Source organism: Rhea americana, unplaced genomic scaffold (genome assembly GCF_003343005.1).
Source record: "Rhea americana isolate MKP2758 unplaced genomic scaffold, rheAme1 scaffold_30, whole genome shotgun sequence".
Classification (NCBI taxonomy): Eukaryota; Metazoa; Chordata; class Aves; order Rheiformes; family Rheidae; genus Rhea; species Rhea americana.
The window spans coordinates 3,565,761-3,637,849 of NW_028186424.1; the positions used below are offsets into that span (position 1 = coordinate 3,565,761).

Genomic DNA, 72,089 nt, shown 5'->3' on the forward strand with positions numbered 1-72,089 from the left:
GGAACTAAGGATGAATATTAAACATGTGCTCCYAATTTAGAGACCTAAATGGCAAGGTCAGAGTGGTCGTTAACTTACACAGTTTGTATAGTGAGGTTACCAAAGAAGTGAATGTTTCTGAACTCTAACCATATGAAGTAAACAGTAACAACAAATTTTAATTATATAAAAATTCACTCCAAAGCAGCTTATAAAATATATGAATACACAGAGATGAATCAGAATAACCRGATTTAGGATAAGGTACAAATTAGAATACTCTGTGTGATTTAAATTGATTTAAATTGAGAAAGACTGATTTAAATTAGCTGATACATAATTACCTGGTTTGGACTGGGACAAGACAGAGTCTAAATATCTCTTACTGAAGCAATTCAGTGTGCTTTTTAATGATTGTGGAGTTGTGAATCTAAAGGGCACTTTCTTTACCGGCATAGAGAACCCTAGGACAGCACTAAGATGTGACATCGTTTCACTATTAATCCTGAGCAGTGTAATATGCSCATACTTTGCTACCACAGCTACATAACACTATACAGAGTAACACAGTAGGGACCAGCAATTGTGGTTCTGATCCGTATGTGACCAAGCAGAAGTACCAACAGACTGAGGACCTAAGTCTACAACTGGGAGGTGCTAATGAGCAGGCACAATGTCAAAATTAATGTCAAAAAAGAATTTTTTCCTGTCATAAGGAAGAGGAAGGTTTAGAATAAGACAACTGACTTTCTTAGCCAACTCCTGGTGTTCTGTTAAGGGCAAGGCAACTATATGCTTCCTTATCCTTCAGGTCTTGCATAAAACCACAGTTTGGCCCTCAGGAGAGAAGACAGATATCCACTGAGTCACCAATCCAGTTTCTTGTGTTGCTTTGAATTTGTCTTGAGGCACTCCCTACCAGCTAYTCAGTAAGCATCATTTGCACCAGAAGTAAGTGATTCAGAACCCATGAAACGGTCATTTTTCCAAAATGATGGAGAACTCTTACTGAAAGAGTTACCACTTGAATGGCTTTTAATGCCATAATTTATTTTTGAATGAATCAAATTCTAGTGAAAAGTGTTTGGTAAGTAACACTATACAGTGAAATCTCTTATATATTATTCCTATGAAGGCCACTCAGTACCTGGTGTAACTGATCTTTTTCCTAGCCTTGCTCCCTATCATACTTTTTAAAATAAATCTTAGAAAAAAAATGCAGAGACTGAGGTATTCCTTACCATCCTTGTTTCATCTCCTATAAYAAAAAAAGCCTGATCAGTACCCCCCAGAATATGAATAACACTCTGTCACTCTTAGGACTGTATTATACATAAGATTATCTCAGAGAAATCATGTTTGTTTTACTTTGGCTACTAGACAACTAGACAACAATCAGCTGAAAATACCTTTTAGATTTTTTCATGCCAAGTTAAGAGGATTCACACTGAAAACGCAATTATGAAAAACTGAAACTTCTTGCACTCATTCATCTTAGACTGCAAATGCTTCAGTCAGCACTGCTCTGTTTATCTGTCCATCTTCCTCCTACGTTTCCTATATTGTATTTGAAGTCTCCAAGAGTGATTACAGAAGACTTTCTGTCTTTCATAGCAATGTCACAGCAATATCAATATGGCTATGAAAGAGTGTGGCCTGACATTAGTTTCTCAGACTGTTAGTTGTAATTTGTAACATTTTTCCCAGCTTCTACCTTGTATCTAAAGTCATTGCAAATAATTAAAATATTCATATTTTACACACATGTACACACAAAGTGCTAGTTTATTTCCGATCTTTCAGACCTAACACTCTTCATTTGTATTGCTACTCATTTATTCTATTATTTCTTTTCCAAGCACAATTTTATATCAAGACAAAAACATTGTGTTTACTTCAGGTATTTCACCATAAACAAAAACATTTAGCAAATCCTACCTTCTTGATAAGTGCAAAATTTCAGAATTTTCTCTTCATAAGTCTTTAGCAATCACACATCTCCTTTTAATGCAGGTGAGACTGCAATTTTGGGGCATACTGTCCTGGACTAACTCTGTCCTGCAACAAAGGAAACAACAATGCATTCACTGTAGTAGGGGATCCTGGATGCTACTCAGTGCATTCAAAAGGTGCTTAATTGGAAGACACTGTCATCACTTCTGCTTTTTCATGATATTACAGCTAGTTGCTGCTGGCTACCAAACCSTAATCACTGACTGTCTCATTACACCTGGTTCACAGGATCCTACCAGAGAAAGGCTGAGGTGCCACCAAGCAGGACTACATGAGCTGCATCCCTCTTATGTAAAAAGCAGAAGGRGAGATGGGAGGTGGAAACCAAGGGTCTAAAATATTATACCCAGCACATAAAATTTGCCCAGTGGCTTCGGTGCTGCCTGCAAGCGAGWTATGTCAGAAGTCTTTCTCAAGTCTGGGCAGCAGTTGCTGAAGGTCAGCTCCACCCACCCCTCACTTACTTACTGTTAAAACTGGGACTAGTGAACTACCCCCGAGCCAACACGAGCGCTGGTTCAGCAGGACTGCTCACAGCGGCAGGTTTACTTTGCGTGTTTTGTTCTTTCCATGAAGTGCCAATGACCAGTTAACCAAGTTCAACAAGCTCAAACTGACAGTGTTCCCAAGAGCTTTATAACAGTGGTACATTACAGAATAATTTTAAAAAGCCCCACAGAATTTAGGCTTGGGCAACTTTCACTTACTACCAGATTATACAGAAACTGCCCGATCTTCCGCCGAAGCAGATGAGGGCGGGAGCCCCACGGGCAGGAGGAAACCGGAGCTGCACCGAGCGCTGCGGGCTCGGTGCCTGCCTTTCGCCACCTGTTAACCGGGAGTCGCTGCCCAAGTGCTGTGAGGGCAGCAGGGGCCTGGCCCGTTAGCCTTCAGCCGCGACAAACGTCGTTGGCAACGGCGACAACGCTGACGACGTTAAGGTGTGAGGGAGGACAAAATGGCTGCCGGCTTTCTCTCCCCCCTCCCCACCCCGCCGCAAAGGCCACGACGGCGCCTTCCACGTATATATTCTCTCCTGTATATCCACCTCCTTAACCCACCCCGCTCACCCGGCTCGGCCCTCTGCCTCCCCCGCCTTGGGGCGGTGTCTACCCGCACACGGGCAGCATCTGCCCCGGGGCGGCACAGCGCGGCACGGCGCTGCCCGGCCCGCCGGCGGGCTGGGGCCTGGCCGCCGCCGCGGAGCTCCCGCCGCCGCCGCCGCTGCTGCTGGCGCGGCTGCAGCTGGAGGCGGCCGCGGCCACGTCGCCCATATAATGCTGCGGCTCGGCTCGCCGCTGCGCTCACTGCTTCGCGCGGCCGCCCGGAGAAGGCGCWCCCCTTGCGCGGCTGCGGCTTGGCCATGGCTCGGTGCCTCCGCCCTGCGAGCTAGTGCCGCGGAGCCCCTGAGCTGCCGCGCCTCTCCGATGAACTGAGCTAGCCTTTGCTCTGCCGCTTTATACCTGCACGCCCTGCTCGCCCTCTGCCGCTCAGCGCGGAGGAGCCCTGCCCGGGGAGGGAGGAGGGGGCCGGCACCTGTGCCTGCCCGCGGCCCGACTGCCCGCTCCCGCGCTGCCCCGGCCCCGCCGCCCGCCGCCATGCGGGTGTCGCTGTTGAGCGCGTTGCTGCTGCTCTGCCTGAGCCGCGGCCGCGGCGCCGCCGAGCTGCCGCCGGCCCGCGCCAAGTGCCCGGCCCGCTGCGATGTCTCCAAGTGCCCCAGCCCCAGCTGCCCCAGCGGCTACGTCCCCGACCGCTGCAACTGCTGCCTCATCTGCGCCGCCGGCGAGGGCGACTCCTGCGGCCGCAAGGAGGACCCGCCCTGCGGCGACAGCCTCGACTGCCGCTACCCCATGGGCAAGCGCTTCGCCAAGGGCGTCTGCCAGTGCAAGCTCAGCGCCCAGGTGTGCGGCAGCGACGGCCGCACCTACGACAACGTGTGCCAGCTGAAGGCCGTGAGCCGCAAGGCGCTGCAGCACGGCCTGCCCGCCGTCGCCCAGGTCCAGAAAGGCGCCTGCGAATCGGGTAGGAGCATGGCGCGGCCTGGGCCCGCGGCGGGGGGCCTAGGGGGGCGGCGGATGTGGCCTGGGGGGCGGCGGATGCGGCCTGGAGGGCGGCGGGGCGCTCGGGGCCTTTCCGCGGGGCGCCAGCCCACCTCCGCCGCGGTCCCGTCGGGGCGAGGTCGCGCCTCGGCTCGGCGGGAGCGTGGGGCGGCCCCGCTCAGCGCCGCGCCGCGCTGTGACTTGGCGCCCGCTAGGAAGGTGTTTGGGCGGCATCCCGCCGCTCCGGGCTGGAGCACAGATCCGTCGTGCCAAGTCCCGCGCAAACGGATCGGACGCTCTCGTGCTCCCGGGCCTTCCCTGGTGGCTCTCGTTAGAAGTTAATTTTGGTTAAGCTGGCAGGGATCYCTAGAGGGAAAACACCTATTTGAAACGTGACTGGAGCAGGGAAAAAAGAAAATGCAATAGACAGTATCTAAAACATCATCTTTTGTCTCTCATATTTCCTTCTTATGAGAGGACTTACAGTCATACTCTTGCGGAGTCTAAAGAGGAAAAAAACATCAGTGAACCTCTTTTACAGTTTAAAATACTGATGCTCAGGATATCGGGCAATCTCCTGTTTGCAGTAAGATACTGGAGCCTTTGCTTCACATAGGATATTGTAATATTCTATGGTAACCTCAARGTTGATGGTTTAACTTAATTAGTAATCACTTACTTTAGTGTTTTTTTTCTTTCTGTTATTGTTGTTATTAAAATGGTTCACCTGTTGGAAATGTTAATTTTGCTTATTTCTGTTAGCATACTTCCCTGCATGTTATTTTTACAGTGTACTTCTTTGTAACAGTAAAAGTTGTAACAGTTTTCCTGGAAAGAAGAGTCGTATATTTAGCAAGGYTTTAAATCATGCATGGTTCTTCTGTTATGTCAGGTGAACCTTTAACTARTCTGTTGTATGGCAGATGGCAGATTTGCTAAAATCACTGGAGGAGTGAGAGGGAGACTGGAGTGTTACTGTTGCTAGCCTGTAGGAACTGCCYTGTTTGGAGGGGACTTTTCATATATGCCACTTTTCAGAGCAGGTAAACTGTGGCACAAGGAAGAAGGAAGTCAAATGATATTCCTAAATTTACTTTGGGCATATCTTGTAGAGCCAAGAATATCTCCAGATGCTACCATGGAACTGCAATGGTCAGTCTCTTCATCATTTTGCAGTGATAAATTGCTGTTTGCCTATTCATTTTCATCTAAGCATCCATTAGCTTTAGTCCTTTTAATACTTGGTTGGAAATCATCCACTGCAAAATAATTAGAATGTTTAACCAAAACTGGCAAGCTCGCCAGTATCTAAGTGTTTAGAGAGTGCCTGGGATTTGGTACATATGACATTTTCTTTATGGAATTTTCTTGAGTCTACTGTAATTGGCTTAGGAATTTAGAGCAGAGAGGTAGAAGTAACTTTTTTTTTTTCAAGCAACTATTTTAGTGCTCACTTTATTTTGGCTTTATTTTCTGTCCCAGTAAACCTCAGCTTAGATGAAGCATCTGGTTTTCTGTGAAGTTTTAATTTTTATTCAGTTCTACAGCTGCACAAACTCAGGCTCAAAGAAACTAAGTGTCTTGCCCAAGGTCAGTCTTAAATCAGCAGTTGAGCCAGGAAAAGAACCCAATTATGTTKTTTTTTCTTTTTTTAAACAATAACATGCAACGGCTCTAATGAGAGGGTTTAGAAGAAAATCGACAGTTTAAAATTACTGTCGAGTTTGTCTGTTTTCCCTGTTCACGAAGGAAGTCTGGCCTTAGATGACTCAGAGTTTGAAGGCCCTGAGCTAGTTACAAAGTAAATCCACTTTTACTTAACTGTACATGCATTAAAGCAGCCCCARATAATGGCATGACTTGCATCTAGTTTTCAGAACATGCAGAACATGAGAAAACAGTAGTAGATCCAGAAGGGATGGAAGGARAGAGGTGCTCAGAATGACCAAGGAAATGATAATTCCAGAAATGACAGAACTCAAATAATTCTGTCCTTGTGAGAGGCCTGGATTAGTGTAAAGAATATCAACATGCCAAACTAAGAGGTGTAKACGCAGTGTGCTAAGGGAGAGTATACTGCATGGAACTACAGTAACTAATCTGTCATCACTACATTCTCCAGTAGGACCTGTGCCCTGAAAACCACTGCTCATACAATTACTCGTACATCTGAGTAGACCYTTTGACTTATCTAAAAGACTAAGAAGTCATCAGGACTTTTAGATGACCTATATGCTAATAATTGTTTTCCCCTTCAGCACAAGATACCTTAATGATTTTTTTTCGGAAACACCTAGCTTTTACCTGTCTTCTGTCACAAAAAGGTATATACAACTGTTACAGGCTGGTGTGTAAGTAATGATGCAAATCTTTATGAAAGACAAACTAATCAAAGACCTGCTTCTGCAGAGCCCTCTTTCCCATTATAGTAAATTTAAGTATAAACAATATCTCTTACCAATCTATGAAGYTGTCAGAAACTACACACAATTTGTGAGGTTGCCTGCAATTTGTGACCCATTTATGTCAGACTTCTCTGCACAAAGAGCTGTTTATGAGCCCTTAACATAATGTTCTCAGTACATTTAGTAATTCCCTGCAATGTTGACTGTGCTAATGGTTTCCATCAAACATTTTAGATATCAAATGAAGATTTGAATTTTCTAATCTAGGAGGCAGAAGCAAAGAAAATTATTTTTTGGAGACATGAAGGTATTATTYGGTTAATGGAACAACGAAACTAACCAAGAAGACTGACTGAACTTTTGAGGACTCATTCTAAGAAATGAGTCCCATAGTTTTGATACTGATCCTTAGCAGGGTTATGCCTGAGAATGTCTGTCCTCTGAATTGTATAACTGAAGAGACTRTCAGAAAGGACTCATGATTTAAAGTCTTGTGTCAGTCAAGTCTTTACAAGATTTGAGCCTARAAGTTCAGTTCCCTAAAAAACCCACTTGAAAATACAACTGGAGCATAAGCGGAATTATTGCACACAGTTTTGCCTGAGGTTTTTGGAGTGTGCATGCATGTAACCTTGAAAGTGCACAGGAACGATGGAGCATATCATTGCTTGCATTTCTGAGAAACTGTCCCCGTAAAATRTATTGAAGTCTCCTACTGCTGTTATTGTCATCAGAGCCTAAGGCTCCTTCCAGCTGTATATTTTATTTAGGGAAATCCATTGCAAGGCATTGSCTGAAAACACAAACTCTAGTTACATTCCTTTACTGACTGTTTTCCTTATGTCTGTGTGGGTYTTGAGTTCCTGCAGATGAGGATGAATATTGTTTAGCATTTGCCATATTCTGAGTATAGCACCTCACTGTTTTTGTGAAGAATCACTAACAGAAAGAGATGTTCACGTTGTATCTCCTTGCGCAAGTCACTTGGTAAGGAGGAGTAATAAGCTTCTGAAGTCAGTGAGGCAGTTGAGTGTCTTTACAAGAAGGCATGTGTCAATCCATCTCTATCTGGCCATTGTGACTTCTGTGCTGCACAAGAAAGCCACTTTGGTGATGGTTCATCAAATTGTTTTCATCTGTGCATGGTAGATATCCATTGAATAAACAAATTGCCTGAAACATAATGTAGTATTAAAGCCACGAAAGCTTTATGGTCAGTGCACAGCTATGCAACTTGATCTTAATGCTGAATTCATCAGAAAAKCTGCCCATGAACCTATGTTTCCAGCAGATGTTTCTGTTTTTTAAGCAGAGACATTATAATCTTTTATTTGTCTTTCATTTCTTTCCATGAAAGCACAGTAGGGACAGTGTTTATCCCTGGTGATCAGATCTGCCAGGTTGCAGTCCTCCCTTAGACACAATAATTTAGCTGAACATGCAGATCTTTTCTGAAGCTAGCTTTAAAAAGGGGGGGGGGGAAACGACCTCAAAAGAATGAGTTTCCCAGGCTCACATATTCTTAATGAATATAAAATTGTGGATTTTAATGTAATGTGTTGTCTTTAAGAAATCATTGAATATGGTCTGAWTTAATTCTATAGGGAGTAAGCTGGCAGCTATTCAGATACTTTCACTCTTCAGCAAATGTAAACCRGTGTAACTTTATTATCTTCAGTGGGACTATGACAATTTATTTCTGCTGAAATTTTTCTCTRTTTTGTTCATACTATTTAACTCTACAGATTTAGTAAAGTTGCTCCTGATTTACAATAGTGTTAATGAGATTAGTTGCAGAAGGAACAGATGCACTCCAAGTAAATACAAAGCTATTAAATGAACTCATAGTCTTTAGATACACTAGAATTCAGGAAAGTGTTAAGCTGATAATTAAGGTGACTCCCACCTGGCAGACACTTAGTTTTAGCTGTGTAAATCCCATGTAGCTGAAGTGCATAGAGCTGAAAATGTAAGATCAAACTTCACAAAATAGACTGAACATCTTTAATGTCAATTTATTTGCTAACATCCAACTCTGGATTTCTAGTGCTTGGTGCTGAATACTGAGCCCTTCTGACCAGTGGAACCAGCATCAGGAAATCTTTGGGAGGTTRGACTAGATGATCTCCAGAGGTCCCTTCCAACCTTACTGATTCTGTGATTCTGTATCTAATCACTTCATTTAGGTGATAAAACGGGAGTTCAGATCTACTGAAAACCTGGCTGACTTGTCAGTTTGGAGAAAACTGGAAAAATTTAGCTCTTTAATTAAAGATGTATCTTTGCTCCTTTCATACCTCGATTATTTTAAAGATAGTTAGTTGGATTAAATGATGTCTTTTGCTATGACAAATTAGCATTGGTTAATGAGATGATTATGAACATGTAGTAAAAACACCAACCATAATGGATGTTATTGAGAGACCTTCTGAAAAATAGGCAGCAAATCTCAGTATGTCAATGGATCAAAACACATGAGGCTGTGGTAGACATGCAGCTTTTACATTCACAGTCCAGCAGAGGTGTGAGAGCAGTGTGAAAGCTGTGCATGGCAGCAAGAATATCTGCAGAGGGAAAAAGCRAGGGAAAAGATCCTAGGACTATCACGCATACCTGATTTTATGTTGTAGTAAGAATAATAGCAGTAGCTRGTCTCTACCAGTTAATACGAAATAATGGATAGATTGGAGGTCTGACATAAGGCCATGATTCCACCAATGTTGTTCTAATATTTGTTTGCAGTATGACATTATACGCCTTGTACAAGGTAGTACTACTTCCCTCCTCAGTTTCTCAGGCTGTAACACCTTCCTTGTGAAGTATWTTGAGTGCTGATGAAGATCAGCTCTGTGAGAATTGTGCACTACAATATTATTTATCAATTATTAAATTCCCTTAAATTAGATGAGGGTAGGGAGGGACAAGAACAAGTGCTAATTTGCAGTTACTTCTTCCCAGTCCACAGCCTGAGCTTTCCCGAGTGGGATGTCATGTAATGTGTTTAAAGTTGCTTATCACTCACAGCTTGCAGGAAAAAAATTGAGGGATACCAGCTTCTCTGTAGGCATCTCAAGATTGTAAGTCAGTTTTTGCCAGTATTTAGTCTCCATAAGTTGCTAGTAAGAGCAGCTCATCTCTAATCAGGCCAATAGCCAATGCAAAGCTTGCATGTCTGTTTTCCTTAATCTCTCTTTATTTGAAACTTCCCCTTCCTCCAGTGAAAATATAGGGCAGATTTGGATTCACYTACACATCTGAGTATTCTTGTCTTCTGTCCTCAGCTTAGACTGATAAATGTTTTCACAGGCTTTGCTTTGGTTTTASAGTTTCTTTCTTTATTACATCATGTAGTTTCTTCCACTCTATCCATATTTTCATTCATCTGCTATCTCTGTCAAATTTTCTTCCTCTGACTACCCCCAAATCTCAGCTGGAAAGGCATTGCCACCCATGGTGTTTTGCTGGTGGCTTCACAGGAGGAGTGGTGTTAAACTGGCGTCTTTGGCAGGTTTCCCCTTTTGCTTTTTAGTCTTGTGCTGTGACAGTTTGGCATGGACAGAATAGTTCAGCTCTCGGCTAATGCAAACTGATTTAGTTGCTCTGACTTATGTAAAGCTATGCTGCTTTACACCAACTGAAAGCTGACATTCACCATGCTTTTTTCCTCACTTATGCCAATGTATCTCAACTGAGGGTCTAGCCTACTGTCTTTTGTAGACATATAGTCATTTCTGTTAAGATAAATGTGATAGTGATGATATATTCCATCAGTGAACACTGCTGTGTATACAAGCAATTAAACTCATGTCACTAGACTTCAAAGGATATACTGCATAATCAGGCAAATTGCTTGTGATTTGARGGTAAGATAAATCTTCAGTGGCTCAGTAAACAAAATAAGTCTGTTGAACTTGCATTTGATTGACCTCTGTGATTCCTGCATGCAGTGTCTCTTTTAAACTAAGTACTGAAATAAGCATGTTCAGTTGGTTAGAAGCATTTTTCAGAGTACGTGAGAATGTACGTAAAATAGACTGAATATATTCCTGCCAAGTTGTTCCTTTTGTTTATACCATATCATATAAATTTAGCTTGCTAAATGTAAGCATGGCTTCCTCTTAGAGCTAAATCCCATGTCCAGTTACAGGAAGAACCACACTCAGAGTTCTAATGAGAAATGCCTTATTGTCTTGATCTATTTCCTTTAATACTTTTTTCCTTTGGTACTGGTGGTGTATCCATTCCATATTAAGTTTCAAAAATTTTGGGTTTTGTTTCAAGCCTCTTAATTACTGTGATAAGTTATGATCTCTCACTCTCTGACTCTGTAGGTCCTTCAACGCTTTATTGTGAAGGCCTTTTGAAAGATAAAATGAACTGTTAGAACTAGTTCTCTGTTTTCCACTATCTATGAATTCATTCAAAGAATAGGATAGATCAGTGAGACATCTCCCTTTTGTAAATCTGTAAATCGGTTAGACACGGTTGTGCTGCTATCTTTGCACTCATCCCAAGTAATTTACAAGGTTTAATGGACAGTAAAAGAGCTTTAGATATGGGTTGGCCAGAGTGATCTTTGAATTAAGAACTACACAGAATACCGAAGTGCATGAGAAATCTCCCGTTCTCAAACTTCCTCCTCCTTTCTTTTTTATATATTTCTCCTTTTTGTGTGATGCGTATCCTTTTCTTTCTCACTTTGCATGTAAAGACAAGGGCAATTACATGCTTTCAAAAGATAATTTATCTGGACTCATTACCGTGTTACACTGTCTAGAACAAGGACCATTTAGAGCCATTAAGACAAGACATAAACTGTGAATGCTAGAGCTTCTGTGGAGGTAAATTCATCCTTCATCATGAGTTGAACCTCAAGCAAATCACTGATCTGATTGCATAAAGTATAAGGTCTAAATGATATAAACCTTTCAGAAGTTAGATTATAGACAGTATCCCTCCTCACTAAATGGCAGTAAAAGAAWTATGCCTCCTGAGACAAATAGTGTGCTGTTGCACCAGGTTTGAACAAACCCAAAAATGTCCTTGCTCTGTTTGATTACAACTTGCTGGCTGCCTTCCTTAGATCCTATAGTTATAAAGCATCAGGCTGTGACCATGAAAGACTGCTATTAAATGAAATGTAGTGTTTTGTCCCCTAACATGTGTTTAACATATGTAGTGATACGCCCTCATGTATTAGGGATTGCAGATAAGCATGTCATTCTAGCACGGGAAGTATTACTACTTTGGGATGCTGTGACATTCCAATCCAGGATGCTGTGTGCTTTTTTTCCCCCTCCACAATAGTCATTTCATAGGATGACCATTTGGTATTCGTAGTTGTTGTGTATGGTGCTGTTTAAGTTAGTACTAAATGATCTTTTACCAGAATGCTTAGTATATAGTAATCTATAGTTATGTTACGATAGCTTAGTTGTGAGTTTGCAAAACTTTTTAGGTGCGAAGGTTATAATTTACAGCAGGCTTATAACGTGTCTACTTCAAAAAGAATCATCATTTAGGTTCTCAGTGCAGTGCAGAGATGCTGCAGTGATGTTACTTGGCACTCATTAGACCACATCTATACCGCATCTAGACCACTGCCTCTGAGTTTGGGACCCCCACTACAAGAAAGACATTGATAATGGCAGTGAGGCCACCAAAGTGTTTGAGGAGGCTGGAGCACATGTCCTGTTAGGAAAGGCTGAGGGAGTTGAGCTTGCTTAGGTCACCCTGAAGCTGTTCTTTGTCCAAGCTAACAGTAGCCTGCCAGTGCCTATGGGGAGGTCACTGAGAAGACAGAGCTAGGCTTTTCAGAGATGCGTGGTGGGAGGATGAGAGACAACAAGCATGAGTTTCAGCAAGAAGGTTTAAACTACATGCAAGAAAATCCTTTTCCCCATGAGGGTAATGAAGCAGTGAAACAGGCATGCAGTCTCCATTCTTGCARGTTTTCAAGCCTTGACTGAACAGAGCTTTTGAGCAACCTGGTCTGAGCTGGTAGCTGAACTTGTTTTAAGTGGGAGGTCTCTTTCAGGAKACCTCTCAGGAGGTCTGTAGTCCAACCTCTTTAGACCCTTTCAAGTCCCCTCCAACCTTTCAGCTTTACTGAACTTTCAGGTCGCTTCCAGCCTGGTTTGTCCTATGATTCTATGTATTTTAGCTAATAATTAGTAGTTTTGCTGAGAAAAATGCTCAAGATAAAGCTTGGAGATTTCTAAGAATGTCAGAGAACTTGTAGCTAAGTGATTCTGCTGTTTGACTTTCTTAGGATCAGGCAAAACACAATAATTTTGAATAAATCTTAGTGTCTTCAATTGCTTTTCACAAATTTGGTTGGAAACTATCTCAGTGTGAGAAATACTCATATTCATCTCACTTGGTTAAAAGGATGTTTTCTTATTAACATATCCAATTCTTTCTGCTAGTATAGGTCACCTACAGTCCAGCAGCCCAAGATACAAATTTAACTTCATAGCAGATGTGGTGGAAAAGATTGCACCTGCAGTTGTGCACATTGAGCTTTTTCTCAGGTAACACTTCTAACTCTTTATATTTTAATGGCATTGTTAAACAAGGGGCTACAAAGATTTTTCCTTTTCCTCTTTTTGCTATCAAACTTAAGTGTTTTGAATAGAACTTTTGTTTTGAATTACTGATGTTAAAAAAATACTTTGAAACATTACAGCAGTCTTATCCAGAGAAGCAAGATCTTACAAGAGTAAGATACCGTATGAGAAGCACCATCACCCATTTATGTGTTCTGCTCCTGTTTAGTAKGTTTGTTTTATTGAGTTTAGAATCTTCACAGTAACTTACGACAGATATTGCATGCCTTCAGAGGCTATATAATCTTCTTTGGAGGTCCAGAACAATGTGGTATCTGGATTGTGTTTATTATATCATAGTTTAAAAAAACAAAAAYAACAACAAAAAAACCCAGGCCAAGTACAGAAAAGTAAATTGGAAAAACATAGTGCTTTCTTGCTTATTCCACTTTTGGTGACAGGTAATGTCAAGTGATTTTGTTCTGTCAGAGAGAACATTAAGAGGTGCCTCACTGACCATCTGTAATAATCCACTGAAACACATAAATGCTTTTGATAGATATAAAAAAAGTCTAAATCTGCTGGCCAAGACACCACATGAAGCTGGAGCTAAGGAGACAGCTTTTAACATCAAGAACTCAAGAGAAGCTGCTGTCAGAACAAATTACTGCAGTGTTACAGATACTGTTACCTGGATRTCTTTCTGCAAGGGATGCTCTAATTCTGCATGAGCTTAAGAATTTCGTGGAGAACTTGTATAGTTTTTAATATAGGACTAAGCTGGATAATTGGGCCTTGAGACCTGTCATTATGCACACGGTGATTGATCTTTGAAGAGAACATTAAAACTGAAGACCTTTTAGGTCTTTGCATATGTTTTTAAGATTTCTTGTTCCTTYCCTAAAAGTAAATGTTTGCCAAGTGTCCTGCTGGGCATTAATTGTTATATTGCCTTCTGCCTGGGATTGGCTCCAATTCTTTACTGCTGAATAGCCCAGAMCTTTCAAACAATTTCCTAATAAGGATCACATCTTGGAATAAAGATGAATTTGTGGGCTTTTTCTCATTTTCTACTGCTAAGGCACTTTCTGTTCCCCTAATGAATCTAAAGTAACCGCAGAAATTGTTCACAGGGAAAAGTCATAGTACCTTAAACAGTTTATAAAGTCTTTAAGCTATCTTTAGTGAAGCAAATGATGTTCCCTCCAAATTTTACCCACTGTCAGTGTTTTTCATTTCTTCTTTCTTTTACATTCCTAGTCCTTTCAGTCTGCACACATACTGCAAACATACTTTTTCTTACACCTGTGCTTCATGATCGCCTGAGACCTTATCACCTCATTTGCTCCCGTGTCCTGCAAGGTTCCTTCTTCTTCACTGGGTAACTCTTTCCTATTAGAGGATCTGTCCATTTGTTAGCCCTGCCTATTTCCTGTCATCATTTTCTTTTATTATAGAAGCAGGTGGTGGAGTCAGATGAACTACTCTTTTTTTTGTCACCTACCTTTTCCTCTTTGCAAGGAAAACTTTAAAAATAGAATTGGAAAAGAAARGAACTATGTGATCTATCAGTTGTCTGGAAACCTCAGTTCCTGTCTCCCTGGCTGACTAAAAGCTGCACACAGGTTTTCAGGAAGTGATCCTTTCTTTGTCAATATTTTATGTTTGTTTTTTTATGGACTATAACAGGAGTCATCAAATGTTTTGGTATTTCTTGGGATGAAAGGTGGTGAATAATTTCTAATGCAGTTGTCTGTTTTTCCCTTAYGATTTATAATTATTTACTTTTTGTACAGGCACCCTCTCTTTGGTCGAAATGTCCCCCTTTCCAGTGGATCTGGGTTTATAATGTCTGATTCTGGTTTAATTGTGACCAATGCCCATGTGGTGTCAAGCACCAATGCAATATCAGGGAGACAGCAATTGAAAGTACAACTGCAAAATGGAGATACCTATGAAGCAACCATCAAAGACATTGACAAGAAATCTGATATTGCAACAATAAAGATTCACCCTAAGGTGAGTGATCTAAACAGAAGAATGAATGAATTTGGGAGCCTTATTTCAGTTTCATTTAAGTACAGACTGATTGGCTGGAATATATATTTAGGGATTCCTTGGGAACAGATCTGGAGATAATGATGTTCAGAACAAACTATGTCTGCAGGCCTGGAAATTTTTCGTGCCTTAGAATTAAATTGCTACATCTCTTCTGCACTAGGAACTGCTAAAAAGGAAAAAAAATAACGTGTCCTGGCTAATACACGGTCAGATTCTGATGCTGTTAGCCAAAATAGTCTCTTGTCTTCAGGCAGTCATTCTAGCTTAGTGTGTATGTGGACTGTGAAGTGGTATGTAGTGTAGTGGGAACGGCAGGCTGTCAAAAGCCAGTTTGCATGCTAATTTATGGGGAGGAGGAGGTACAGTCTGCTGGAAAATAGACAAATCTGATACTGAGTTTTGTTAGCATTTTTTTTATGAATGAAATAGCAAGGTACTGCTGCTATTACTTTGTTTCTGAAGACAGTTGAAAGCAATAATGCCCTACATTAGTGTGATCTGTCTTAAGTTTTGGGCATATGATAGTGAGTTACTCTCCCATTAATGCAACGCAGTGGCCATTCCTAATGTATGTCTTCCTAATTTCTCACTAGTTTTTGATCTTGTTAGTTAGGTTATTTTCAGATCTAAATTAATGCTTCTTCTTGTGTTTATTTAAGAAAAAACTGCCTGTATTATTACTGGGACACTCTGCTGATCTGAGGCCAGGGGAATTTGTAGTGGCAATTGGAAGCCCATTTGCCTTACAGAACACTGTGACAACAGGTATTGTCAGCACTGCTCAGCGAGATGGCAAAGAACTTGGCCTGAGGGACTCTGATATGGATTACATTCAGACAGATGCTATTATCAATGTAAGTACTAGATATGCAAATAGCTGAACTTTGTAGTCCTGGGACTTTGAAATCTATTCAGCAGAGAAATGTATGCTCTGAAAGATGAATTCCGTGAATGAAAGGAACTTTGTTAAAAATCAGTGACATCTCCTTCTCTTTAAAGAAGACTTTACAGTGTCTGTAAGTTGCATTTAGACATTAGTATTGTGGAAGGAGTGTTAAATAAAATGTCCTCTGAGGTTGTCTACAAAGATGCCACATATGACAGACCTCTCATTCTGTAGATCTCATGTGCAGTAACACATGGTTGTACAGAATAGAGGTAAATCAATGTTCCTCTCTGTACTTGTTCAGCTAGTCTGGCCCAGCAAGCTGTAGAATAGAGCCAGTATTTTTCACCTCCATCCATTAGAGCCAGATGGAGTTGTGAAGCTGATATCATCTGCTTGGATTTACTGTCAGGAAGTCCAGGTAAGAACTTCAAGAAAGGGGTTTTTCACTGCTCTGTGCATCACCTACCTCAAATAGGAATCTAGATGTAAAATAACTTAAAGCTTTGGATACTTTTCAGAGTTAAGGCCCTATTGCATTATATGTTTTTAGAAACATATTCATATGTGAAAATAATATCCCTTCAGAGCAGTTAGAAGCATCCAAAAAGCTTAAGTGAAGTCCTCAGATGTGTATATAACTTGTGGTGATTTTAAAGAGTACTGCGTGCATATCTGAGGTAGAAAACAGCCTGAAATTTTACAGTTTAAATCTGTTATACATTAGAAGGAAAACATTTCCAGCATTTATTTAATGGCTCTGAATACCAAACTCAACAAATCATAATGCTTAGAATTTTACACATGCAAAGCACTTCACAAATATTTACTTTTACAGAGTTTTTGAGAGCAATTATATGAAAAAAGCAATTACTTTTTTGCACCAACATGTGACATTAAAAGGAGCTTTCTCAGACTCCTGTATGGTTCAGGAGCTGAAGCTCTTAAGATGTTTAAATGGTATTAGTTTGTTCAGTTGCACAGGCAAATAGAAAAATTTATGCAAAATGGGTTGCTTGGGAGCACAAACTGAATTGGTGGCAGAGCCAGAATTAGAACATGGGATTCTTGACTTCACGCCTGTGCACATTCCTCCGAATGAAACTACTTCCTTGTATGTGCTTAAGCAATTACTGCCTTCAGATGCTAATAAACCAGTTTAGATGAAGATAGCAGAATGAATCAGGTAATACTACAGTAAATGGAATAGTGATASTAGATGAGGTAAGGAAAATGACAATGTATTTGAGTTGCTTTGCCATATGAGACTTCAGAATAGGAAGATAGTCCCTGGCATAGGGATACTGTGTGCTTAGCTAATGCACTAGTTTTCTCCTGAGAACGGGAGGAGTTTGAGAGCTGCTCTATTCAGAGCATTCCTGTGGCTCAGCCAAGACTTTCCTGGAGGAATGTGCATWCAGCTGCCTTTTGAGAAATACTAGGACAACAGGAACATGGGGCAGAAGACAACAGGGCCATACGTTCCTAAATGGAACTATACTGCATGTGCCAAAGTTCTTCCATTATCAGATCCTTCAAGCAGAGGACAAATGAGTGAAAGATCATATGCTGAAAATTGTCATTGTAAGAGTATCTGAAAGCTGAAAAAAACGCACTATCCTGGTTCCTTCTTGTCAATCAGACATAAAAATCAAATATGTACCCCATGGCCACTGAAAAGAGTCTACGTAAGAAACTGATCTCTTTTTAAACATGAACTTGAAGCTGTTTAAAACTTTAATATCTGTTCTTCTGAGAATAAATAAGGTTTGCCCAGTGCTGTCTCAGTGTAAACAGTTTAGATAGCTCATGTTGCTGTCATGCATCACTTAGCTTTTGTTTATTTTGAGTGGTAAGTTGCTGTTCTTGACTATTTGGTAGACATACTTAAAAATACTGGCTTCATTCAAAAACAAACTTGGTGAGGCAACATGAAGATGGCCAAGAAACTTCTCCAGCTCCCACTTCCTATAGTCCTGCTTGGATTTTTCCTTTGAAGGCCAATAGGTATTAGGCATTTTAAAAATGTTCAGAGCTGCTTTATGCTCTCCCTAAAAGTGGTTACATCTCTATGGTTACCCAGCAGTCCTTGCATAGCAACTATCTCACAGCAATATGCCATGATTATACTTGCAAAGTGTTTTGTTCTCCCCTGTTAGAGAATGAGAAAGACTGACAGTATTGTAGACCAAAGTGATGAATAACACCTCTTAAAAATCATAATAAGCTGAGAGCACTTCACTGAAGTATTATTTTAAACAGCAACTAATTATTTCAAAACTTTGTTCTAATGATATTCAGAAGGATCAAAATACTTATTTTAACTTCTTAGTGATTCTCCTCTAAATTATGGCCTCATTTTTGGTTGTAAGTTGCTGCTCCTGATTTAAGACCTTTTTCTAAGAAGAAAAAAATGTGATCATAAGAGATATGAACAGGTAGAACAAGCCTAAGAAATGCCTTGCTTCTCTTTCATTTACTAACAAACAAAGAGATTGCTTGAAATGCAGTTTTAAATTCCTGAAATGTCTCACCAATTTATTGTTTCCTTATGTCACTTCTACAGTATGGCAACTCTGGAGGACCTCTAGTTAATCTGGTAAGTCCAGGTGGCTTGCTTTTTAGTGTTTTGTTTTTCTTTATTTTTATATCTAGTTCTAAATAAATGAGAGAATACTTGTGCTTATTGTGAAAATGAAAGAATAATCTGTGTAAACTGCTACCCAGAAGATACACAGTGGTGGCAGAGAGTGCTCTCACAGATAAATTGTAAAGGCTTATTGATTTATACCAGCTTCCAGCCATTCAGGCTAATGGTAGGCAGATATGCTAAAGCTAATACAAATCACATAAATTAGGTTTCAGTTCATACAGCTTTGAAAAACATTTCTGTGGAGAGCAGAGGAAATTTTGCTAGACTGAATTTGAACTAGATGGTGCAGGGCAAAGATGAGATCTCATTTATCCACACAACAGATTTTAAAATAGATTGCTTTAAAGCAGCCCTGAGTTTGCAGTTCAATGAACAGTGGAGCCGATTACCTGCTCAGRGAAGGGAGCCTCTTGTTGAGTGGTTGGATGAACCTTGGATAAACAAGCTGTACTGTAATCTCTTTGGCCATCACAGTTAAACATGAGAGGCAGTGCCAATCATAACCCAGATTCTCTCCTAGAAATAATGTTTATTAAATGATTACAAAACTTCTTAAAACTACCTACACCAACTTTTAAAATAAAATGCTAGGTAGTGAATTGAACCCTGTGTATTAGGAGCAAGTTAATTGGTTGCTGTCTCCACAGGATGGTGAAGTGATTGGAATTAACACCTTGAAGGTTACGGCTGGAATTTCCTTTGCTATTCCTTCAGACCGCATCACTCAGTTCCTCACGGAGTCGCATGACAAACAAAGTAAAGGTAATGTCTGCAGGAAATAATGATTCTCTCATCTCCCAGTTATTAACCTGGTCTCTCAATAAAATGCCGAAGGACACAGGTCTGGGGTCCTGGTCACGAAAGATGTAATGTTCTCTTACAGTATAGGACACCTTATTGTTATTTATGGACTTGATCATAGAAGACAGTTTTGTAGAAGTGATGGTGAAGTTTTATTACTCAGCCCTCCCCAAAAGAATAGGTAGCATCTGTATAAATCTGGGAAGAGGGACTTCTGAGGATAGTGAGGATGCAGATAAGTCATCAGTCTCAATCTTGAGAACAAATGGGGATTTGATCAAGGGGTCTAATCCTTCTCTTTCACATGTTGTGCAAGCAAAAAGTGTAGAGAATAAGATGCAGACTCTCAAAATGAGCTAATCTGTCTGAGAGTGCTGTTCCTATGCACACCATCTGTGGATGTGTGGAGTTTTTTGTTTGTTTTTGCCAGGGTCATCTACAGCTGTGTTATATAAATGGGTCTTGTGATAGGTTCTCAAACCTCTGCAGAAGAAAAGCAGTGTGCTAATTCCTAAACAGATGCATAGTGGGGAGGAGGCAGGAAAAAGAAAGGGCCCTGCATGCACTAAAGAGTTTATAAATCTAATTATATCAACAACTGAAGATTGTAGTACTCTGGACTTTCCTGTTGTGTGTGTCTGTCTCATATGTAATGCTGAGACTCTGACTAGATGGCATACTACATGCTGCACAGCCAAAGCTGATCTAGTAATGCTTCATCTAGGCCAAACCTTCCTTTCTCTTCTGCTTGCCAGTTTATCTGTTCACGCCCTACTCATCTTGTATCATGAYGGGTGGCTGCTGTTCATCTTGAGTCTTTTTTGATATAATTTCTGTCTCCTCTTCAGTTCATCCAATTGCTAATGCCAGAATTGTTTCCCTACRCCATTCCTCTCGGACAGTGTTCGTTCAGAAACTTCTCTTAGTCTTAGGTTTCAAATTTATGCTTCTGCCCTTGCCTTTGAGACATCTCAGTTCTGACACGGTCTCCTCGTCTGTCYTGTGCTACATTCCTCAATTCAGATTGTTTTCACTACCAAAGCTGATGAAAAAGGTTCAGTCAACTTTGTGCTGAAAAGTGCATTTCAAGGTAGTGGACATAATTTTGCTTCAACAAGTCAAAAGTAATCATTTGTCCAGTTTTACTAACTATCCCCACTGGCTTCTGTGAGAGGCAGGCCTGTATACTTGGCAATGTTGCCRTTCAGAACCAAACTGTTCATCTCAAAGTGCTGAGGTGTGATGGCTTACACAGCAGGAATGGTTCTAGAAGATGAATGYAAATCTTGTACTGAAAGTTCACCACCTGTCAGTAGGTTCCTGATAACTGGGGCTGGGAAGTTGCAAAGGCTGAATACAAACTCAGCCACTTTGCACTCTCAGAYACCTTTGCCTCTAGAGAGTGAGCAATCCTCTAGGCTCAGTTTGAGGGCCTTGAAATAACTTTGCCTATGGAYTTTAGAAAAAATAATAGTGAAAGATTGATGTTTATTTTATGATGTTTGTGAACCTTTTTACCATCTTTATGAAATGTTTGTGAACCATCTTTATCCAATTTCCATCCTCATTCCTTTTCTTTTGATTATGACATATTTGGACTTACTCGTAGCATCAGCCTGATTTTTCGTGACTGAGCACACCCTAGGCACAGACAATTAATTTTAAAAAAAGATTTTTTTTAGCTTGTCTGAAGCACCTCTAGTACTATTCTCTGAAGACAGACCAGTCATTTAGTCCTTGATGCATATGGAAAGAAACTTCTAGTAGATATTTTTGCAGTATTTTAAATTCAGTTTGCATTCTTTTGGCCTTTAGTAATGGTTTTCAAATCTGTTGTATAGGCGTTATTCCCTGTCATAACTGTAAGCAGAATTTTTGGGATGTTTTTATCGTGTTTTCGTTTGCTCCAGTTACGTTTCAGTAGTTTCAGGGGATCCACCCTTATGGTACAATTAGGTCATATGAAATAAGTTTAAGGGTATTTCCATTTTGCTCTAAATATCATATTGCCTAGAGATGATAAAGAGCTGTTTCCTTTAGGAAATAGCTCTTTCCAGATTCACTCTGGTATATAGGTATATATTCAGGATAGTGTTCAATAAGCTTGATTTTAGTCTTTTAAGTCTGAGCTGATCAGATAACTACTAGTTTATCTACCTATCTACCAGTTTTGTATAGATGACATACATTCATGATGTCCCGTCCATTGTATGTAATTGTAAATATATAACCAACTTGTACAGGAACAAAAAAAATTAGGATGAGAATGGCATTTTGAATGAATTATTTGGACTAATTACCCAAATATTATGTATTACCTAATATGTGGGTAATACCCATATAATACCCAATGTATTTTTGACCAAGAATTTATTGCACTCTATATAAAGATACTTATCCACTGAAAGATCTGAAAACCTTTGCTAATGGTGTATTTATCAGTAATAATGTCAACCTTATTTTATAGTTATTAATCTAGTACAGGAAGTTAAGTAGCTGCGTCCATATCTAGGTTTTAACTATCTGCTTGTTTTCTCCTTACTTCTGCAAGTCAGTCTGTATATTTAGGCTTTGACTGACTTTACCTCTGTGTATTTTGCTAGTACCTATAGGATTTTCTCAGTTCCAATCTTAGCTCTGCCATATACTACTACTAGTTAAGTCTTGGGCAGAGCAGTAAAACCACAGAGGTTTCAAACACGGATACTGTAGGATTAAAGACAGGAAATTAGTAGTGCAATAGCATGTTAGGGAGAAAGTCCAGCCTAGGAGGTCAGGCTGGCCTCTCATATAATACCAGTAGAAAAGTGAATAAACACTGTTTCAAGATGGGCAAAGAGAAAAAGGAGAATTCTATACTGGCCACATTCAACAAATTATTTCTATGCATCTGCAGTTACATCCTTGCAAAGTTTTATCAGTTGTGGTGAGTCTATATGCCTGCCTATGTATTTCTTATCAATGATTATTACCAGTACCCRTGAAGGCTGCTTAGGAGGCTTTCTGAATATACGTGTAGATTCCTGATCAAATTCTGCTATACAGTTTATATGGATGGTACCCTGCACGTATGTAATTCAACATTCTAAACTGGGGCTGTTTTCATGGTTTGTGTTTGGCAGCAGAATATCTTTCTTACATACTTTCAGAACTGCATATGCAATCTGCAAGATGGTYTGAGTGCAAAAGGAATGAGCAGAGAGGTAGGCGTTCTGCCTGCCACTCAAATAAAAAGTGTAGGATTTGTTCCTTCACTTGAAGTTCCTGGTGATATCCTAGCCCCACTGAAATCGGCTGCAATGGAGATACTCATGTGCTGAAGATACTCATGTCTATAAGAGTTTGACTGGCCCCTTAGTTTGGATCTATCAGTGCTTTTTTTGCCACAATTTATAGCAGTCATAAACACTTCTGTTGTCAACCGTTGTATCTGCCTGGTTTGTAGGTTTGTCTACTGTTAGAGGCATCAATTAAGGGAAAAAAAAAAGTTTAAGTAAATACTGTCCTTACTGTTGATTTTAAAAAATGTCTTTCAGAACAGAAAGCTCCTTAAATTGTCAACTGTTTCTAGATACTTGGGGTCAGCTGCTTGTGACTTTCTATTAACACAAAACAAGTTCAAGTTTAGACTCATGGATGAGGCTGGTTTGCTTCACTTTGTACYACTGGCATGGCACAAAGCACCTACATCAGTGTTTAATCTGGCCTGGTGTTTACAAGAGCTAAGTATGATCTGTACATATCCCTCTACCTTGCTGTGTTCCAGCTCCAAGCTGCAATGGTTTCACATCTTTTGAACTTGATTGATCTGACATTAGCCACCATTTAACTATTATTGGGACTTCAGCCTCATGATATGCCTTTTAGATGCAAGATCTCACTTTATTCCAGTTCTCTTAATTATTTTTTCTTATGCCTCATGATTGTGCAAACTGTTGAACTGACAGGTCTTGAGACTTTTTATTCACAGAGCAGATGTAATATGACAGCGGTAGTTCCAGGTGCCACATAGTGCTCTGCCAACATGACTCAACCCTGACCTCAAAATAGCCATCCCTTGGGGTGATGAAATGTTGTCTGTGCCCACTCAGTCTCTACTGATATTTTAATAAAGTGGTCAATTATATTTCCTGTACTAAATGTTGATGGAAACGTTATTTTTGTGTAAGATATTTGACTTGGGTTAAATTTAACGGAATTAATTTTTTCAAAACAAAAAGCCTGAAGTTCTCCTACCTGTATTTTGACATACSAAATGGCTGGGAGAGTGGTCATGAGGAGGAATTTAGACTTCTAAAACTAAAATAACACAACATACTGACTACTAGACTCCCGATAACTTCATAGCTATTAGTTTATGAAATAACCTTTTTATTGTTATGGTATGAACTGTTATTGACCGTGAGCCAGCAATGTTCCCTTGTGGCCAAGAAGGCCAATGGTTTCCTGGGGTGCATTAGGAAGACTGTTGCCAGCAGGCCGAGGGAGGTGATCCTGCCCCTCTACTCAGCCCTGGGGAGGCCTCATCTGGAGTATTATGTCCAGTCCTGGGCTCCCCACTACAAGAGAGACATGGAGCTAGTGGAGAGAGTCCAGCGGAGGGCTATGAGCATGATCCGAAGGCTGGAGCACCTGCCCTATGAGGAACGGCTGCGAGAGCYGGGCCTSTTCAGCCTGGGGAAGAGAAGACTGAGGGGGGATCTTACCAATGTGTACRAGTACCTGAAGGGAGGGTGTCAAGGGGACKGGGMCAAACTCTTTCCAGTTGTCCCATGTGACAGGACAAGAGGCAACGGGCAGAAATTGAAGCACAGGCAGTTCCGCCTGAGCGTGAGGGGGAATTTCTTCCCTGTGAGAGTGACAGAGCACTGTAACAGGTTGCCCAGAGAGTTGGTGGAGTCTCCTTCTCTGGAGATCTTCAGGGCCTACCTGGATGCAACCCTGTCTACCATGCTCTAGGTGACCCTGCTGAGYGGGGAGGTTGGACTAGATGATCTCCAGAGGTCCCTTCCAATCTTACTGATTCTATGATTCTAAGTGTATCAAACTCRTTGTGGAGAGAGAGTTGAAGGCAGTTTTAAATTTCAGTGCTTGAATAGGGGTAAAATCATACTCACAGTTGCCCACAAATTTATTTACTAGATTTTTTTTTTCAAAGCTTTGTTTTTACACGTCATCAGCCACAGGGAGAAAATTCCTGTTTAGATCAGCAGTATTTCTGCTTGTGGTTTTCCATTCTTGCCCAATCTCCCCCTTGTTTTGTTTCTTCCAGATAAATTTTTGTCCTTTTCATCTGCATTTTCTTTCAAGTAGGCTTTCCTAATCGAACCCCCAGAGTATGCATCATGTTCCTGCATCTTTCTGTATCACACAGGCCATGACCAGTAGCAAGCTGTTTAGTGGAGACAAACTGTCACCAGAGAGTCTGTCATTTATATTTCTGTTCGGTTTGACTGCAGTTTGACTTACAGACAGCTTTACCATTTAACTGTCCACACTGGGGAAAAATTATTTTTAGCTGGGAGAATTAGAATGTTTGCCTTTTTTTTAAAAAAAGCGAAAATTTACCTTTTAAGGATTTGTGTGTGCTACATGGACTAAAGAAACGTGAGTTCATTAGTTCAGGCACATGCCCAAAGGTTTTAAGACCTCAATTTAAAGTAATGAGGCTTCTTCGTGGAGGTCTTACTATAGCTGATTTTGATCAGATTGGTTTCATTTTAAAATAAAGGACAGCCAAAATATTTTTAGGGAAAARCATGCATGACAATTGAAGATACAAGATTGTCTAGAGGATAGTGAATCCCATGTTTTAGTACTCAACATTCTCATTGACATTAATGGGAGTATTGGACATGCATAACATTCAGAACTAGATCCTTAGTTTGGGATTATTTTTCTTGGATAGAATGATAGTTAGAGGAGATTCTGTACATCTCCTTTTCTATCTGTCACCTTATATGAGAATATGGAGAATCTCAAAGAAATTATGAAGTAGTTACCCTGGAACAAGTACGGGGAAATACTGTTTAATACCAGATGCAACTAACTACTGATGTACTCACTCCAGGCAGTTGTCAAAGAGCATTTGTTCATAAAACAGCTGTGCAATATCTTGTCTACTAAGAGCTAATTGCAGAAATGAGTCTGTGTTCTTGAAGGAGTGAATTAAAATTCTATAGAGTCCTGGTTAAGGTTTTTAATTCATTTTTCATTCCTTTTGGGTAGAAATAATGAGCTGTTTGCACTAGAACTTGGTGTAAGCCTTTCAGATTCATCTCTGAGGCTCTCTTTTCTCTGAAAGGTGGAAATTTACATTTCTTTAAATCTCATTCCTACGTTTTAATGGGAACACCATATGATTAGATTATCTCAACTAGTTTCAGATGAGATGGTGCTTGGCTATAAAATCTTCCATTTATTTAAGTCATGTGATTCTGAATCACAGAAATTTTCCCGAAGGAAATTTTTTAGAGTGGTAAAAAATTTTACCTCAGCACTCTTTGAGGTGGAGGTGAGGTGAAGGATTCTCATTCTATACACCAACGTTAGGCAAAAGAAAAAATGACATCATTGTTGATGCATATGATTTATGTTTAGTTTTTTTAAAAGCTGTTACATACTGTTTTAATTGGAAGATATCTTACGTCATCAAAGAAGTTATTTTTCTTAGTTTTTGCCTAAATTTTTTAAATACCTCCTGTGTTATTTTCAGATGGGAAGAAGCGTTTCATTGGCATCAGAATGCTAACAATAACACCTGCGTAAGTATCTTAAAGTATCCTGTATAATTATTCCTACGGTTAGTTGCAGAAAATGTTTAATAGTGGTTCAGAACTTCATTATGCAGCTTTGGTTATAAACCTCTGTAGAATGCAGATGTGTGGGTTAGTTTTTATGAAGCTTGTGAACATTTTAATTGTGTTGGTGAAATGTATATTCTGCGACTTGGAAAATCAGTCAGTCATTTTGTAAGTACTGATAATGGTGTGTGCCCCATTGGTAAGTGGGAAGTTAGGAAGAGCCTGGATACGCCCCCCTCTCCCCACCGTCTTGACTGGGATGTCTGGAGTTGTACCAGGTTTTAGGCATGATTTAAACAAGCTACCGCATTTAGGTGACTGTGTGAGATTAGATACCTGAAGATTTGGCAGTAGTTTTATCAMTGCCAGTGGAGGCTACCTGTAGGATTTGGTGTCTAACCATTAATTTGAAACAAAGTGGTTACTAAAGCAAAGAAGTAAAGCTTTGTGTCTCCTTGTTACCAAAACCAGACTCAGGTTCTTTACTGCCTTTTCTCTCTCACACTACTTTGTCTTGTTACCTGGATGTATCCTGGCATAATAAGTGAGGGTTCTTACACCTGTGTCCTTTCCCACTGGTAAGCACATTTGCAATGTGGCAGTATACTACAAAATTAAACAAGACAATTTCCAGCTGAGATTGTAGTCAAAGCCATATTTATTTATTRAGTTGTACTCTTTCAGACCTCCCAAAAGGGTCAGAGCCTTAGCTGGAATGAATCAGTGTAATGGCATTCRCATCACAAGACCACCATCAATTGAGAGAAATTCAGGATGCATCTCTAAATATTGTGACATGAACATAGTGTGATSTTTTACTGCTTTTGTGATATCTAATAGGGCAGTGTAAGACGTTTACAGGCCAATTTTCAAGAAAATACTTTTTCTCTTGGTGTGTTTTTTTTTTTTTAGACATTTAATTATGTTAGCGTCTTCAATTGGAAAAAAAATGAAGCTGTGTGCAGCTATTCTAGCTTCCTTTCCACCTGAGGGACCCCAGATTCTCATGACAGACAACAAAGTAATCCATCATTGATTTAAAACTTTTTTGTACTATAAGTGGGTTTTAACTCGTACTGTACCCAGGTCTGACATGAAGTCGTCTTCTTAGAAATAAGAGGATATTTTTAGAGTCTCTGTTTTGCAGCTGGTTCCTGTCGTCTTTATAAAGACAAGCACAACCATTTTATTTGTGATAAAACGTAAAGAAGCTAAAGTACTAGTTTCCCTGAAAAATTCATAATTCTGATCACCTAGTTATGACACAAGTTGTCAAAAGCAGTGTTGTTCTCACTAAAGATTTGCAAAAGGAAAGAAGCAAAACCATTAGTAAATTTCTGCCTTAGCAGTGTTAATTCTATGGCACAAGACTGTTTTTTGTCCCTGTACAGCCTCTAGGACTGGGTGTGTGGGAGGGGCTCTCTGTACTATTGCTGCAAGTAACAAAAGTCAAGCTCTTGCAGTAGACTTATGAGACCGTTAAATATAGCAAGTTTTGCACAAGTAAGTGTTTTTGACCCTTGAAATGTATTGCTTTGGACTGGGCTGTTGCTTGTTTTATCTAAGTTTCCTAYGTTGTCAGCAAAAAACGAGAGGCAAAAAGTTATCTATTACGTCATTTATTTGTGGACAAGAAAAAGACTAGGGAAAATACTTCAAATGTTACTTTTATAACACTAGTAGAATTAAATGTTATATAATTTTGATCTTCTTTTAGCTTGGTAGAAGAATTGAAACACAGTAATCCTGACTTCCCTGATGTCAGAAGTGGAATTTATGTACATGAAGTTGTTCCAAATTCACCTTCTCATAGGTATGCAGAGCACATTATTTTCTTAAGAATAAATATATTTCCAAATAGATATTCCTATTTGTATTCAAGCACTTATTCATACCAGTCTTGATTTGTATTTAAAAAATTAAAACTTGTGCCTTTTGTTAAAGAAAAAAAAGTAGTATTTTACTCAGATATACAAAGGTGAAGTATTTCAGTTTCAAAACTTCTCAAATGACATCGTATGCACTAACAATGTGCATGTTTAAACAAGATCCCAAATACGAGTCAATTTTGCCTTTGAAAGGTAAAGCAAATATCAATTCAACAGGAAATAGAATTACATTCATATTAGACATTGCCTGAGTTATTGTCTGAAATGATTATTTATCTTTGAGGAAGAGACCATTATACAGAAAAGTTGGAAATAAGTAACATATTTTTACATATGTTTTTAGGAATTATTAAGAAGTTGCAAAGGTGAGAAGAGCAGCCATTCTGGCTAGCACTTGAGCAGCAGGAAAGAATTAATTCAGTTCATATACTTCATTTATCTGTCAATTTTGCAATTAGGTTTAACTTCTGCTGTGTGAAATATGTCCTATAGAGACAGAGACATAGTCTTTCACATGGATGGAGTAAGACAGTCATGGTTAAAAGTCTTTTCTATGTCTACAAAACAGAGAGARAATAGACCACTTTTACTATCTCTTGTTGTTTCAGAAGAAGATCTTCAGTGAAATATTCCAAGCCTGATTTTGTATTTAGGGAGCATTAYTCATTAGTCTGCATCTATCAGAAGTGTGAAAGTGCCCTCCTTTGGAAACTAAAGCAAGCAAAGAATATAACATCAGCCAAAGAGATGGTGAATAGCTTTAGTACTACTTTTCTGAGTAGAATGCATTCTTACTGCTTTTTTTTTTCTTCTTGCCTATGCAGAGGAGGGATCCAAGACGGAGATATCATTGTTAAAGTCAATGGGCGTCCTTTGATGACTTCCAGTGACCTGCAAGAGGCTGTGATGAATGAGTCACCTCTACTACTTGAAGTTCGAAGAGGAAATGATGACTTGCTATTTAACATTGAGCCTGAAGTTGTCATGTAAATAGAATTGAGGAAGCTTCCATCATAACTAAACTCACTTATTCTGGAACACTAGATACCTCCTTTACAGCTACAGTAATTATACTTCCTGTTGACTAATGACAAGGTGGACTAACTTAATTGCCTGAGCCATTTCTGTACATAGTAGCTAGAATGAATTGGATTATGTCATGTATAGAGGATGCAACTTTCAAAAAAAAATTTAGGAGTTGTGTTCTGGAAAGGAAGAGGAGGAAAAAAAATTGGTAGCTGGTAGAAATATGATCTGCTTCCAGTTCCTGTAGAGCTCAGAGCAGATTCAGTTCTGCAGTTTGAAAGACCAAAATGCTGCTGAAAGTGAGGGAACATGCTAAGAAGGGAAATTTTTCCTAAATTAGTCATGGTTGCAGCAGAACCAAGCTATTGCAATGCAAAATTGAGCTTTTTGTATAACTTTTTCAATGTGAAACTAGTATTAGCAGAGCTTATATTTGTTCTTAGTACTTGTATGTTACATGTCAATGCAAGTAGATTAAATCTGTAAATATTGAAAGGAACAAAAATGGTATCAGGCTATAGAGTGTTACACCTAGGTCATGCAATTTTGGAATATAGTAAATGATTCTTATAGAATTAATGCCTTGTTATATATAAATCAAAACGATGTGCTGAACAAAGTTAAGTTTGAGAAAGTGCACAGTTTTTTTTTAAATTTGATACAAATTAGTTTTGCATTTTACCAGTAATCTGTGCTGTAAAATTGTTATACTACTTTTGGCTTGTACTGTGTATGTTTCTACTGTAAGGAGATAAAAGTTTACACAAATAAAGTGTTGCTGTAAACCTCTTTTTAAACAAGCTTTTCTGCTCTCTGTATTCTGTCAGAATGGAATAGACTCTCCCAAGAGAAAAACTTCCTACAGAAAAGTGGACTCTGCTGATACGAAAGCCCTTTGCAGCCCTTTGGTATAATTATTCTGTTCTTATTTAGACTATGCTTAGAATTGCTTTGCACACAAGTCGCTTATTTATACTGTTTGTTTTTTTTCATATTTTTGAATTGTGCTTTGATGYCATTTAAAGACTATCTGATGCTGAGTTCCTCATGCTCAGTTCTGCGTGTACGTGACAAGCAGCAGAGAGGAAGCACTATTAAGTTTGTTTTACAGCTAGTGTTTGGAAGGCTTTTATTTGATAAACCCAAGACAGAAATTGCCAAAAGCTGAATCCAGTTCTTGTAGGTACCCTAAAGAGCAAAACCATCTTAGTTGATCTTGCTACAGACACTTTCTTCCTCTGTCTCTTTGAAAATTGTATCTGGAATGTTTTCTACAGCCAGATGTAGTTTTTAGACTTAGGTATTGTCTTTGAGCCTTGCACATGTTCAACTCCTATTTGCATCAAAGAGTACAAACTTTGTGGCAGCTAGAACCTTCCCTTCACATAGTCACCAAGTCTAGACTTTCTGGCTATATCCACAGATTATTTGTTTGTGGCAAGCTTTGTACCGCTGGGTTTGTGTGTTGCCAGACATGCAGAAAGGAGCAGTCTGCCTATGSTTTGCTGGATGCCTGTGAATACAACCTTAGCGTTGAAAGATGGATAGGTTATATTCCTCTGAAAAAGGGAACGCTGTTTCCTTCCATCATAGTATTGCCCATTTCTCTAACAGTGATGTGGCAATCATGCTGTTGCTAAACAGAGAGCTTTTTCACCCTCAACAAATATGACTGTCGATGGTTGAGTATTCCATATTCAGAAGGATCAAATCCCTTCCATTAAAATATAATCTTAGTTTCCACCAAGCTTGCAAAAAGGCATAAGCATGTTCTTAACTTAGAATAACTCTGGTGTAAAGAAGGTTCTGTTACTGTCATGTCTGTTACTGTCRTGYCTGTTACTGTCATGTCTTAAAGTTAAGCCTATACATACATATATACCTTTCAGGACTACCATTTTGCAGTTTGTGATGGGTGGTTACATTCACTGCTGAATATTAGACAAGTTTAAAAAATCTTCATCATTTTTTCTTCATCAATTTGTCTGATTTGTTGGATTTATTTTACTAATTTTTCAGATCTTTGACCAACAAAGTATTTGGTAAGAAGATTCATATARTGACTAGCTGCTTCTGTGGTGCTTCTTACTGTGAAAACAGCTTTGGGGCTCCTAAATAATACAATAATGACTCTGAAATAAATTGCACAACAACTCTACTGTAGTAATACTGAATGGCATTGGAAAGTGATGTAGCATTAACATTTGATCAATGTGCAGTGTTTAGTGCCTTGGCCTTTTAGTCATGGCACTGTACGGAAAGGCTGGCATCTATGTGAGAGGAGAAAGGCTAATTTCCTTTGTGCTCCCCATTGTGTTCAATCAACAGTTCCTTTTCTTTCCCTAAGCTTTCTCTGAAAATCTTGTGGACACCAAACATCTGATAGTCTGGAAATGCCTCTGCATTGTAGCAGATTTTATTCTGAGGGAATAAAAGTCAGATGAGATTCTTCTACGAAAAAAGCATTGTTGTTTCCTTTGGACACAATAGTGTCTGTGTCATTTCAGCTCTAGTGTGACCCTTAGCTGTTGCAATATGAGAGCGGACTTCATGAATTGCCTCTCATCCTCTGACATGGGTTAGAGTTGCAAAGGTTAACTGCTCTGTCGTATGACAGAGTCAGCATCCGCTGACGCCAGCAGTTAATGGTAAGTCTGTAACACAACCTTACTGTATTTCTTTTTTGGTTAAGATCTTTGGACTCTAAAGTGATTGTCTATGTCTCTTTAAAACAAAATATTCAGGCAACYTTTCTGTTATACATAGTTACTGACTGTATCTCTTGGGGGAAAAATATATATATTGCAACAGTGTGATCTTGATMTGCTCAAAGAAACTTTCAGCTGCAGCTTTCTTAAGTCAAGTCTGGGCCAGTAAGATGAAAGCTTTTGATATTCATTAATCTAACCACCCTTTTATTCTCAGAAGGATTTCTAAAGCCACCTCATTATTCCTATAAAGGCAAATCAGCAAAATAAAGGRGAGATATCAGTGCAAGATCTTCCAAAGGACACAAGCATTTTGTGGTGTTTCTACCTTGCAGCCCAGCAAGGTCTGCAATCTGTGAATGGCATAGYCCTGCTGGCAAGCTCATTACTGTAGTAGAGCTCCCTTGAGCCTGTCTTGCCCACCTGTAGATGAAATTTAAGATACTCAGTGGATGAAATTTAAGATACCTGCTTCAAGGTGTGTTTAAAGTTAAGGACTACATTTYGGGCTCAATGTACAGGAGAAGACAGGAATGAGATAATACTATGCGTAAGATAAAACCATTTATAAACAGAAATGATGGCTGTTAGGAAGACYGAATATGGGTGAAGCAGGAAATACGCAAGAGAAATAAGCAGCACAGAATGACAGAAATTTTCTTCTCTGGAGAAAATTTTTCTTTTAAGGAAAAGATCTGCCTGTRAATTTGTTTTATATGTTTAGATGGGCATGATCATGGGCCAGGATGCTGTACAGCTGTCTGAACTGGGTGCTTGAAGACTCATCTCTCCAGGAATGGTGGCATCTTACTCTGTACCCCAGGAACAGCTTGGGACTGGGATTGAGGGTAACCTCCCTAAACAGCAGCAACTCTCTCCAAGAAGAACAGGTGATGGAGCTGGGAAGCAGGCTGCGGAGGCGACACAGATGGTCACTGCCCAGTAGCTTTTCTGCAGACTTGTTCCCTGCATGCTGTCCTGCRGGAGCTGTGCTGCATGGCAGCCAGCCACCCCTCCTGCAGATACGCTTGTTTTGGCTGTCYGTGCAGGCCCTCCCACACGAGCTGTTCTGCACTGCTTCTTCCATGCTAGCTCTTCTACATGTCTGCATCCTGCCCTCCACAGCGGTCTTTGCTCTTCTTCACTAGTTTTGCAGCAATCATTCCCTGCTACCATGTATCCCAGACAGCAGTCTCATGCTCTCTTAATTTTGTTTTGACTACTTGCTTCTGCTTGGGGCTTTGTTAGTTTTGCAGGAATCTGAAGAAAGATTTTTTTTTCTTCCCTAGTTCTGAAGTCCACAGTGCTGTGCTGAACATTTACAGTTCACAGCATTATACCAAGGCATGGGGCTGATGAAAAGTTAGCTTTAACCACAAGCAGCTGCAGGATACAGAAGGTGATGCTACCTCTGCGCCTCCAGCCARGCACTGGTGTTCAAAGACCTGTGGGGTTGCAAACCTCTCCCCAAAGGCTGTGGAAGGGTAGTGTGGGTATGCTCTGTGTACCCACACACAGCACCAAAGCCTGAGGACTGCTTTGAAGCAGGAAAAAGACTTAAAAGGGGACAGGAAAGGGGATGTAGCATGTTTATTTTATTTTATTCTCTTTATTTACATGGGTTTCTATAATCTTCACTTAACTGAATGTGCCTGGGGAAAACATCCAGGTCTATGTTTGTTCTCATCCCTCTTCCCACAGCAGCAGATTATTTTTTCAGTTTTGGTGCTCCACAAATAGGAGGTTGGGTCTTTTATCCAGACCTTCCCAGTGCTTATGTCAGCAGATAGAACCTCGTGGGTTTTGCTGTAGAAAATCTCTATAGRTCATGCCATGGGATGTAAACCTGGATAAAAAGAACAAGAACCACCAGCAGTTAAGCCAGAGTTATTTAAAAGATCTTGCTGGTTTGTCCAATTCTCTGGCTTTTGGCAAGCTTGCTGAGGTGATGTTACTTTGCATTTTTCTACCAAACTATGTTCAATGGCACGTTCACCAGCAGTGAACCAACACACTTGTGTAGCTGAGCATGTGTAGAGGAGTGGAGCTTCAGGCTGTCAGAGACACAAACAAACAAACAAACAAACAAACAAACAAAAAAAGAGAATAAAAGATATTTTATTTTTCTCCTTTGATTTTTATCCTTCGGGGAGAAAGGTCAGACTGAGCAGATCTCCCATCCTCTTCCTCTTTCTCTCCCTTTCTGTCAAAAGGTTCCTCTGGAGACTGCGAGATTATGTCACTACTAAGCAGCATTTTTCCCTGTAAAACTCTCTGCAGAATAACAGAAGCAACCACTCACTCTTTCTTTCTTCAACAAGCATAGCCAGGGCTTTCACAAACAGCCAACTGAGGCACAGGCAGGAAAAAACAAGTTCTAAAAGGAAGCAGTCGCCAAGGAAAATAATTGGGCAGCATGAGGGGTTTGGTGACACAGCTGCACAGCTGCAAAGTTCAATGACTTCTAGTTGACTCCATCAGAAATTGAGTTCCACGATGAAACGCTCTTCTACCTCCAGAGTTATAAATAGCTGTGCATGGTGATTTTCTGCTTGAAATTCCAGTAGCAGCTTGGGGGAAAAAAAGCAGCTACCCCGCAACAACTAACCCCTAAAACAAGGGGAAAAGAGGCCTTCAACCATCTTCTCATCAGACCTTAGGAAGATCTAAAATGATGAAAGAGAGTGAAGCTTGAGAATATAATGCTGGTGRCTGGGAAGATGACTTTCTAACTTCTCCATCAGAGGTGAAGATACGCACTGGCACAGCRACAGTGCCAACTCCTCCCTTTTCCTTCTGTGAGAGGAAGCCGCCTCAAGACCAGCGATCACATGGATCTGAGCTACTTTTCTACATGTTCCTTAGCACCACAGGAAAGAAATACATGCTTTCAGGGTGAAGYCCTCTCCTCAGAAAGTAGATGTTCACAGTAGGTCCAAAATATTGCATCTAAAACTATTCATTACAAAGCCTCCTTCCTGTAAAGAAGGTCTCAGACRAGCAGAACTGAAGTACATGTCATGCTATACAGATCTCAAGTTAAGTGAGGTGACTTTTAACCCCAAAATCTTCTGGCAATTTTCAGAATAATCAAGGTTTAACCTTTTAGTGTCTAAATTTCAGTCCTATTTTCAAAAGCACTTTGCACTTTCTCTTGTGTCAGGCAGAGCTCTAGGGCAACAGAAGTGAGCTCTCTTTTGCTCTCACTGTAGTAATACGTGAATTTTCATGATATTGTCTAGAAAGGCTTATTGGCAAGAATAGGGCAGATTTTTTTTTTTTTAATTGGAGGTAACAGTGATGGCTCCTCACTACATCATGACACTCATTCCACAGCGAGCTCACAAACTATCTGATCAGAATTTGGAATACATTAATGGCACTTCCCTTTCTAACCATTTTACTGCTAAAGCTGTGTATGTTTCCCCTCTGCAAGTCCAGATGCAAGAAATACAGAAAAATATATCCAAGCCATTAAAAATGCTCCCAAATACCTTTTTATGTGCCTAAAAATGTCTGAACTYGAAAGTCCATCATGTTGATAGTCTCTGTGGTTAAAAACTGATGTTCTGTTTCCCATTGCAAGTTATGGAGGTCACCTCCTGCAAGCTGTATATCCCTCTGCAAAACTATATCTTGCTTACATTAGGGGCATAAAACTGCCAGTTTTGCCTTGACAGAAAGATTTCAACATTTGAAATATGCTGTTCCTCTGGGATTAAAGATTGCCATTCTGGCCTATAAATCTTACAGTGAAATCCCACATTTAGGGAGATGTAGGAAAAAAAATCTGTGACAGGCTATGGGAGTTTTGATATTTTGAAAAGCCCTTTATAGCTTCTCAGTGGTTTGGGATGTCAGATGTTATAYGAAAGGGACAAATCTGTGGGCAGAAGGTGAGAAAATGATGAAAGTTGCAGTGATAAATATACACCGTTGTTGTTTTTTTTTTTTTTCACCAAAAGCTCTGTACCTGTTGTGCGCCTTTCTGTTGCTTTTGTTGCAGTACATTTCCTAAGTGTTATTTTTTTCAGTGGAAAGCTCTATGATTGCTTGCTAATCTGTATCACTAGTGTTGTCGGTATGAGGTGAAACGGCCACAACCAGAAACGTAAATGGCTGACGGAGCTGCTCTGCTTCGCATCTTTGACAGCAGCTGCAGGAAAAAGAAAGGCACATGAGTAAGTCCTGGCAAACTGAAAAAGAGCTGCTCTGAAAGCACCCTGGCAAATTTCTGTAAACCACCAGCAACTCTTTAAAATAAAGCAAGGTTTCCTACAGCCTAGTTATACCAGTGAAGCAGTTCAGCATTTGTGTTAAAAAGAAAAACAGTAATCTTTACCTATTTTTTGCTGGTAGGCATTACAGAGTTGCCTTAARTTGGAACAATACTTGTAATTTTAATTGTCTTACACAAAAACGTGGGAGATAATTGAATAAAATCAGTATTTTCTTAACAGAAATGTGAAACTTGGTCTAACATTATTTTAAAAATAGGCAGTAATTTAATAACAGGACACTTATTTTGTGGAATACTGAGGAAATTTGCTCCAATAGAGTCAATTCAATACTGTCAATCTTAATGGCATGGAGCCAGGCTCTAAAATGAAAGACTAAGTCGTACTGGCTCTCTGAAAGGTGCCTGAAAGTTAGCTTGTCAACTAGCAAAGCCCTTCCTTGGACTCTGGCAAGATAGAAAGGAGCTGTTGAYACATTTTGATTTTCCATGTGCAGCTCCAGCAGTGCTGCAATTTGTCAGCTGCAGAAGTATTCTGTGAAATCAGTCTCCTGTGGTCCTGAAGGGTCCAAGAGCAGCCTTCTTTTCTACGTAAAAAAGAAACAAAGAAGTCGCAGAGTGAAAAAATGAGCTGTGCATCATCCCCCATTCTCTATTAGCAGGGATGGAGAAGCAGCAGAAGAGAAGGGCAACCACAGTGTGAAGCATCAGCAAGGTATTCCAGGAGTGGTGGATGGTGCGGAGATTTACTAAATTCATCAATCTGTGTCTTTATAGAGCCCCCATTCCCGAGGTGTCTGAGGTCCAGATTCTCCAGCAGATGTAGGCAGTAGGCCATGAATACCTTACAAAGTGATCCGCTGTGTGTGGCTCATGGGTACTATATTTCCTAGAGCCTGACCAAAAGACAAAATTTATATGCCTGTGGCAATTTCTGACACCACAGTATTGGTTTGTGTCCTGAATTGGGGGAGGAAAAGTCATTATGTAAACATCTTTCCTGGAGCAGAGATTTCCCACAAGTTCTTGACACTCCCCATCATAGTGAAACATTTTGATATCCATTTATCTCCCTAAAAGCCCAGCAGTAGTTCAACTAGAAAKCACAAAAATTTACCTCACAGAGCACACAGATGCAACACCTGGGCTGAAAGTAAGGTGAGAGGAGACATTTTTGTTTTGCACATGGACAGCATTTGTAAAGCAAAGAAATCTGTTAAGTTCTGTTAAGTAGATAACATATCTAAATCCTACCCCATATACAAGTAGTAGGTACAGAAATCTTACTGACATCTGGCCTCACTCATGGAACCAAGTAAAAGACAATCATCACGATCACATTTAAACATTGTACACATAATTTGTCAGATTTTTTTAATAGCAGATATATGTTAAGAATAAGGAAAGAAACATGATTGCACTCTAAGAGTCTTAAGCTAAAATCATACTGTTTTGAAAATCTGTTCCATGTCCAGTTTTTAAATTTGTACAAAATAGGAAAGAACTGCACGAAATTAAAGCTTACTGCTTAACGACGTGTAGCAGAAGTGTTTCTGCTGTTGGTACCAAAAATGCTTCACTTCATTTTCACTGATAATTCCCCATCTCTATTTGTGCCAACACTAACAAATAGAAAGTCATATGGATTGTAATGTACTACGTAGAGTAGTGTTTTAGATTGAAATTCTCCCCTAAAAACAGCCCCTCCCCCAATGTATTATTTAAATTTCTTTTTTGTACAGAGATTAGGAGGATTAAAAAGGAGGTCATAACTGCATGGAGAGTGTTTTGGGTTAAATCCAAGATCTAATCCCATGGCTGTAGCAATAGTATTTTGAAAAATCATTTTTCAGCTGCTATGGTAAATGTTTTTAAAAACACAGAAGAGGTTTACAATCTGTTACAACAATGAATCGAAATAGCTCTGCTCGTTTTCCATGGTAAGTCTCAAGAGTCTTAGTAAACACTACATTGGCTCATTTGAAACAGAGGAATGATTGACAGGGTAATGCAACTAAAATTCTGAAAGAGCAAATAGGTAGATTAATTATCCATTAAATTAATGCTCATCTGCTCCCTAGAGTTTCAAATACCTGACCTGGGTCTGCTTAATAAGTAGACTATCCATGGGTCCAGCACAAGCACGCYGTGGAAACTTAGGCCTCACCCAGCAAGGAGCTGTGATGTTAAGCATGTGAAGTTAGGCATRTGATTAATACGCTGGTGAACCAAAGCAGGGATAGATGTACTGGGGGTCATTTATGGATGTTAATACCTATTCCTTGCATTTTACTAGGGTGCACATAATAGATAGGGTGATTCTGAAAGGTCTCTCCGAGTGCTATTTTTATCAGATGACTAGTTCCTGCTGGCATCCAGGTGCAGATGGGCACTGTTTTATTTATTAATTCCTCGCAAGTAGATAGATAACTCTAGAGGAGCTGGTGGAGAAGTGTGCTGGGGATCTCTTGGAGAGTCTGTCTGAGGACAGGACGAAAGGAGACTCAGAGAGTGAAACCTGGGCAAAGGAAGCAGCATAAAGTGGAGAGCTTGTCAGAGCAACGATTTCTTCTTCTTCCCTTCTGCAAGGATAAAAGATGATGTGTGATTTTGATGGACTTCGTTCCAGCAGCAGGGAAAAAAAATCTTTCTATGAAGCAGGCAGCGTAACCCAGTCAGGAAGAGGTGAGAGTGAGAAAAGGAACAAGTAAACACTCATTTAGCACAAGGGCAAGGTGCACAGAGCAAAATGAATCAAGGTCTGAAGGAAGCRAGGAGGGAATAATTTCTTTACCTGCCTACAATCAGTATTAGAAGTCGGGATAATCAGCAGGAGAAATTGGAATCGCTCCTTTATACACACAAATTTGCCTAGTTACTATTACAAAAATCAGTAGGAATATTTGCACTAGTGGACTGTTAAAATTACTGATTACCACCATTATTGGAGCATCGGACAGGGAGGAGAAGGGCAGCGGCGGTCTGGTCTGAGTCATGAATTTGGAAAAAAATTACCTTGAAAATAACCACTATGAATAATGTCCTAGAAAATGGAGAGGGTGAGGGAAAGATGGAGTGAAAGAAATAATTGGGGCCTGCTGTAAATCGTGAAGTCGCACTACAAAACAAGTGCTCTGAGACTGCTTGCTTGCAGTATGCGGCTAACTAATGTGTTCAGCTGCAAGACCTAGAAATCTGGGTGGCCTATACAGGAATTCTCGTGGTGAGAATATTAAAATATCCCGTTAAATTTCTCCAAGTGATTGATCATTATTTACTGGTCTAAAAAGTATCTTACCTGCCATGGGTGAAAGTCTATAGCAGCAACGATCTCAGTAAAGTGGAGCTGAAGGCACATAAGGTATAGCGACCATGACRTAGCAGACCATAGTTGTTATGGGCAAAGAGAGCAAATGACCTCAGCAGTTTGAAAGAGCTGTTTTCACATATCTGAATGGCGCTCTTTTACAAATTAGTTGAGAGTCATAACTTAATATTTTTGCCAGATACTTAAAATGCCATAACTTAGGGAAAAAAAAAATCTCTTTCTAGCCTAAAAGTGCTTGAAAATCAAAAACCTGAATTTAAGGAAAGTCAATGTATAAGTGAAATATGAGTGGCTGTAGGGACACACAGGGAAATCTAGTTAACTCTAAGTTATATATACTATAAAACATGCAGGATACAATCACATGTATTCATTTCACAAGCATATATTCAGTCTATATATATGTAAAACATACAAGATGGGAAGTGAATGTAAATAAGGGCATAAAAATTATAGAAATATTTATCAGGGAAATGCAAAGATGAAAGATGAATTCTGTGGTTAGCAGATATTAAAACATCTGATACTAGAAACTTGAAAAGAGCTGTCCTATGATACCCTTGATCAGTTAAAAACACTGGTGGAAGTATAGGCAATAGGGCAGAGAACACATTGCCTACCAGGTATTTCCATTCTGTATTTAGTATAAAGGTATCAGGTGAGATAGATAGGTAGGTAGGTAGTCCAAAGGAGGTAGTCCATTCATATGATGACGATGGAAGACTTTTYGGTTTCACTCAGGATGAAATTAAACAGCTGTATCTAGAACTTGGCATTTTCTTCTCTCTTCTTTTTTCTTTTTTTCTTTCTTTTTTTTACAAYGGGTTCGGATAACTTGTAGCCAATAGGTTTTAAAAACTGCCTAATGGTTAGTTTTAATTATGCAGAAACCTTAGCACAGCGGTGGTGCTCCTTGACTATCTCCAGGTGAGACTGGAGGCTCTCTGACATTTTTACAGACCTTGTTATTGATGAACATGTAAGTAGGCGTTGGAGAGTGTATTGTGATGAGATTTTTAAGTTGTGTTAATGACATTGCAGCTGATATGACAGGCTGAAGTTGGATATGATAGTGATCCGTCTGTCTGAAAAGAAGGATGGTTTTGATAGCATTTTGTGCAGCCCACAGGAATAAGAGCCATCCGGCAGTAAGAAGACTAGAGGGGAGGTAGCTGTGGTAAACTAACTCTAACTTTCATACAGATAAAATGCTTTCTGCAACCTATTTGAAACACAGGGGGGCTGTGATTCAGACCTGCTCCAGACTAATGGATGCTGGACTCCTCTTATGTTTAAGTTCTTGCATCCATTAGGTGTAACTGGTGGCAATTCTTAACATGAAGCACTCTAAAAATCTCAGACAAATAGCATTATACAATGAAATTCCAACCTCTGTCTTTGTATTTTTTAAAAAATGAGACTCAATGAGCCTGTGTGGGCTCTAAGAAGAGAGATGTCTAAACGGGCATTGCCTCATCTCTGGTGTTCAGTCTCTTCACTGAAACCCTGGTTCACGGGTATGAATATGTGCTTTTATAGATGTTTGAATTCAGTGTCTCAGCAGGCTAAAGGCAACATGCCCAACTACCCAGAGTGATGTCTCTATGTCTCTAAACATCCCAAAGTTTAATTTGGACTGGCCTTCAGCTGACAATTTAAATTTCACTTTTTTTTTTTAATTTGGACAAGTCACCACCCATTCTCCAACAAATTTTGTTTTCCTGGCTCATACTCATACTCTATGTTTTCCCTTTCTCAGAAAAAAATCATATTTTGTTTGTTTACTTTATTTGTTCACTTTTTGCATTTTTTGTGTTCATTCTCAACTAAAAAAATTTAATAGGATATAAAGGTTCTAATAATTCGAAGACAGAATGGTAGGAATAAAACAAAAGTATCTCTTAGAACATTCTTTTTTAAACTTGTGTGAATTAATACCATACTTCAGACCACAGGAAAAACTAAGAACTAATATGTCAARCAAGATAAATCCAGCCCTGACTGAGGCTCTTCCACTTTCTTCTAGCTTTTCCAGATGAAATGTCCAGTAGTCGAGCCAAAACTGAAAAAAGTCAAAGGGAAAGGATCCCCTCAATTTTTATAGCATTTGAAGTTAAAAAAAAAAATCCATAATGAAATCTGCTTGCAATGGAAAACAGTTTGCAAAAAGCGACCTGCTAGTCTCTTTATTATAAGATACAAAATATCTCCTAAATGCATCTCCCAATAGTTCTAAAACAGGTAGAAATCAGCCCATGGCCAGTAGCTACCTGGCCTGACTGACTCTACTGTGAAATAATGTGTTATTATGGTGAAATTGTTCCTGTGCGGACAGATGTTATCTGCACCGTGATCTGCACAAGGACAGCAGACAGCTGTCTGAAATGGTCAGTTTTTTGGAATACAGCCTTCATTATTGGCTGTATTTGCCAGCTGCAAAGCAACTCATGCATTTGAACAACTAGGAGCGGGAAAAATGCCCATAAATATCTGTACAMATTAACAATGCAGTTGATTCGAGAAGGTTTGAAACATCTGGGAAGTGTTTGGAAAGCCCGTGGTTCGGGGTGGTTGTGCTGTGAGGAACAGCTGACAGTTTTGAGGTGCGCTGGAAGTGGCTAACTACGAGTCATCTGTCAGCCTCCTCATAAATCTGTTAGAGAGCAGATTATGCGTAAACTGCCTGATATGCTCTGTTTTTATACACGGACTAGTATAGCAGCAGGTGACTTGAATATCAGGCAAGTAATTTGTGTAGGTTATAGAATATAAACTCATCAGGCTGCTATTTTGGTACTGGCAGGACTTCTGAGCCAGCTGGTTTTAAGGAGGAAGCAAGAAGACAAGATTTACTCCATTTTCTTTGATTCCTCGAGATGCAAGAAAGCATCCAGCTTTTCTGCTACTAAAACATTAAGAAGACCCATTAGTGACTATAATAGCATTGTATTTTATGTACCTCACCACTTAGGTCATCAAATTAAGTAGCCTCTAGCTTCACGACATCTATCTTTCCGTTCCTATCCATTAATTTTGCCAAACCATCTTTTCCAAATAGGTGCAGCAAACAAACTTGGTGAAATATCAGGCAGAACAGAAAAATTCAAGAAATTCCAACTTTTTGACAAGAGTTCTTCTGTTATTAATAGCTATGTACAACATTATAAATCAGAAGGGGGAAATTTAGTAAGTCAAGATTTATTCGTTAGGTTCTCATGAAATGAAATTGAATTAGGAATAATTTATTTTAGCATTGAAAATAATAAATTCCTCAAAATAAGCTTTTATCTTGGAGAAAATTAWTAAGCTGAGAAATGTTGATGAACTGTCGTTTCAGTGGTGACCCAGGGAGGCGCTACAAAGAAAGCTAAGAGTAACTCCATACACCAATCGCTCACTTTCACCTTTCTTGAAAATGCAGACAAGGTTACTAGCCCTTGTGATTAYAATTACAAACCACTCAGAACTGGACTAGGAGCAACAACCTCCTTTTACATTTATCACGGAACGGCTACTATTTTATGTGAATGAGTGGCCTGGATTTGAGCCAAGTGACCAGCTGGATGGTATACAGCCAGTTTTAGGATCTGCATAAGTTACTACTTTGACTCCTTCTGGAGAAACAAAGCTGAAAGTATTCAAATTCCTCTGTATCATGGCAAGAATCAAGTTACAAATGTATCAGACTAAAGGGAGCAGAGCTATTCTGTTCTTGTTCTGCTGTGCTGTGCCATGTTGTGCAGTTCGGTTTGGTTCTATATCATCCTATCTTTCCCTTCATGTCCTTAATATCATAAAGAATAAAATGCAATCAGACGTTGTTAACTCTCTGAACAACTCTCTGTTGTTACTCTGTTGTTCTCAAGGAGCACATATGGTAGATAAATGTAATATSATTATATAATGGTCTGTGGTTTTTAGATGAACAGAACAGGGTAAGAGTAACCTCTAAGAAAGTTCTTCCTTCTACTCAGAGGATTTTTACCTAGATTAGGCTGAGCTGCAAACCAGCTTATATGTTGATCAAATTCTCTGTCTCAGAATTTTATATACTGAAATGATTGTGTTCTGAATTTTAAATATGCTGAGCCCAGATATCAAGGAGTCTGGAATAAAGTGATTGRGACCTTGAACTTCACTAAAAGTATCTGAGAAGTCAGCGTTGTATTCAAGCTGACACTGAAGAGTTGGGCTACAGCGTAAATAGTAGATAACATTTCCTAAATGCTGAAGGCTTTTTGACTAGATACATAGCATAGCTGCTGAAGTGGGAAACCCAAAGGCACAAATAACTGAGGTCACTTGAAAGAAAAACAGAGCTCACAGTCCCACAACAAATGGCCCTGTTGTCATCTTCTCTTTTTTTTCCCTAGGCTAATGAAGATGTAACTCAATAATCATCAAAATCATTACAYTTCTATTCAAAAGAGCAGGTCAAATGAATAATTAAAATAAATTGCAGTGGCAAAATTGGATCCTAGTCTCTAATACTGTAAGACTTGTCCCAGCTTACTCCAGATGTTTAAACATAGAATTAAGAAGACTGGATTTTCGATATTGATGCTGAAGCAGCATGAAATTTAGACTAAGGGGACAGTCAGTTTCTTAATGTTTTTCACGAACTTAGATATACTAACAGAAAGATTTAGCTTCAATGATAGCCCTTAGCCAGTCTCTTAGAAAGAGTCTGAAAAACATTTTTTTGCATACATTGGAATTAGTGGCATGGTATCTCTTCAAAGGTTAGGAGAAACTGTATCCTATTGTTCAAATAGGATTTGAGTATGAAATAGGTATATTTTTTAACTCTATGAATTTGTGACAACTGCTTCYTTACAACAGAATTTTTGTTCTTATAGGAATATCTCCCAGTTAGTAGTGGCCTGTTGCATGTTTTTTTAAAACAAGACCTCTTTCTTCTTTGGCTGAAAAATGGAAAAAAAAAAAAAAAGACCATAGCATTTTACTGATTTTACTGTTGCCTCAAACATTGAGGCTGTACTTACTTCTGCAATTAGATCAGCTCTTTTACCAGTTACTTTTCTAGTTCCATTTATGGTGATGTAGAAGGTAATATGACCAATAATGGAAGATTTAGAAGACTCCCATAGAACAGCTTTAATCTTATCCTTAGTAGTTTGTAATAAAATTCCATCCTTTAGTAAAGAGTTACCAGATCTCAGAAAATAGTCTTTATAACCCTAKTTTGCAGTTCTATATAAAGTAGCCATAAACTAGATAAAACTATTATTAGGATTTTCCTTTCTGGGGCATAAATGAATCTAAATACCCCTTATAAAAACTAGACATCCAACTGTTATATGTATTCCAGTGAATCACTTCTCCTTTTCTACTGAGGCCTGGGACCTCTTCAGAGCAATAACTGACTTCATTCTGTGCCTTGCACAGCCTGAAGCTCTTGGTCAGAGCCTAGCTACCAGGCAACTGTGAATAAGAGCATTGACTCACACACTCACTCTGACTTAGCTTGGATTTGTGGTTTGATCCGTTTCCCAAAAGCTTAGAGAATTTAGTCTGAGATTGTTTGCAGGCCTGGCATATGGCTTGGTGCACAGGAGAGTGTGTGGGAATATACCTTCTTCTACTTCTTCCTCATCAATAGTAAAAGRCTTCTTCTATGGCATTTTCTAGTGTAGACTCAAGGGTAGCAGTAGAACCACAGAGGCAGAAGTCATTGAACGTAAGTAGTCATGGATTAAGCAGTTCTGGGTTTATTCCTACGACTTGCATGCCATACAACGCTCTCATGCCATGCAAGCCCTCATCTCCATCTCAGCTTTCTTGCAGTAGTGCTAAAGACCATGTCCCAGTGCAAGATAAAARCAGTATTTGTCAGTGTACCCTGCACAGCAGATGTGCTGTAGTTGGGTCCAACCTTACTCATTAAGAGCGGGAAGGGACAGTAGTTGCCTCACTTTTGTACTTACTGGAAGACAAACATTATGGCAAGTATTTTTTTTCCTCCATGTCTTTTATTTCTTTCTTTCCTCATAGGAGATGGATTTAATTCCATTCAGACGAGCTGACCTTTAAGTTCTCAACAAATCCATTCTATGAATCACAATAAATACGTTAGGTAATTGCAGTGGAAGCAAGCATGAGTACTGTGGAATTTCTTATTCAGTGTCCTGTGAGCACTGTGACCCCAGCTCCAGGGAAAATCTAAAGGCCCAATCAGACTAGGTTGTGAGGACTATGTCCTGAGAAGCTATCTCAGATAAATGTTTAGTGAGATTTGGGTACTAAGGTCCARTATTGCAATATTGAGACCCCTCTCCTCAGGTGCCATCCATGCAAAGAAGTATCTGAATGCCGTAGCTGCACATATCTTCACCTGCATTTCTGCACGTACACCATGTCAGCCCAGTAATGTTAAGACTGAGCATTTTACTTATGCCTAAATTCATGTAGGACTTTGGAGACCCTTTTCCACGGCTTAGTCTTGTTGGTGGTCCCTAAGGGTTGCCATATGCATTGATATTACCCGGCTCCCTGTGGTGGTGGCCTCTTTCTTTTTTAAAAACATATGTTTTGGAGGGGATATACTCTTTCAATACAGCATACTTTTGACATTGCCATTTGCTCAGGAAATGTGTAATCAAGCTTTGATTCCATTCTTTGCTTAAGGAAGTTCAAAATCACTTCTCTCATCTCCTAGTAAATCGGCTTAGCTAAGTGGCAGAAACCCTGCTTCTGTAAGAATGGAGATTTAGGAATCCTCAGTTCTGAATGAGGGCATAGTGATGAGCATGAGCTTTAGCTTAATGAACAGAGAAACCCAGGCTTAATCCCTGAGACTTAAATTTTAACCAGTGACAGTTTTAGTGGGACCCTCCTCATGCATGTGCAGGTGCTCAGGACCTAGTGGTGTTCCTTTCTTTTTGTAGCTTTTGTGACCTTTCCTTTCACCTATTTTTTTTTTAATTGTGCTGAGCTATTGGCCATTTTAGAGGGTTTTCTGTAAAGGCAGTGCAGCTGAACCCTGAACGGGCTCTCATAACAGAACAAAGTCTTAAATCAATGTGAAATACACTCAGAAAGGGGTCGTTCACACTCGTCTTTTCTTCTTTGTGGGTGGCTCCAGAGAAGGGTATATTGCTTATATACAGCCAAAAGGGGAAGAAAAAGGGGAAAAAGTTGACCCAGCTATAACCATGACTGGAATCAGCTCAGAGGGGCGAGACTAATGCAAACAGAGCTCCATAAGATGGAAGTCACTTTATTAAAAGCATCTGGCACACACAGAAATGGGATATTTTGGCACTGTCAGGAACATTATCAAGACTTAACCATGTAAGGCTGTGGTTGATTGTTATTTATAGCATGAGCTTGGAAGGGGTATGGAAATTATACAGGGAGCCTCATTAGTATCAGCATGCAAGCCCTGGCCAATCTTGCTGCTGCAGTGATTGCATTCATTCCATAGAACAGATACAGCAAACAGCCAGGGAGAAATCTTCTCAGARCCTTTCAGCTTTATTTRTGGAGGAAACATATGTAAAAATGGAGAGTAACTACAATACTGACCAGGCAACACCTTTCAGAGGTTGCTACCTGAATTTTCTAGAGCCACATGCATATACTGACACTCTCACTGCTAGCTAGCCACAAGTGTATATCACTGGAAAGAAGACTTCTATTTCTCAGAAATTGAACTGTTGGAAAGAGGAAAATTTCTAGCTGATAAAGCTTTAAGGATCTGTGATTTTTCTTCTTCAGAGGAGAGGGATGACATATTCCACTAGCAGATGTGCAAGCTATCTAGTGTGTGCATTCACAGTGTGGTGAAATCTGGCATTAAACTGTTTTAATTGTAAAGCTCTTATCACACTGAGTACTTTTCAGTCTTCTAAGCTTTAATTTTCTTTAACTAGGTCATGACTCACTCACCTGATGTTGAGCCAAGTTAAAGAGGTGACTGATATACTGTTTAAACCAAGATGCTGCCAATTGCTAATACAACTATATAGTATATATACCAATATAAGTGTTACAGCTCTGACTTATCCCTTGTATTCAGGCAGTATATATCTGCTACAGACTCGTTTTGAGTGTTTTAACCTCCAGTGTGTGCTTCAAAAAGCCCTTATTCACTTCTGAGCAGCTGGTATTGCTGTCACACTAGCTCTTGTCAAGAGAAAAGCTGAAAGGGGCTTGGTTTTAAAAAGTTTGATGCACTGGTATGTATGTTTGAGGGCTTTGGTGCTTAGTAAATTTGCAGGCTACCTTGGCAGAGAATTACAGAAGTGAAGAACTGAACTTGAGGAGTCGCAGTCTGCACAAAAAGGAGAGCTGCAAAGATGCTGTTGAAAAGAAATATGACTTGAATGCTATTTTTTTCCCTTTGCACTCACCACTGCTTATTGTCTGATTTAACAACATAATCAGATTTTTAAAATTCAAACTCCTCTGCAATCTAACCTTAATCTACAAGTTTTATGTCAGGTGAGTGAGTGGAAAAAGAAATGCAACAGCCTTGTATTTTTAAACTCCGAATTCCTGAGGGAGTCTSCTGATTTTCAAAGGTTCCAGTTCGGGCTCTAACTGAGCAACTGTGATGATAGAAGTTAACAGTCTGAGAGTTTTAAGCATTATGCCTTAACTGTATCAGATTTAAAGTTTACTAATTAAGGTTGTCTTTCATTCTGCACTGGCCGTAATCACAGAATGGTTGGGGTTGGAAGGGACCTCTGGAGATCATCTAGTCCAACCTCCCTGCTCAGCAGGGTCACCTACAGCATGGCAGACAGGGTTGCATCCAGGCAGGCCTTGAAGATCTCCAGAGAAGGAGACTCCTCAGCTTCTCTGGGCAACCTGGTCCAGTGCTCTGTCACTCTCACAGGGAAGAAATTCCCCCTCACGGTCAGGCAGAACTTCCTGTGCTTCAATTTCTGCCTGTTGCCTCTTGTCCTGTCACTTGGCACCACCAAGAGGAGTCCAGCCGCATCCTCTTGACACCCTCCCTTAAGCCGTTTGTAGACATTGCTAAGATCCCCTAAGGCTAAGCAGGTGAAAGAGGCCCAGCTCTCGCAGCCTTTCCTCATTGCRTGTTTCATTTAATAGATTCTTTACTGATAGTGAACAAAGTGATAAAGTACATGTGAAATACAACCTTTTCAGTATTTGAACCACCTGATTACACTTGTCTATCCAGCTGGTGCAGCCATTCCTAATTGCTTTACCTCTGAACTCCTCTTCTCTGTGGATTAATGACCCAGGAAAACATCCTCACAGCCTCGCTCATATCCGGAGTTACTTTATACTCAACCAGCATATCTGTTCAGATTTTCTTTCCTGGGCTGAATGTCAGTTTAATACCACCTTTTGTCTTATACTTTGGATATTACAGGAAAATCRGAAGTGCTTAGGCCTTGGATATCCTATTTTCAGAGAGGATTTTTTTATATGTGAATTCCTTTTCTCCTTTTAATAACATTCTCATTTGGTCTGCCCTTTGCAGCAGTTCCTTCCAGTCCTTATAAGGTCTCACTAGACCTGCTATAATATATGTAAGTCTGAACCAGTGCTATAAAATTTATTCTTTCCCCCCTTGTTKTTAAAAATTAGACAGCCAAGCAACACTCATCCTCAAATGACTAAATGGTATAAATTTTCTCATTGCTAGTTCAGAGATCATGCTGCGTCACTTATTTATGACATCTCTTCCTCTCCTTGACATTATTACATTTGCAGACAAATTTGAAGTTTCATAAGAGGCATTTTTACTGAGAAACTACCTGCAATATACATTTGTCTGTAACTTTGGAAGAATGTCTCTTATTTCCTGATAATATTTTGTGCTACTTGGTTTCAGACTGAGCTCATGCAATCAGAAACTTCCAATCCCTCAAAGACCCTTTTAATTTATTCTCTTGTAAGCTGTCAATAGGCGACTAAAGTTATATGATCCTGCGTTTTCTGGGCCATGAGTGTTGAAAAGGGAATCACCCTGTTATTCTCAAATGAGCTATTAAATAATGATAAATAGAGGACTGCATGGCTTCTGGTAACTGTACTTGAAGTGTAGCAGACAGACGTTAAACATCCTGTGCCTCCCATTTATGTAAATATTGGTTTGGAAATTACTAGCTTCAGTAGTCTTCAAAATCCTCACTAACCACCTGGCCACAAGTAGAAATTAGAAGCGCAGACCCAACTTCAGGASAAAAATGACCACTTGGGAGATGTGGGTTCAGGATCATGCCCTGGCAATGACTAACACCCAAGCTGACATGACAACTTTGAGACCAAAGGGATGCTGTGCACACATCACTTAATCAGGGCAGAGGGAGGGGAGCCGAACATCAAAAAGCTCTTGGGCTAGGACCAGTCCTTCAATAGCATTATATTTATTCCTTGGAAGTCATTGCTTCCTTCAGCTCCTTAAAAATTTAGCAGAAATACAGAACCATGAAAGAAAAGTTTCTCTTTCCTAGAAKGAGAGGTATGTTTCCTATATGAATATGAATGCTTCTTGTCCCATATTTTGGATCTTTTGTGGATATTCACAATGCCTGATACACATGCCTAAGTTAAATATTTTCCACTAACTCTGTGGGAWGTGAGAGCTTTCTAAGTTATCAGCTTCTTAAGGCGAGTGCCTGCAGTTAGGATATGAATGTTTCCCTTTGTAGCATGTCAGGTACTCAAATTTGAGTTCAGTTAGGGTGAGAGTAGTATTATGTTCTGACTTTAGAGTTTTGAAGTTAAAGTTAAAAATTATGGTTATAAAATAACCATAAATATTAATAGAAGATAACACACAAATAATGACAGCTAAGGAGAGAACTTGATAAAGAGGGTAAAGGAAGAAATGTTAGTAGGCAAACTGGAAATCTGGGGCAATGTGGTGAAAAGGAACCGTAGGAAGAATAGAGAAGTGTCTGGCAAATGTTATATAACTGAAATTATTCTGGCCAGCTTTGGATAAAGAACAGCCAAAACCCAGAGCAGGCGCTGGTAAGGACCGCCCAGAAAGAAGAACTGGAATGGAAAAAACTTGTGAAGCAATTTCCAACTGTCCCAAATTCCTTTGTCAGTAATGTGAAGAGCTCTTTACTGGTTGCCTTGGATGGGGCTRGAAGGGGTGAGGTAGTGTCTAAGCTTCAGCATGTACCTAGCAGCTTTTGAGCATGCGCAAGCTGCACAAAAAGAGAGCGCATGAATTCCCAATATTTATATATTGGGGGGGAAAAAAAAGAAAGAGATTTTCTATTGCACTGCTGAATTGGTTGCTCTTTGCTCAGTTTGTCTACCAGCACCAAGCCATTGCTGGAGCACTTGGCTCATTGTCTCCGCAAAGGACAATACCAGTGGAGCAGCTGTGGTGGTTCGGCGAAGCATCCAAAATTAAATCACAAGAAACTGTCTAATTTCTTGTTTTCCCATTACAGTAAAAGACTGTTTTCTGGTTCAAAAACATCTCGAGTGCCCTCAGCTTTTTATGACCTACATTCCATGCGTGAGACAGCCTTGCCCTGTCTCCCATCAGTGACAGATACCAAAGGACAAAATGTCAATACCATTTTCTCAGAAACAGAGATGATGTGTGTCTGAGTCAGGGACAGAGAAATCAAAGGATTTATAAACAATACAAGAGAAGAAAGACTAAAATTATGCTAGAGAATCTGCTTGAATTTGTTTTCTTCATAATTTTACGTGAACTCAGTATATTCAGTAACTAAGTGACATCGTTTTGAAAAATTGGGTGTTTTTAACCTGTTGCTTTTAAAACAAGAACACAGATTATGAGTTTTAGAGAATACAAAAAGAGCAAAGGTCTTTTTAGCCAAATATCCTGTCTTTGACAATGGTCTGTAACATCTCATAAAGAAAGAGCGTAAAAGCAGGGTAAGTATTCAGTGATCTTTGTTCTCGTACATTTTTTCAGCAAAATATACCCCTGTGACCTGGGGAATTTGAACTTCAAGTTGCAGTTGTATTTTTGTATGTAACAACCCTAACAGGACTTCTCCTCATTAATTTATCTAGCTGCTAGAAAAAAGATCATTCTACATACTCMCTACTCTACTTCTAAATGCTCTGTTTTAATGAATTTCCCCTAATCACCTGCTTCTGGGTTTTCCCAAAGACAAAATACTAGATACCACCAGATGAGATGATCAGAGTTGGTTCTCCCAYGGACTGGGATGGTGACTTCCATTCAGACTAATGGTTGCATATTTGGGGAGTTTTCATCCTTGAAGGTTTTCAAGGTTAGGCTAGACAAAGTCACAGGTGACTTGAGCCACCATTGGTGACCATCCTGCTTTGAGCGGGAGATTGGACAAGATGACYTCCATAGGTTCTTTCCAACCAATATTTCTATGATTCTGTGATGGCTGATGTGACGGAGRGAATCTGAAACAGAAATTTTGTGCTGAGGCATTCATAGCATTTAGGAGTGTAATGTGAATGAATGTGGTTTAATGGTATTTATTGCTGTTTTCCCATTCACATTAAGGAGAAACTATTACAGACTGAGCTAATTCAGCCACTGGCATTAGCAAATCCGTTGCACAGACTTTGGTAGCATATGCTGGATGGTTTCAGTGGGCGGATGGAAACGTGTTTAATCGGAATTGCAAAGTGGCAGCATTCCAGCCAATGGTTTGCTGTGACACCTTTACAGAGGGGCTTTGTGCCTCCATTTATGTGTCTAGAAAAATATGTGTTTTTTGAAATTCAGATTCTGTAAAATACTTGAAAATATTCAGACTATCACACTAATAAAATGTTTTTTTCTGCTTTGTCAGTAAATCTTTGAACCAATGGCATTTTGGATGGCCTTACTAAAGTGAGAGACCAAATTTTGTTACATACGCAGACAAGAAATGTGATGATATGAATCTATCCCAACTGTCTCTGAGCGGGTTTCCTAAGAGGACTTGGGTGCCTCTAGCCACTAGCATTTTTAGGTAGTTTGGCCCCTGAGTGCAGACAAGAAGTGTGCATGAAGTACCTAGGCTCCTTGTGAACTGCAGAGAGAAGTTTAGACATCTTGGAAAGCAACCAATAACACATCTATTAAGCAGAGAGAAGACTAGTACTAACTGATAAGGAAAGCAAGAACAAGGTTTTTTAATATGTTATAAATACTATTCCTCTCCAGAGCATAGACTCTGGATTCAAGCCTACAGGATGGTGTATCCATTCATTTTAGAGCCTAGAATATTTTCCTGTAGACAGATTTTTACATCTGTTTTTTTGAAAAAATAGAGTAAGGCTCATGCTTTCCTTCTGAAATAAGACTGAAGAAGAAAGTGGTATGCTTATTTTATATAATAGTCTTATGTTTTAAATGCTTAACCAGAAAAGGAGAGACCTCTGGTTTAGGCAGGAGCTGAATGAAAGGCATTCAACCATCTTGCTCATACGAGTACCCTGACCACACGGGCTAGGCTGGGAAGAATGAGAGCTTTCCCTCTCCTTTTCCATGATGCCGAAAGGAATCCAAGACCCAGAATGMAAAAACTACTGAAGGGGTAAAAACTTTAGCTTAGTGCAGAGGAAGGATTCCCGGATTTTGGTGCATTCTARTACAGTTAAAATTTGCACTGAAAATTCTTTGAACTGAATATGGGAAGAGAACTTTGTGCAAATCCTGTATTAAATATACAAACACACTCTCTCTCTCTTAGGATTTTCTTAGATTAGGAATCTCTTAGATTTAGCCACTTGGACCCTGCGGGCACACCAGGAGGAAGGTTTTATTCTTTCTTGCCATCCAAGRTGCCCAGTTCTGAGCACCTAAACAACATCTCAGTCAAACCCAGTGGTGCTTCAGGAGTTCTGTTGCCTTCAAAGTCAGGCACTGTCTAGGCAGAATCTTCCAGACAGAGATGCCTTCATTCCAATAAAATCCTGTCTTTGTGGTCTAGGTTACTCACTGGCTGTAGCTCTAAATGACTTGATTAAAGCTACTCTGTTTAAATGAAGGACTGAATCCAAATCACCTCAGTCTTACAGTCTTTCTGCAGCGACATTGTATTGCTTCAATGGCCAGCCTGCAGGCTCTTCAGATTGCGAACGATTTCTTCCTCTGATAATTGCTCTCAGATTTCCTCCATTTCAGGAAGGTGAACAGAGTTTTCTAAGAAAACCCCAAACCAATGCTGCTTGATCAGCACGTAATTGAAACCTTTGTGTTGAGCCTTGCAGAATGAAGCCCAGGAGAGCAAAGACAGAATGTAAGCTGCTTTAGCTCAAGATAAGCTTCAAACCTTTCCACTCTAGGCAAGAGGAACAATTTAATTCCTTGAAGCTGAGTTTCTGYGTTTGATGCTAAATGAAAGGCAAATCTCTGTTGGCACTGGTGGACACAAAATAAAACCATTCAAAGTTAAAAGACCAAGTCAAATGATGGAAAAAGCAGTGACTGAGTTTTGTTATGCTGAGTTGGAAATGAAATATCACCTTAGCTTTTTCCAATCAAAGAGTCAGAAATTACTGTCTTTCTGTTTAATATATAACCCCTTGAAAAAGTATACAAAGTAATTTGTAATTTTCTACTTTGATTTCGCTAGTAAAAAACTGAATAACACAAGTTTTGATGTCTAAAATGAAATTCCTCATACTGGAAATGTGATAAGGCAACCTGATGTGATGAAAAAATTCATGCACATTGATTAGTTCCTAATTTAGCAAATTATGTGTGTAATCTCATAAAGAATGTTTTAACATGACGCAGATGAAATTCAGAGTCTAAAATCAGGCCCTTAAAGCTTAGAAAATAGTTCTTCTGCACACAGGCATTTTTATTCCATCTATATCATGCAGCATTCTCCACAGGTCTATTACATCATCAGGGTACCAAAATGAATTAACAAATGTCTATTTATTATTTTTCCATTGACGTCTGAGCTTTTGACTATTCAAATTCTTTCATTGTTCATTTCGTTTAAGGCCTGTTCTAGACGGAGGTTACTGTCCATGTGAGTTATGTGACTGGACTGTGTGAGTGCTCTTTGTTTCAGTGGCAAAACAGTCAGATCTGAGTAGCTTTCAGTAAGAAATCACCAGAATTTGAACTGATGAGGAAGATAGATAAATTTTGAGGTGCTTCATCCAGTGATGACCCACGTGTGAGAACAGTTACAACTATCAGAGGAACAATAATTAATGTTTTGGTGAAGTGCCATCTTAAACTACTTTACCCATTTCTGACCAGACCTAATTTCCTATTTCTTTTCTGTAAAATAAATTAAGATATTTCATCATATGTCCCTACTGAACTCATCACGGTACCACCAAGAAGTTAAGTAATATATAGCAGATGTAAATTGATATCATTTATATAGACCAGCTGTAGAGGAGAAAAATACGCACAAATCACCAATAGAGTATTTGCTGGCAATAGAGAATGATGAGTCTTAGGAAGCCGAGCATCCATTCCAGGCTAAAGAAAAAAAGTATATTATGACTCCAAACTTGTTACTTTCTGTCTCACATTCTCCATCAAGTTCCTACGACTGCCTTGATTCTCCTGGGCTTCTTGGTCCATTTGTGTCGTTCAGCCAGTCTCAGTTCCCATCCTCCAGCAAAGGTTTTGATCTTGTTCACTTATTTGCAGACCACCCTTGCCCATCACTGATCCATCTTTGTCCCCTACTCCATTCTCAGTAGATCATTTCTCATCTCTGGTCCCTCACATACTAGTTGGTGTTTCCTCTGCATTTGCATCAGCCCAGCTTTCTGTACTAAAATGTCTGCATGCCAGAAAGCGGATTTTTAAGAATCTGTAAAAGATAGGTACCCTATTTTTCATCCTGAAACCCCAACACTAATGATCATTCAGAGGAGATGTAAGAAGTTTAAGTCTGTTCAGTGAGGACAAAACTGATGTTGTTTAACTTCTAAAACTGAAGATGCCTTCTGAGCCCATTTAAACTGAGATTTCATAGAAGTTTAAATTTTGTAAAACTTTTCCCAGATTTAGCTGAAAACAATGAAACTGTTCCTCCTTAAAGAAGGTATTATTTTCACCAGGTTTCCAATATGTATTGTGGTCTAGGCATGTAGCCTCTCCAGTGAAAATGTCTGTATATTTCTAATACTGTAAAAATGTTMAAATTTTCCACTTTTGTTCTTGGAAAAAGCTAAACTGTTGCACAACTTTGGATGATACTTTCCAGCCTAAGGCTGAATTTTACACTCAATGTGTAAAATTTCAGCCCTAATAGTTCAAGACTGGCAAAACTGTAAGCTGTTGAATACAGAGTCTTGTAAGTGGAAGTGTTAGGAAAGTTTAATAGTAGGCAGTGCTACCAACTCCACCTATAACATATCTTGAATCTACTATTAGGTCTGTAAATTAGATCATGCTAAAAGTAATACTCAAACAATAGAAAATATATTTATGTAGAACTTGAAATACCATAAAAAGTTTTACAGGCTTAAGCTGATGTATGTGTATTCAGGCACTGATCTTACATTAAAACATAAGTAGAGCCAGAAGTCAAAGCATTTCAGTTTTGGTGTCAGAATTCCCACAATCACCTGTTGGCTAAACTTCACTACMTTGATTGTCTGAATCAAATTTCTGTGGGAGTTTCTATGCTAGGTAGTTCATTCCCTGAAAACTCTGCTCAGTCATTACATGGACCAAATCCCACTGTAGTCAAGTTTTCCTGAGAGAATATTGAGCCATAACTGAACGCAGACATCTGTGTATAGAAATATTTTTACTGTAATTCTAGCCATGTAACATAGTTTCTATGATGTTTTTATGATAAGGGAGAGAAGGATCAGAGTRTGCATATGGAGGTGGGAGTAGGAAAGCATGTAATTAACATCTAGCAGACCTAAATTCTTTCTCAGTTGCTGGAAGGCAGCTATTTGTAGAAGAGGGATGGAAACATGGAGTAGTACAGTTGTTTCATACAAAGGAGCCCACTAATATTTCCCAAAGGCTATGCTGAAACAGTGGTGGGTAAGAAAATGGAGAATGGAGTAAAAAATTAGTGATCAAAATGGCACCTTGCTGGTAAAATTGCTGGACAAACTGATGGAAAGATGGGTATTTTTCCCTCTCTCTTTTTTTTCTCTTTCTTGAATTCCCCAAAAAGAGATGGACAAACAGAACTAAAAACATGAAATACAAGAAATTTAACTCATCTCTTACAGTTGCCGCAACTGTCTCTTGGTACACCAAAATAAACCGGGATATCCTTCCACTGCTCTTTGCTCCAGACCTGAGGGAAGCATATGACATTCTTTATATCTATTTAAGCATCTTTAACTAATCCATAATCATCTCTTGGTTTCTTATTATCTTTTCTTTTCTCATGTACTTTTTCCCCTTACTACATTATGTCCTTGATAGCATTTTTGGCTACTTTTTAAGAATTTATTTTGCCTGCCTCAGGCACCTATACCACTGCTCTTAGTCTTATCACACAGAGACAGCTGTAAACATCATCCTGAAGGTCACTGATTGGTATCATTTTTTCAGATTGAAGCGCATCTGAAGAAATTTTGTGCTTGAGTTGAGGTGATAACTYGGGGAGGGTTAGCAACTGAGACAGAAGGTTTGTTCATCTTTCCACTGGTGTGTGTTCATTATGCAGAAACAGAGTTAGCCAAAGCAAGAATATCTCCAGCTGCAGCCTTTGCTGATACCATTTTTCCTCCCTAAAGAAGTTCATTACTGTACTGAATACAATCTAAAAGATAGTCAAACAATATATTTATCCCMCACAACAAGATTCTCAAGAAATGAAGAAAAAAAAAGAGTTAAGAACATTTTTAAAAAGGAAGGTTTGCTTAATAATGTATACCTACCTTTATTTATCATGGAATCACAGAATGGTTGAGGTTGGATGGAACTTCAGGAGATTATCTAGTCCAACCCCCCCCCCCCCCCCCCCCGCTCAAAGAGGGTCACCCAGATCATGTTGCACAGGATTGTGTCCATGCAGGATTTGAATATCTCCAGAGAAGGAGACTCCACAACCTCTCTGGGCAACCTGTTCCAGTGCTCATTTTTTCCTTGTATTCAGGTGGAACTTCCCGTGCTTCAGTTTGTGCCTGTTGCCTCTTGTCCTGTCACTGGGCACCACTGAAAAGAGTCTGGCCCCATCCCCTTGACACCCKCCCTTCAGRTACTYGTACACATTGATCAGATCCCCCCTCAGTCTTCTCTTCCCCAGGCTGAASAGGCCCAGCTCTCGCAGCCGTTCCTCRYAGGGCAGGTGCTCCAGCCCTCKGATCATCTTTGTAGCCCTGCGCTGGACTCTCTCCAGTAGTTCTATGTCTCTCTTGTMSTGGGGAGCCCAGAACTGGACACAAATGAGGCCTCMCCAGGGCTGAGTAGAGGGGCAGGATCACCTCCCTCCACCTGCTGGCAGCACTCTTCCTAACACACCCCAGGATACCAGTGGCCTTCTTGGCTATGAGGGGGACATTGCTGCCTCATGGTTAACTTGGTGTCCACTGGAACTCCCAGGTTCTTCTCCACAGAGCTGTTTTCCAGAAGGTCTACTTCCAGCCTGTCCTGGTACATGGGATTATTCCTCCCTAGGTGCAGGACTCTGCACTTGCCCCTGTTGAACCTCATGAGGTTCCTCTCTGCCCAACWCTCCAGCCTGTSCAGGTCTCTCTGAATGGCAGCACAGMCCTCRGGKGTGTCAGCCACTCCTCCCACCTTGGTATCACCAGCAAACTTGCTGAGGAGGCACTCTGTCCCCTCATCCAGGTCACTGATGAAAAATGGGGTAAATTTATTATAATCTCAAGACCTTTGAGAGCAAATATTATTTTTTAAAAAACTTTTCAAAAAGAGGAGGATTTAACCTTTAGAGTGGAATGGCACYGTGTTGAATAAATCAAGGATAATCATACCTAACTAATTCCTTTTCAGAACACCAACTTTCCCAAACTTATTCAGAAGACAAATAATGATACAAATAAACTGTTTCTAATAAAGCAGATGACTGGAGCTCAAGCATGTGAGTTCTTGATAAATAAAGGACATTTCATGCTGGTTCTCTGGCATCATGATAAAAAAGAAAGTCTGTACTGATGTCTATAAAAGGCGTGCTAATGTTCCTGAAATCTAGAATTGTCTTTTCAACCTGTCAGATCAACTTTCCTTATCCTTGCTGTGCTGGGGATGCTGGTTCTTCACACTCCTTAGCCTTTGTGCTCTCCTCAAAATGACATCTCTGATAAAATAGAGTGGTAGGATTAATATACAGTAGGAATTCAAAATATTTGCTGAATCTGGATTCTATAATAGCATGGCATGCAATCTCATTTTAGAAATGAATTAAAAATTACTTGGATGACTGGCAAGCAGACAATGGACCATAAATCAAGGTTAATGATAATGGCAGTGTACCAACTTGGAAGGGAAGATGAACATCAGGAGTATTGTAAAAATTGGTGCTAGGCCCAGCTTTACTTAAAGTCATTATTTATTATGTTAATGGAAACTAAAGAACACTAAAGTCAAAGTAGTTGCCAAAAATCTATGGAAGATGGAGAAGTCATCTTGCCTAGCTTCAAACATCTGAACATTACTTACTCAGACCATGATAGTTTTCTAGATACTCCTGAGAAAATGGGGGGAAAAAGCTACATCAAAAAAAAAGAATTAGACTAAGAACAATAAGTTACTGTCTAGAAGCACTTTTCTATAGACTCAGAGAAAATCTAGATGAGTGTAATATATGACTGAAGTACCTTCAGGATGAATAAGTAAGATTAAATCAGTAAAAAATTTAAATTATATGCCTCATTAAATTTGCTTACAACTAATATATTCAGCTAGAGAAAGATGCTTCAAAAAGTGTCAATAAAGAACAGGTTTTAACAGGAATCAGGAGGTAAAAATGAGCTGCTAATATAAAAAAGTTCCAGAGTCAAGTGTTTCGGAGCTTCATATGTAGAACTCAGATAAGTAATAAGTAATTTAATTGCATCACTAATAAAAAATGTATTTTGAATGTGAAGAGTAGAATTGAATGAGAAGTCAAAGGCATAACTGAACAAGTCATATATTGAAATTAAGAAAAAAGAATCAAGTTGGGCCAAATGATGACTGAGAGAGAAGACAAAACCTGCTAAAAGTATTTACTTAAAGATGAAAACAGCAAGGGGAGTGATAGCCCAAGGGGCATGAGTAAAGAGGATGAACTCAGTATAACTATAAGCTGAATATTAGAAGTATTGCTTAATCTTGAGATTCAGAAGACTGAAATATTTTACAAGAGAAAAGATGGAAGCCCATAATATCAGGATATTTGGGATTTTTAAATTAATTTTAATGAGTTTTTATAAAACATTGAAAACACACTATTAGCATGTTCCTAGCTAATTATGACATGGGCAAATGAGAAGTGAAGTAAAATATGAATATAGCCCTCTAAAGACTGAAAAAAACCTGGGCAATTTTGATCCTGCTCTTAAGGTTTGCCCAAGGAAAACTGAATGAGACAGAAGCAACAACGAAACCAACACTCTTATCTACTGGCTGGGCCTTTCTCTGAAAGATGGGAGCACATTCTCAAAATTTTACTGCATTTAAGAACTGTGTATCCTATTCCTACAGTAGCCATAGCAATTGGACAAGACACTTATATAGTTCTTACCACAAGAACCGGAATCCAAGTCATTCTCTAAACAGAAAATAGAAGGATGTTCTCTTGGCCTAGCAATTCCTTAAAATTACTGGGAAAGCTGGCTGACTTCAGGAGTGGCGTATGAAGTCATCCACCGGCAGCTCAATGTTTAGATCCCATTTCCGAGACATCTGATATTCTGGAAGCAGTTGTTTTACAACTGGACAGATGCTCTGCCCCTGCGTCATTGGATAAAAGACGAGCACTGCGGCCGCCAGCGGCTCTGCTGGCAGCTCCACGCAGAACCCTGCTCAGCAGACATGCCATAAAAATCTTGAGCATATAAGAAAGATGGAAGGACGTTCGACATCTGTGTCTTCTGGCGTAAATGATGTAGTGGACTTCTCGGCATTGTCAGTGCTGCTGCATATGTGGTTGACGTAGCCCGGGTGCGTAGATCACTGGTAAAAATCGAGCCGCCAAAGGCCACCATTTTGGAGTTGTGCACCTAGATGCAGCCTGTGTGCCACATCTGACCTTATAGCACTGCAAAACACAATGCCCAGACTGCGYGGTCCACCTGGAAATTCTCTGGGAACAGTGGTCCCACAGTCAATAAAAGCTCCAGAGCTGACTTTCAGGAAGCAAGCGTGGAGAATTTTTATCTCTGAAGGCTACTTATTCACACTGCCTCACCTTTGTTATTAATCCTGAAAACCTTCTCATTGTCTGGAAACAATTTGCTTTCTATATAGGYGGGAGTTTTGGACCCTGTTTATTGCCACCTGCCTGAAGTAATTCCTTGCACTGCAGGTAGTCCATTCAAAAAAAAAAAAAAAAAAAAAAAAAAAAAAAAAAAAAAAAAAAAGCTTTTATTTTTTGCAGCTTGGCTTGGATTTTTATTGACTGCATATAGTGGAGCATTATGTCACTTTCACTGTATAAATCAGCAAGCCATGAATGCATCAATGTCAGAGAGAGAAAAGAAAGGCCAAGTCCTGAAAGGAGCTTAAGGTATTTAAATCCAAAACATAGATCCTTGGAATTTTTCATCTCTTTTATAGAAAYTGAATTCCTGTCAGCACAGGTATCTAGAAGCTAACATTTCTGGTGTTGGGCACGTGGATTGTTTCTCAAATCCTGAACATTGATCAGCATCTAAGTCCTCTCAGAGTCCCCAGACTCCACATACTGTGTCCATTTTATTTGTGAGGTCCAGTAGGTGCTCTCAGGACACGTTCCAGTTTTCCACAGAACGTAGCATGCAGGAAGAGGTGAAACGTCTTTTTAAACTTTAATAGATCAGTGATTAAGGCAAAAATGGATGAAAATTCTTCTACCCTCTAGAAGGGCCCAAGAGTCTTTGCCAAGATATGTTTTTCTCACAAAAGATCAGTGAAGCCTCTCCAGTCTGCAGGACCCCGTGTTCTCTTGTGAACGTAAAGAGAAGGTGCATGCCTAAGCCCCCACCAGTCTGTCAGGAAAGTACTCAGACCACTGTGCTGTTGGTGGACAGACTAGCGTAGGCTGCTTATGGTGTTTCTGGATGGAGTTATTTCACTGTGCATAAGCTACTGAGTAATCACTAGCTTGTGGAAGAAAGGAAAATGGTGAAATGACTCTCTAGTATCAGTTGGTAAGGCACTTCATCCAGCATGTAGGTTACTCAAACCTGGCTCTCTTACCGGGGTGAGTGCCCTGATCATGTGGATGTTTGGTAGTGAGAGGGATCAGCATGACCATTTGTGTGAATTTTCTTTGTGAGAAAAGTGCTAGGCTAAGCTGAGACTTCTTCCAGGCAGAAGTTTCTCTGTATTCTAAGAAGAGGGATCAAACCCTGCAATTTGGACAACATGGCTAATTTGGGCCGAWGATGGAGTAGAAAGCAGAAGATCTAGTCTGGGTTCTCTATGGTTTGGGAAGCCTTGAGTTCACAGATCTGACCAGAGGTCACTAACCACCAGTCTAGAGGCTATCCTAGATGGAGTTAAGCCACCCACACAATAGGCCGTGACACAGAAAAAAAAAAAAAAAAAAGGTCACTGAGCAGGCAAAGGTCACGGCTCTGAACGATCGGGGAACTGGATTCCTGGTTGTAATCACAGAAGAATCATCAGGAACAACATAGGAGTAGTCTTGTTTTCCATAACTGGGTATATCATCACTTTCATAGGTTAAATGAGGATGGATAAAGCTCTTTCACAGCTTAGATAAATTCAAGTTGCTKCAAGCAGCTCTTCTGCTGTTTGCAGGGTGTGTTGAAAGTAAGGCYGAAGAAGAGGGGCTGATACAGCATTCTTTGGGTGGGTGGATCTGCTTGTCACCAGCTATTGGCAAAGTAGATGCTGCTGCGTCAGGGCTGTGACTGCCTTCAAGTTTGAATTTTTAGACAGTGTGTTCTTGTCTCAGTCCTTCAGATATTCCTCATGTTCCAGTATCATTATTAATAATAAAAAAGTCTCTGGCTTTTTTTTTTTTCCTGTTTAAGAACGGCTGTATTAGTCTGTCTAGCTCAAAATGGATCTTTGCTTTTCTAAACACTCATTAATGTCTACCTGGACTGCTGTTAAAGTGAAAATCCATTTGCTTCTCTTTAAGTAATGCAATTTAAGTATGGCCTCTTTGTGAAATATAATTTCCATCTAATGCTTGAACTAGACATCATGAAATAAAATGCTGAGAAAGATTTACGAGTCACCAAGGCTTGAGCTAATGTGCTGATAGCTTTGGAATTTCAGATGTTGAAATAGAAGTACTCACAGCTGTGGTAGGGTTTTCCTAATTTGCCAAAAGCTTGTAGAAAATAACTCTATACACAGTGATAATTGAAGGTTTAAGCTTTATATGCACACCTGACTGTTTACAGTTTTAAATAGTTCTTAAAACCAACAAAAAGAATTTTAGAATGATCTTCACATGCAATGAAATATCTGAGCATGGATCAAGCCAGCGAGCRTGAAAAAGACTTTTTGGACTGTTGTGCCTGGGAGAAGTGGTCTGGCTGCAYGCACAAGTTTGCACCTGCTTTGCAGAATAGCTGCGGACGCATCCAAAATGCTTGGGGAAGTCGCTTATTGACTTCCATTTCAATGAGGTTTGCCTCGACTTCTAAGCATAACGTACACAACATAACAGACCATGTCCTGCCTTGAATACTCATTTGAAATATTCAGTGATATTAAGTAAATATTTTCTTTAGGTAAAGGTTGCAACATCAATTTCATTATTATAAATGCAGGATTTGATGAAATGTAAAGCTGTTTTACGAACGGGTCATATGCAGAAGTCTACTCAGCTTTTTTTGTATCACTTGATGTTATTTCAAGACACTAAATTGAATGTACCCTAAACCTTTTTCTGCAGGAAAGATAGAGTGCAATCCACGTTTGTATTTCATCCCTGAAATAAGTTTAGAAGAGGGATAAAAGGGTATTTGAGTATCCACCAAATAGTACAGTGCTTGTAATCATGTAGCTGGGATTGCTTGAGTGTTTTTCTTTTTTTCACAGTGTGTATACACAGGCAAAACATTCATTTGGGCAGAGTTATAAATGTATATTAATAAAAAAAATTTTACCAGTATAATTCCTTCCCTGATCAAAATCAGCTATACATGTGTAAGCATATGTATATTAGTGCAACCACGTTTATATCATTACCAGACACAGTATAGCCTTTTGTCCTGGTCTCTTCTGAATACACTAGAATGAAAAAAAACCTTAACATTTAGAGATTAGATCATATTTTGTGACCAAATTATAAATCATGTTAATTTCTCCTACATTTGGGGAATAGTCCCAAAGAGAACATGTTTAAAGAGATGCCTTGGTTCCAGTACAGGCACTGGAAACATTGAATTTTTTGTGCAGTGTCCTTCAAAGGCTACTTMTGGCAAGCTCACCAAGTGCTCCATGTTAGTAGTCTGGCGCTGCCACTTAGGAATGGGCCCTTCGAGATCTGTTTTTGGACTACAAAAGCATAGCAGTGTATTAATGAATCCTTGATACTTCRGTTCTTTAGGGGAAGGACGACRACAACAACAACAAACTTAAACCAACGAACTTCTATTTTATTTCAATTACAGCCACCTGTGCAGCTACAGGGTAATGAAARCCTAAGAAATTCAGAAAAAATCTGGATCTGGACAAGCTAGTGCATACCTGGGCTGTCAGTCAGTGCCACCCTGTGAGAGAACATTATAAACCCATTAGCACCTCTGTAGTAATATGTGGAATTAGTTTACRTCCAAAAGCAGCAGTATCATGTCCAAACTAATAAAGATGTGTAGTGGAGATATGTAGCGTAGAGAAGTCTCATGAGAACCTGTGCTGACTGGCCTGGTYGTCTGTCTGTCCGTGGCATTATCTGCAGCTGCTAGTGGGTAATGGAGAGTTGGCTGTAAGTGTATTTATGGATGGAAAAAACATTGTATAAAACAATTAGTATTTTACTTATAGCAAGGGATCTTATTTTTGTGCTTGGAAGTGAATGAAAATTAGATGTAAACTCACCTARTTTCTTTTTAATTTGTGAGTCCTTGGAAAAGGAAAAAGGCAGTAACAACTCTGATAAATGTTCAAGGTTTGACCCAAAGTTCATTGAGGTCTGTGGATGCTTCTSTGTTGTTTTTCATGGTCTTTGCAACAGCCTCTTAGTAACCCTCTGTGTGCAATGCCTTGRCTTCTATAGCTCATCATATTACTTAAAAATCACATTGCAGTAGAATGAATGCATCGTTTCAGTTTGTGGAAGGTAAAATTTTTCAGAAAATTGTTCCAAACTCATCAGGGACAACATTTACAAACTGTGGTTATATGTGTGCAGACCTCCATAATGCAATCAGTCATGGTGTGTCATTGCGAGATGAAGCAGTTGAGTTAGGATGATTTCCAGTTTGCCATATGTTTTCAGGAATTTGCTGCAACAAATGAAAAAMCAGTCTGTCATGAGAGAAGGAGCCTACTAGACATCACTGGGTGTGTGGACTTGGATGAGCTCTACCAGACAAATATCTTCCAAGGGATCAACTTCATCAGATGTTATTTGAACACTGATAAAACAAATGTGCTAGGCACAGGCAGTTCAGAACAGAGTACAGTAAATTTTAGAGTTTGCAACACAAATATCTTTGAAAGTGCAAATTCAGCCTTCAGGCAGTTTGTGGTCAAGATGAAGTCGTCAGTTTTGTTTTCCTTTGTTCATCTTCTTTTTCTTTTTAGTTGCTTTTATTGAAGCATATTTCCTAGAAGACTCTTCTAATATTCTTGCTATTTGTAAGASATATGCTGCAAGCAAAAATACTGCTGTGCAAAATGATCTTTTACAGTGCCAAGCTTCTTTTCATTTTCAAATTGTTTTAAAAATAATTCTCTATGTAAATGATCTCTGGCATAGTAGCACTTAACCGTTTTAGCTAACATGCCCTTTACGTGACAAATTGGCGTACGATGCTTTATATTTTAATCACTGATTTTGTTTGAGAGAGCAGCTGTTTGACATGTAACTATTCCAAGCCAATTCTGCTTTCTAAAATCATTCTAATCAGATGGGATAAAWTTCTGAGGTAAATACTTTTTTTCCAAAACACTCCAGTAATCTTTTTTTATTCTTTATTGTAAAAGTTTCAAACTGTTCTTACRTGCATGAAGAAACTGTTATTACTCTCATATAAACACTATGAGACCTTAACATTTATCTTCTGCCTCCTGGACAGCTTGTATATACATGCCTCAGTATACTTAAGTCATTTTACATTTAAGCCTGAGTTTGGATATCAGACAATGCAGTGTCTGCTCCTGTCTGTAGTTTTAACAGGAGATTTAAGCTCATATTTATTAGATTAGCTGAAGTAAGGCTGAAATCACAGGCTTCCGATGAACATGTCAAACTTACTTCAGCTTTAGCAAAGAYTGAAATGTGGCATTGCCTGTCCTTCAGGAGCCGGTTTCTAGCYTCCGGCAGTCTCGTGCAAAACCTTTGCCATGCTGGTTAGATGCTGGTCTCCTGGAGAAGGGCTGGGGTTGCAGAGTGGCTTGCAATGGCTGAGACGATCCCAGCATGCAGGTGGGCAAGGAGAACCGGCGAGCCCACGAGCCCTCACCCTGCCTTTCGCAGAGGCTTGGGAGCCTCCCTGGAGACGACCGCAGTGTGCTTTTAGGACGTGCTATCTCACCTTTCATCCTACAGAGAGAGGTTACAATYGCTCTTTCAAAGACCCAAGTCAGAGATCGCTTTTAAAGAACCGCTGGAGGTAAAGAAGGCTGTGCCAAAGCTAGCCTGTTACCTCATATCCTACTGACTACAGATTGGGCTAGGAAATGAGAAAATTGGGCTTTTTTTTTTTTTTTTCTTGAGGATTTCCAACTTCTCCCACGGCCTAAGAGAATACCCTGTTCACTGAGCTCAGGACTTGCTGTCCCTGAGCACTTCTGACCTCCTCTCCTGAAATTGTTGCACTAAGCAAAATCCCTCTGGCCTAAAGACTCTGAAGTCCTACAGGAGAGTCAGAGGGTTGGGGGTGTTAACACAGTGCAAAAGAAGAATCCCTAAGAGGAGGGGGGAARACTAGGTTTTAGCACCTGAAAGTCAGGGCTGTTCTTATATTTTATGTTCATAAACTAAAGCCATCCTGGAATAAAATCAGAATTCAGCCCTATTTATATGCCCAATATTTTGCAAAGTTGTCTTCTCTTTTCCATCTAATCTGATAAATCTGGCATTTCTGGCTGCATAGAGAGGCAGCTTTCGGAGGAGGAGAGCAGAAACCCCCATCACTGGCAGAGCAGTTGCAAGCTTCTTCTGCGAGAAAAGCGCTGAATCCCCTCAGCCGAAGGCTTGGAGGACTGAACACAGGGTCTTTCTACCCGAGTGTTACAAGAAGTAGGAGCTAGRGCGACTACACAAAAGGGGTTCAGGGGATATGAGAAGTGTGCATTTAGTGCCCACAGGTTGGCATGATCCAGAGGGGTCAGTGGCTGGTCTTTCTTCATTGTGTCAAGCTGTTCTGGACATGTGAATATCAATGTGCAACTCTGAGCGTGTGGGGGACATCAGCTACCTCAGATGTTTCCAGGATTAACAGCAGCAGTGAGAATTTTCTACATCACGGTTAGGAGTTTGGGTTCTTCATTCAATTATATCTAACTTTTCTGGAACGAGCCTTTAACCTCTTTGCCTGTCTTTGTCTCTGTAGTGGGGAGATGAATGTCTCCCTCATTGCACTTCAAGGAGGGTTTTGATATTTGTCGTGATGACCTCATCTCTTCTGTCTTCCTGCCTGTGGATGATCGTTCCTGGGAGAAGTGCTCGGGACTTTGTGTGGTCTGGCTTTGAAAGACTTCAGARACAAGAATTCGGCCTCTTTTCTTATGGGACTGTTCCACATCCTAGTTCATTTTAAGGGTAGAAATCGTATTCTAATTTAAATTTTACTCTTTCCTAACTTCATCCTRTGAGAGCTCATCTAATTATACTAGACAACTGAGCCAGACCCAATTCAGCCAAATTTATGCTGGCTAAGTTCGGGCTTGGTGARTCTAATTTCCCTTCAGCTTGGAAAAACCACAATGCATTTGACAGCATGGTAAAGCTAAAATATTCTCCTAAGATCACCACAACAGGTTTGTGAGACTCAAATGCCTTCACACATCATTGACAGAAGCAGAGTTGCAAYGAAGGTTGAGAGCTTGGGTTCACGTCTGTGTAGTTCATCTTCAGCATCTCTTGTCTTTCCATTGATTTTATTTCTCTTTRTATCAGCTACTAAGAAACTGATTTTCCTACTTATAGAACTAAGTCTTGCATTTTTAGCAAATAAAAAAACTGTTTCCCAGCCCATTCCAGCCACTACCATTTACCACAGCTGGGACTGAATCTTTTTTCTGTGCTCTCACTCCCTGTTTAACTTCCAGAATCCAATCTACAGGTAAATTTAAAACCCTCTATGGCTATATGCAACTTAGGCAGAGCACTTTGAAAGGATTCTGGAAAGAAGCTTAGAGTTTATTATTAGATGGAAACACTTTTGTTTCTGATGTGCAATTAGGGAATAGCAAATCTTTCATGAAAATATGAACAGTTGGGATAGAAAATTCCATCCGACTAATACCCCTTTGACATTCAGGCCTGTCATTTACATTAAAAGTCTCTCTCTTTCAAGACATGACCCTCTCTATTCTCATCTTCATGACCACAAAGAAGCATTTAATAACTCAGGTGCCTACTATGAAAAACTGTTTCTTCTGCTATACCAAGGAATTCATAAACTCATTTTTCCTACCCTTTCCTAAGAGTAGGGAAAAGGTTTCTTAAGATATGACAGATACAATTAGAGAAACTGTTTGATGGGAACTGGGCCAGGTTTGGATTGTTTCCAGAGTAATTCCTAGAGCAGCAACTGCAAAAGATCTGTAAAAACACCAGCCTGAATCAGTTACTTGCTGTCCTTTGCCATTTGCTTATCTTTGAGCAAAACTAAAAATAGAGGAGAATTATGGAGCTCCAAACAACTATGTGCAGTGGAGCATTTGAGATGATGGTGTGTATTTAATGAGAAATAGTTTATGATTGAAACAGAAATAGTAGGAGCTAAATATAAACTTCTTTATTCATTTGGAATCTGGAGCTGGCAGTTTTGTCTTTATGGCATTTTGCTGATTTCCTTATTTGAACCAATATGAAGTGTTTTTTTTTTCCCACACTCCAAGCATTTGAGTGATTTTGTTTGTTTGTTAAACATCAGTATGTACAATCTGCTGACTACAAGTCAAAATTAAAAATCAGATTTTTCCCCTTTGGTCCAGCCCTAGATGAAGTGCCTGTGAGAAGAGGTGACACTGAGCATTAGTGCAGCCTCAGAAGGTGGCAGAAAGCAGCCGCGCATTTTTGCTCCTTCCTTTTGTTTAACTTTGATGAGCAATTCCAGGGGTGGAGCTGCTTTCAGTATGGTTGTAGAGATACACAATTTGCCTCCTCACATGTTCACCCCAACCAGAAGCRCTCAGCAACACTTGAGGTTGTATGTCTATTTATTGTTCCCAAACCAAAAGCTAGTAAGTACTCGATGTGCGTGATTTGTTTGAAAAGCTGCTGCAGAAATCCCTCCACTGCACTTCACCATGTGGTGTAGACATCCCCTATGTTCTCCTAGGCAGATGGGAAGCAGATTATTTTTCCTGAGGACAGGCATTTCAGATCAACAGAAAACAAAAGCTCTTTGGATGATGTGTTGCCTGTGGATAGCAGCTACTACTGAGCAGTACAAAGCGTGGCTGAGAAGCGACCAGTGGAATGTACATCAAAACACAAAGGTTTCTCAGTTCTTAAATTGCCCAGGAAGTAGGCAGGAAGCCACCAAGAGTCGGACTTCTCCAATCTAACTGTAGCTGTCTAAAAGTCAGGAGCTTGGTCTAAACTAGCCACGAGGCTGCTTCTGTAACAGGGAAGAGAGAGGATCCATCCTAAGACAGATATTTAAAGCTGGTGGGATGAACTGTCCATTGGAGGTGTGTCTCTTCCTACCAACTGCTGAAAAAGCTTGGATGACAGTTTAGACACAGCTAAAGTCTGAGGTGATGAATCTTATCCTAATGACAGAATGACCAGTAAAAAGTCCACATTAAAACCTAATATAGACCAATAATTAACTTGAAGGTGTCCCTTTAAGAGAGAGATTTATACGTTTTTTTTYCCCTTTCTAATATAAGTCATTCAGCTAAAAATACCAGAGCTGCTTCCGTTCAATCTCAATAAAAATAAACAAACAAATAAGAAAAGYTTTTCATTAAGGATGGCAATTACTGAATAACAGGATATGACTTTCCACCACATCCTATTTCTAGTTACAGGCTTTTTGAAAAYGCACCAACAGCCCAGATACAGAACTGGCTTTTAGACTGAGCTCGCTGGTGACTGAGCTTTCCAGTGACAGCAAGTTTCTTCTTCACCTCTCCGTCATGTCTGCCAGTGGGTGAGTTCAGAATTAAGTCAGGAGGGGCAAAGACATCACTGCATCATCTTTCAGCCCTTCAAAAACAAAGAGCACATACTTGGCAGCACTTTAATTTCTATGGTTACTGATGAATAACAAAACAGCTGGAGAACTGTTGCTACAGCCCACTAGCAAAGATAATTTAAGAGGTCACACTTCAGCAGATCCATTACAAAAACACTGTTTTTTTCAGGGATAATAACACTGAAGGCTGTAGGTTGTACTCTTTGGATTAGTATCAAGCGGACTACCCAGACAGTCATAAATTTRCCCTCATTGTTCCCGTTGTTTAGAAAGCTCTAAGAAGAGGAAGGATGGCTCTCTATTTTCAGTCACTAAACCAGAGCTGGTGSTCTCTGCACTAAATCTTGACCAGGAGCACAACTTACTTGGATTTTGTCGCAGTTTCAGACAGTGATGCCTCCCATGCTAATGCAGGCAAATACTTGAGACARCTTGGAGAGCCATTCTGGCCAGGGAGACCTGCATCCAAAGCATTGCTTGCTACCAGTGGGACAATGATACAATTTTCTGGCAGAACTTGGAAAAAATAGTTGAGCAACCCGGGATAAGAGTGATTTGGGAGCTCTGACGCAGACTTCTTGCATGACCTGGGTGAAATGACTGTTTTGTGCTTTGAGTTTTGGTCTATACACTCTTTCTTAYCTCTTAGGGTACCAGTCCTGCAATAAAATACGTCTTTAAATACTTGAGAGAAGGGACTGTAAAGGCCTTTTGGGCAGGGACAGTCTATTCCTTTGATTTATACAACACCCCAGTCAGGAAGGAAGTGAAGGCAAGATTCACTCCTCTTTTGGCCTGCTATGCCCTAGCCGTGGGCTTGCCTGAAGCAAGCCCATCACAAAATAGCCMGTGGTAAGAGTGACTTCCAGAATTTCTTTTTACTTTTGCTAATTCAGAAAAGTAGTGTGTAGTCAAGGAAAGGAACAACCATTGTTTTATATGGCCATAGGTAAAATTTTAAAGGGCTCAGTTAAAAACATGAAATAACTATTAATGGACTAAACTTGTGTATTGGTCCATAGAAATGCTTTGCTGCTGCCAGGATAAGTATCACAATTTTGTGTTTCAGTGTACTTTGGGATCAGTATTAGAAAAGACAAATGAGATTCACGCGAGTCCTTTACAAGACTCTTCTTTCTACATGTTAGCTACACACACTGGAACAAGCAYGTCATTGAGAATAAAACCATTGACATCAGCAGAATTTCACCTGGGATGGATCCGGCSTACTTCTACTGATGGCATCATTACACTCAAGCCACTCTGAACAATTCATTAGTGGCAGACAGCTGAATTTCTTGAAGTGTGTGTAACCTCACTCTAACAACCAGCACAGTAAACTACTCTCAGTAGTTCCTCTGGGCAACCAAGCATGCCATGAGGATGGATAAATAAATATAAGCACAGAATGTTTTCCAGTTTGCACCATGTCTGGAATAAGGGACAGCTTTCCAGCTCTGAAACCAAGCCTTCCCTGCCTTCAAATGGCACCTCTACATGCAGCTTCTCAAAGCTCTTTCACTCTTTCCCTTCTGCCTTGTCTGATGATCCCACYGAACTTAACAGTGTTATTTCATTCTATAGGTTAGAGGCTTTTAGCACTTGTTGCAGCTTTCCAAAAATAACCTAGTATGCCATTGCTTACTTCACTTTTGAAAATTATTGCTCATCTTGTTTTTTGAGTCCAGGATGAAGATGAAAGTTCCCTTCCTCCCTCCCCTTTTTTCCTTCCTAAATGCCTATTTGCACCTACCGGTTACTTTCCTAGCAATAACTCAAGTGGCACCAGGCAAAGTGGCTGGCTGTTGGAGCCCACGTGGCTGCTCGCTGCAGTGGGCCCTGGCACGGCTCAGCCCATGGCAGCGTGTGCTCCCCGGGTGCTCCTCACGGCTCGCGCAGCTGCCCTGCCTCGACACCAAAGCAAGCACCCTAGCCCACCACAGCTGCTGCAGGCCAGCTGGCATGTCRAGGCCCTGGCTRTTTTACGGCAAGATAAGCAGAAGGATATGCACCTGGGAAGGGAGTCGACACAGCAGTCAATTAGAGACTGAGCAGATACACCTGGACAATGCTAGACAACCAATAGCGATGCTTTGCAAAGTRCGCGAACACGCGAGCC

At 39.8% G+C, this 72,089-nt stretch overlaps 1 protein-coding gene across 1 annotated transcript; it reads left to right on the forward strand.

Moving 5' to 3' along the window:
* Nucleotides 1-3,238: 3,238 nt before the first annotated feature.
* HTRA3 (HtrA serine peptidase 3) lies at nt 3,239-29,903 on the forward strand. The gene is made up of 9 exons (XM_085309619.1): nt 3,239-4,014; nt 12,870-12,969; nt 14,781-15,003; nt 15,705-15,899; nt 18,498-18,530; nt 19,232-19,346; nt 26,101-26,149; nt 27,906-28,001; nt 28,902-29,903. Exons 1-9 carry the CDS (start codon nt 3,591-3,593, stop codon nt 29,065-29,067), a joined length of 1,401 nt encoding a protein of 466 aa, XP_085165745.1. The 5' UTR covers nt 3,239-3,590; the 3' UTR covers nt 29,068-29,903.
* Nucleotides 29,904-72,089: the final 42,186 nt, after the last annotated feature.

Coding starts and splice junctions, on each gene's coding strand:
- HTRA3 (XM_085309619.1), top strand. CDS start 3,591: ATGCGGGTGTCGCTGTTGAGCGCGTTGCTGCTGCTCTGCCTGAGCCGC. Junction 4,015..12,869: donor GAAAGGCGCCTGCGAATCGG/GTAGGAGCATGG, acceptor CTGCTAGTATAG/GTCACCTACAGTCCAGCAGC. Junction 18,531..19,231: donor GAGGACCTCTAGTTAATCTG/GTAAGTCCAGGT, acceptor CTGTCTCCACAG/GATGGTGAAGTGATTGGAAT.